This window comes from Gorilla gorilla, chromosome 5 (assembly GCF_029281585.2).
Source record: "Gorilla gorilla gorilla isolate KB3781 chromosome 5, NHGRI_mGorGor1-v2.1_pri, whole genome shotgun sequence".
NCBI lineage: Eukaryota > Metazoa > Chordata > Mammalia > Primates > Hominidae > Gorilla > Gorilla gorilla.
This window is the reverse complement of record NC_073229.2, coordinates 25,083,296-25,143,364: the sequence shown is the minus strand read 5'-3', so window position 1 is coordinate 25,143,364 and position 60,069 is coordinate 25,083,296. Positions and strand designations below refer to the sequence as shown.

At 44.0% G+C, this 60,069-nt stretch overlaps 3 pseudogenes; 2 read left to right on the top strand and 1 right to left on the bottom strand.

The window, feature by feature from the left end:
- The first annotated feature begins 148 nt into the window (after positions 1 to 148).
- LOC101123983 (isocitrate dehydrogenase [NADP] cytoplasmic-like) lies at positions 149 to 1,380 on the top strand (annotated as a pseudogene).
- A 10,037-nt stretch (positions 1,381 to 11,417) lies between these two features.
- On the bottom strand, positions 11,418 to 11,764 carry LOC101154571 (putative ribosomal protein eS26-like; annotated as a pseudogene).
- Positions 11,765 to 35,537: 23,773 nt separating this feature from the next.
- LOC101154198 (heterogeneous nuclear ribonucleoprotein L-like) lies at positions 35,538 to 36,943 on the top strand (annotated as a pseudogene).
- The last annotated feature ends 23,126 nt before the right edge of the window (positions 36,944 to 60,069 follow it).

Below are 60,069 nucleotides of genomic sequence, written 5' to 3'. Positions count from 1 at the left end.
GAGGCAGGAGAATCACGTGAACTTGGGAGGCAGAGGTTGCAGTGAGCCAAGATCGCACTACTGCACTCCAGCCTGGGCAACAAGAGCAAAACTCCGCCTCAGAAAAAAAAAAAAAATTGATTCACTTTCAAGGTTTATTAAACTCAAAATGTCTAAAAAACTCAATGGCGGTTCTGTGGTAGAGATGCAAAGAGATGAAATGACACAAATCATTTGGGAATTGATTAAAGAGAAACTCATTTTTCCCTATGTGGAATTGGATGTACATAGCTATGATTTAGGCATAGAGAACTGTGATGCCACCAACGACCAGGTCACCAAGGATGCTGCAGAAGCTATAAAGAAGTATAATGTTGGTGTCAAGTGTGCCACTATCACCGCTGATGAGAAAAGGGTTGAGGAGTTCAAGTTGAAACAAATGTGGAAATCGCCAAATGGCACCATCCAAAATATTCTGGTTGGCACGGTCTTCAGAGAAGCCATTATCTGCAAAAATATCCCCCGGCTTGTGAGTGGATGGGTAAAATCCATCATCGTAGGTCACCATGCTTATGGGGATCAATACAGAGCAGCTGATTTTGTTGTTCCTGGGCCTGGAAAAGTAGAGATAACCTACACACTAAGTGACAGAACCCAAAAGGTGACATACCTGGTACATAAGTTGGAAGAGGGTGGTGGTGTTGCCATGGAGATGTATAATCAAGATAAGTCAATCGAAGATTTTGCACACAGTTCCTTCCAAATGGCTCTAAGTGTTGGCCTTTGTAGCTGAGCACCAAAAACACTATTCTGAAGAAATAGGATGGACATTTTAAAGACATCTTTCAGGAGATATATGACAAGCAGTACAAGTCCCAGTTTGAAGCACAAAAGATCTGGTATGAGCATAGGCTCATTGATGACATGGTGGCCCAAGCTATGAAATCAGAAGGAGGCTTCATCTGGGCCTGTAAAAACTATGATGGTGACATGCAGTCAGACTCTGTGGCCCAAGGGTATGGTTCTCTTGGCATGATGACCGGCATGCTGGTGTGTCCACATGGCAAGACAGTAGAAGCAGAGGCTGCCCACTGGACTGTAACCCGTCACTACTGCATGTACCAGAAAGGCCAGGAGATATCCACCAATCCCATTGCTTCCATTTTTGCCTGGACCAGAGGGTTGGCCCTCCAAGCAAAGACTGATAACAATAAAGAGCTCGCCTTTTTTGCAAATGCTTTGGAAGAAGTCTGTATTGAGACAATTGAGGCTGGTTTCATGACCAAGGACTCGGCTGCTTGCATTAAAGGTTTACCCAGTGCGCAATACTTGAATACTTTTGAGTTCATGGACAAACTTGGAGAAAACTTGAAGATCAAACTGGCTCAGGCCAAATTTTAAGTTCATACCTGGGCTGAGGAGGATAAGTGCCTTTTGATAACTAGGTCTACAGGTTTTCATTTTTCTGTGTCACACTCAAGGATAAAGGTAAAATCGATTGTGTAGTTTGTTTAGAAGCTAGAGTTTATCTTTTTTGTAAGTTTATAGACTTTTATATATATATAAAAGTCTATACTGCCATCTTTGTTATTGCCACCTTTGTGAATATGGGAAGGGACTTTAAATTTTATTTTCTGGTAGCAGCCTAGGAATTCGGTTAGTACTCATTTGTATTCACTGTCACTGTTTCTCATGTTCTAATATAAATCACCAAAATCAAGAGTGCTCAAAGGGTAAGTGATAGCCACAGTATTGTTCCCTAAAATATGCATAAAGTAGAAATTCACTCCCTTCTTCTCCTGTCCATGACCTTGGGCATGGGAAGGTTTTGTTGTTAAAGATGTCCCATTATGTGATGTAGAGTTGTACGTTAAACTTGCACATGACTGGAGCAAACTATGAGTGCAACTCAAACGTGTTGAAGACACTGCAGTCATTTTTGTAAAGAGCTTGCTGAATGTTTCCAATAGACTAAATAGCTTTTAGGCCACAGGAGAGTTTGGAATCTGGGATAAATACTACCTGGAGGTTTGGGAAAAAAAATAAAAGAACTATATAGAAATGAATCATTAGGTCTATGTACTGATCATTAAACAAAAACAAAAACAAAACAGTAAAATATCAATTAAGGTAGAAAAAAAGTCTAAAAACAGAGGTATGGTAGAAAGAGCACTGGATTTTTAGGCAGGTGGACAGGACTCCCAACCCAGAGAAGTTGCGTGATTTGTGTGACATTGCAGAGCAAATGTTATATGGCAAAGCCAAGACTTGACCCATGACTTCAGGTTGTCAGCCCTGCTGTTCATTACCCAACATGGCCGCTCAGAGGTGACTCTTCATCCTACAGTTATGTGTGGCTTGCAAAGCCAAAGAGCCAGAAATGGGTTCAACTCTAGATTTTCTCATTCACTAGATTGCCTGTAGCAATGATTCTCAGTAATTGCCATGTATCAGATTATATGAAGGAGCTTTGGAAAACATACAGTTGCCCAGATCCCTCTTCCAAAGATTCTGACTCATTTGTTCTGGGGTGGGGCCCAGGTAGTTTTATTTATTAAAAAAATCTCCCTGGCTGATTCTCATATGCAGCCAATTTGATGAGAATCATTGTTTTCTGGCACTGGTTCTCAACCCTGGCTGCACATTAAAATCACTTCGGGAGCTTTGAAAGCTACATGCCTAAGTCCCATCCTCAGAAACAGTCAATCACCTGGTCTGGGTGCATCCTGAGCCCTGGCCTTTGCAAAAGCTTTCCAGGTGATGCTAATGTATAGCAGATATGAGAACCATTGCTCATAGGCTTCCCAAACCATGCATCCTTAGTCTAAAATCATCTCTCAGGGAAGGGCCTGATCATCAGCGTTCTGAAAACTCTAGCACTGTCAGTGTTCAATAAGTGCTTGTTGAAAGAATTGCCTCATGAGAATCAATGTCTATTGACAGGTGAGAAGAAAAGGGCAAGTTTAAGAAATAATGAGCATTTAATATGAAAATGTCCTGAGGGTGGATTATATAGTTAGTTAAGCAAATATTATGACAATATGCAGATGATTTTATGAACACAAAGCTGGCCTTCTTAAGTCGTAGAGGCTGCTATCCTAAACCTGGGATAGTCTTACGTAGGGTAAACACACCTGGTAGCAATTCTTTAAGCATACTCTGAGAATGCCCCTGGATGGCAGATGCATCTAAATGTGTGTTCCAAGCTGGGGAACCCAAGTAGCTAACCTGGAAGTTCGTTCCTTGTCTATGATAAACATCTGAACCCCTTGCATGTTCCATGGAACACAGGCTGTACATCAAGGCCCTGAGTTTTGGGTTAAATGAAGGTTGCCAGGTGGAGGTTGTCACGGGGAGGGTGTTAAGTGGAAATGCTATGGAAACTGCATGCTGTTTGCAGGCAGCTGCAGTTTTCCTGCCCAAGCCACTGCCACTGGGCTATGTGGTTATGTTGTCCAGCCTGCCACCGCTGGACTCTCTCCCCTGTATGTAATTCCCTAATAAAACCCCGTGTCTCATTTGCTGGCTCTTGGTCTCTTCTTTGGCCTCTTGAACCTGGTACCTTCCCTATTGAGATTAATAGGAGTTTGGCACAACACCTTATCCCCAAGAATATTGTAATAGTGAGAATCAGCAAATTCTACCTACCTTAACTGATCCCTACCTCAGACAGAACCATTCTTTACTGAATCCAACAGCAGTCTCAGCACAAGGCATCTGGAACACTGGATAATTCTCTTACCAAATGCTGTTTCCAGTATATAATGAAGACCACGACCCACCAGTGGGAATTTACACTATGGAAGAGCTATTTGCCTTCACGGATATGAGCAGACTAGGAAAAGAAAAATGATTTCCCCTTTTAACTTATTTAACAAGAATGTTAACTGACAAAGTAGAATAGCAAAATTGTCTCTGCTGCATAATCCCACATTTGTAATAAACATGACCTGGAAGAAATTTACCAAAATATGAACAGGGCTCATAGTTATCTTTGGATAGAGAGATTATGGTGATTTTTATGTTTTCCTTTATACTTTTCTATTTTCTGAATGTTCTGCCTAGTACAGATATTACTTTTAATAAGAAAAAAACACACTACTCTTTAAAAATTGTGTGTGTGTGTGTGTGTGTGTGTGTGTGCAGGAGGTGGGTTAAAAAAATTTAAGGTGCTCAAGCTTGGGGAATGACTATCAGAGGCATTTCTAAATCTGCTGGCACTTAGACAAGGAGGAGCAGGTTTGCCCGACAGTTTGAAAACTCAGCAGGTCCATTAGTGCTTTCATAAACAGGTGGAGATTTTGCAAGCCTGGTTGTGGAGCTTGCCAGCATCAGCAAAGTTGGTATCAGCCAGGTGACCAATAAAGATGAGGTTCCAGTTTAACTTTTGTCTGTCCACTTGGTGCCTGACACATACGAACGCATCTGAACACTCTTGATGTCAGACTGCTGTTGACTGATAATGTTAAATGCATGGAGAAGACACAAGGAGAAACTATTCAGAAAGATTCATGGTACAAACCCCTAGGTTCCAACACTTGACCGAAGCTGCTCTCAATGTCTATAAATCTATTTGGTTTGGAAGTCAGGTGCAAATGGCATATGGATGAATCTCTTAGAGAAAATTTAGCTGAACTTATGTGCTTGGCTTACCCGAGAAGCCCAGTGAGCAACATAGACCAGTAGGAGCTCCCAGGTACAACCTCAAATCCAGTAGCAATGTCCTCTTACCTTCAGCAACAAGGCTCTCTTTCCTCAGAAACTTCCAACTCTTCATAACCATCTATAAGACGACTTCTTTCAAACTTTCATGGTCCAGTGCAGTGGCTCATGCCTGTAATCCCAGCATTTTGGGAGGCTGAGGTGGGAGGATTGCTTGCATCCAGGAGTTCAAGACTAGCCTGGGCGGCATTAGCCAAACCCTGTCTCTACAAAAAAATAAAAAAATTAGCTGGCTGTGATGGTGAATGCCTGTAGTCCCAGCTACTCAGGAGGCTGAGATGGGAGGATTGCTTGAGCCTGGGAGGTCAAGTATGCAGTGAGCTATGATTGCACCACTACACTCAGCCTGGGCAACAGAGTGAGACCCTGTCTCAAAAAAACAAAACCAAACCCTGATGCTCAATCTCTTTTTGCTATGAACTTCTTCTACCTCTTTCCTGAATTTTCCACTTATCTTCTGTTGCGTGACACAGATATTCTTCTTCATTACTTTCCTGAAGCAAAACTTCCCCTTAATATCCTCAACCCCAATACCCATCAACACCCTCCTAGTGTCCTTGAACACCCATCCCATCTCACCACCATCAGAAAGCCTTACAATCAGGAAGTTTTATATTCTGCTTAACTTAAATGTCATCTATTATAAATTGAATTGTAAATAACTTGAGGGAAGCCATCTATTTATCCATCTTTGTATCCCTCCAAAAGCACGTAGGCTACTAAACATTTGTAGAACAAATGAGTTTCCTCTGAAAGAACAACAGTAGCATTTTATAATGACATCATACATTTGTTTATATAGAGCCATTTTCAAAGCATATGAGCCTTGCAGCTGCTAATGGGATCTGCAGAACTGCAAAACTGACATCTTCTGGGAGTTACTTAGGAAAAAGGTATCTTTGCCTCCTGCTCCCTTCTGCTCCCCGCTTCCCTTATACACACAGACTGAACTGGAATCTGAGTTTTAATAAAATCCCAGGCAATTCCTTTGGCATTCAAGGTTGAGAACCACTGGTCTAGACTAGAGCCTTGGCTCTCAACCTTGGCTGTGCATTGCAATCACATAAAAAACTCTGGAGCCTGAGCTGCAGCCCTCTTCTGCCCATCCTGATTTAATCAATCCTCCCTGAGCAATAGGATTCTTCTTTTGAGACAGGGTCTCGCTCCATTGCCCAGGCTGGCATGCAGTGGCGCTGCAGCCTCAGCCTCCCCAGGCTCAGGCCATCTTCCCACCTCATCCTCCCAAGTAGCTGGGACTACAGATACACACCACCAAGCCCAGCTAGTTTTTGTATTTTTTGGTCACCCAGGCTGGTCTTGAACTCCTGGACTCAAGCGATCTGCCCACCTCAGTCTGCCAAACTACTGAGATTACAGGTGTGAGCCACCACACCCTGGCCAAAAATAGGATTTTTAAAGGTGTCCCAGTGAGCTGCCAGGGAAGAGAAACACTGTAAGTGCCTTCATGGGAACTCTCCAAAACTCCTACAATATTTTGTGAGCCCAGTGTGTCACCTCTATAGTGATTTCCCTTTTTTTCCCATGCAACTTTCCCTTAAGATTGCATTACTTCTCATCTTCCATAAAAATATCACTCAGTTTTATTTCTCAGTAGACATTTATTGAGGACCTAGGATTTGCACAAACACAAAATCCATTCTTAAACTTCCTTTCACAGTAAATTATCTAAATTATCTTTCTTGGACTCTTTCTCCACCAATGCTGTTTTCTAATTTTATAAACATTCTTTGGTACCGGTATAATTTTGGCTTGTCATTTCCAGAGTAGAGGAAAAGAAAATTAATTCTATTTTGTCTAGTTTTAAAACAAACTACAGATTATTTTAGGCCACAGAGATACAAAAGTTGATTACATTTAAAAGCAAACAGACCCAGTTCTTTAACCTTGATCAATATACCATGTTTCACTTTCTCATCCAAACTGTAACAGCTAAGACTTCTAGAGGGCTTGCAATGCCTTGACAGGTGCTAAGTGTTTTACCTGTATTATCTCACTTGATCTACCCGACAATGCTATGAGGTACATTCTATTGTTATCTCTATTTTTTGGATGAAAAAACAGCAGCACAAAGAAGTTCAGTAACTGGCCTAAAGCCACACAGCTTGTCTTCCTGAAGATTGGATCCAAACCCAGGCAGTCATAGAACATGCTGGTCACTATTGGGCCGCTTGTTCTATGGGGGACGGTGCTCCAGGAACACAGCAATGCGGTTTAGGATTCCAGGACCTGGGGCAGCTGCTGCTTCTTTCTTAGTTCTCGACAGACCACTGAGTGCAGTTTTTCTAAATCTTTTCCCCACTTTAATATGTGGTCCATAAAACTGTTTCCACACGTATAACCCACTGTGAAGTTTAAAATGATTTCATGTTTGGACAAATTCCTACTGAATGTTAAGCTATATAGGAAACAAGTTCTGACTAACACAGATGAAGGTCTGAATGAAGAAGTCTTACTTTTATAAAGGAATTTTCCCCTCCTCACCAAATCCAGTTTTAAATGTTGATATCTCTGTTGCAAAAAGATGATAAATAAATGTATGCTTTGCTCAGTAGTGGGTGTATGGGTGTGAATATAAGGGTAAGAAAGTTAAGAAATATCCAGTAGTATACAAAGGGCATTCTTGGGCTGGGCGTAATCCCAGCCCTTTGAGGGGCTGAGGTGGAAGGATTCCTTGGGCTCAGGAGTTCAGGGCCAGCCCTGGGAGTTCAAGGCCAGCCCTGGACAAAATAGCAAGACCCTATCTCTAAAAAAAAAAAAAAAGAAAAAAAGAAAGAAAAGAAAAATTAAAAAGGTAAAGGGCATTTTTAAAAATTATTGCTCTTTTTTTTTTTTTTTTTTTTGAGACGGAGCCTTGCTCTGTTCCCCAGGCTGGAGTGCAGTAGTGCGATCTTGGCTCACTGCAACCTCTGCCTCCCAAGTTCACGTGATTCTCCTGCCTCAGCCTCCCAAGTAGCTGAGATTACAGGCATGTGCCACCACACCTGACTGATTTTTGTATTTTTAGTAGAGACAGGTTTTCACCATGTTGGCCAGGCTGGTCTCGAACCCCTGACCTCAGGTGATCCACGCACCTTGGCCTCCCAAAGTGCTGGGATTACAGGTGTGAACCACTGTGGCCGGCAGGGCAGTCTTTGTCTTTAGATTTTTTCTTTGGGCCTCGTCTGTAACCATCCATAGTAATAGCTATTTTCTTCCATCTTTCCCTCACTGAGGAGGAAATGATTTCCTTTCATCCCTTCTGGTTGTTCTAGAGCGGGACTTCTCTACCTGAGTGCTACTGACATTTTGGATGGGATAATTCTTTGTTATGGAGGGCTGTCCTGTAGATTGTAGGATTTTCTGCAGGATCCCTGGCCTCTACCCAGTAGACACAGCAGCACCTCATTTCAGTGTGACAACCAAAAATGTCTTGCCTCATGTCCCCTGGGGAGTAGAGAGGGAGGGGCAAAATCACCCCGGTTTGAGAACCACTGTCTGGAAATATTCACTGGCATTGCAACCCCACACGTTCACATTTTGCCATATTGCATCCTTAACTATTGTTTCAAAGATTTCAAGGCCACGTATTAGGTGTTCCCAGTATTGTTTCTCTGTTTTTCTCCCTGTCCTTGCCTTTTGTGCCCTCATTGGATGAACTCCCCAGGAAATATCCTGAAGGTGACATGCTGGATGCTGCAGCCGGGAGCACGGAAACGGCTTTGGAGGATCCATGTATCCCAGGGTGGGACCCTGGGGGATGCAGGCATACTCTACCATCACCACTGCCTTATCTGCAGAGCTGGCTTGCTCCTGCAGGCCTTCCTCTTAAGTTTATGTGGACACCATAGCACCGCTGACATTATTCTGGTAGTTCCTCGTAGAAAACAAATGTCTCATCTTTGATGGTGTTGATAAACATAAAACAGCTGTGCTCCAAGTGCAGTTTGTCTGAGGACAAAGGCAGGACTCTGATATACAGAATAAGCAACGAAGACAGGTTAAGAATGCTGACTAGAGATAGCAGCTTGTTTTTGCCCCACTTATATGTAGGTCTCAATGATGCATGTATTGATGGATGTGAATATGTGGCAGAAAATTGTTTCCATTTTTTGGATCCAGTTTAAAAAGATAAATTAGATAAGACTGCCCATGGAGAGCTTCTAGTTGATTTTCAACCATGATGTCCGATGATTCAATAATAGTAATGGCTAACACTTTTTTTTTTTAAGAGATGAGATCTTGCTATATTTGCCAGGCTGGTTTTGAACTCCTGGGCTCAAGCGATCCTCCCTCCTCAGCCTCCCAAAGTACTGGGATTATAGGCGTAAGCCACTGCACCCAGCCACTAACACTTATTGAGCACATACTGTGTGCCAAAACTGTACCAAGGGCTTTACTTGACTGTCTCATTTTAACCTTACAGCAGGTTTAAGAAGTACATGTCATTATCATCTCCATTTTACAGATAACCAAACAGACTCATATTGATCAAGTTACTTTTCTGAGCTTATATTTCTTTTTTTTCTTTCTTTCTTTCTCTTTCTTTTTCCTTTTTTTTTTTTTTTTTTGTGAGACAGAGTCTCGCTCTATTGCTCAGGCTGGAGTGCAATGGCACGATCTTGGCTCACTGCAACCTCTGCTTCCCAGGTTCAAACAATTCTTGTGTCTCAGCCTCCCGAGTAGCTGGGATCACAGGCATGTACCACCACACCCAACTAATTTTTGTATTTTTAGTAGAGAGGGGTTTTCACCATGTTGGCCAGGCTGGTCTTGAACTCCTGGCCTCAAGCAATCCATCTGCCTTGGCCTTCCAAAGTGCTGCGGTTATAGATGTGAGCCACCACTTCTATAATCACATCTATCTATAACCACACGAGCCCGGCCTGAGCTCATATTTCTTATAAAGACACAAAATAGAGATTGAAGGCCCAGCACAGTGGCTGGTGCCTGTAATTCCAGCGTTTTCGGAGGCTGAGGCAGGAGAATTGCTCGAGGCCAGGAGTTCGAGACCAGCCTGGGCAACATAATGAAACTCTGTCTCTGTTAAAAAAATTTTTTAAATTAGCTGGGTGCGGTGGCATGTGCCTGTACTCCTAGCTACTTGGGAGGCTGAGGTGGGAGGATCCCTTGAGCCCAGGAGGTTGAGGCTACAGTGAGCCATGATCGTGCCAGTGCACAACAGCCTGGGTGACAGAGTGAGACCTTGTCTCAAAAAAAAAAAAAAAAAAAAGAGAGTTTTTTTTTTCCCAGGGAGTTTGTCTCCAGCGTTTTTGGTTATTGTCGTTCTTATGTGTATGTGTAGAATATTTTCCAAATTGTGGTAAAATACACATTCACAGAAATCTCAACCGTTTTTAAGTGTACAGTTCACTGACATTAAGCACATTCACACCGTTGTGCAGCCGTCACCACCATCCATCTCCAGAACGTTTTCATCTTTCCAGACTGAAGATCTGTACCCGTTAAACAATAACTCCCATTCCCCCCTCACTCTAGCCGTTGGTAACCCACATTCTACTTTCTCTTTCTATGAATCTGACTCCTCTAGGTATCTCAAATAAATGGAATCATCCAGTATTTGTTTTTCTGTGTCTGGCTTATTTTTACTAAGCGTAATGTCCTCGAGGTTCATCCTTGTTGTTGCATGTGCCAGAATTTCCTTCCTATTTAAGGCTGAATAATATTCCATTGTATGGACAGGCCACATTGTGTTTGTCCATTCATCCATCATCATGGGTTACTCAGTTGCTTCCGCCTTTTGGCTATCACAAATAATATTTCCGTGAACACTGGTGTACAAATATACCTTCAAGACCCTGTTTTCTTTTCTTTTCTCTTTTGTTTTTCGAGACAGAGTCTTGCTCTGTCGCCCAGGCTGGAGTGCAGTGGCGCGATCTCAGCTCACTGCAACCTCCCATGCCTGGGTTCAAGTGATTGTCCTGCCTCAGCCTCCCGAGTAGCTGGGATTACAGGCACGTGCCACCACGGCTGGCTAATTTATTTTTGAGACAGAGTTTCACTCTTGTTGCCCAGGCTGGAGTGCAATGGCACGATCTGGGCTCACCGCAACCTCAGCCTCCCGGGTTCAAGCAATTCTTCTGCCTCAGCCTCCCTAGTAGCTGGGATTACAGGCATGTGCCACCACATCCAGCTAATTTTGTATTTTTAGTAGAGACAGGATTTCACCATGTTGGCCAGGCTAGTCTCAAACTCCTGACCTCAAATGATTCACTCACCTCGGCCTCCCAAACTGCTGGGATTACAGGCATGAGCCACTTTGCCTGGCCGCCTAGCTAATTTTTGTATTTTTTAGTAGAGACAGGGTTTCACCGTGTTGGCCAGGCTGGTCTTGAACTCATGACCTCAAGTGATCCGCCTGCCTCGGCCTCCCAAAGTGCTGGGATTATAAGCGTGAGCCACTGTGCCCAGCCAAGACTCTGTTTTCAGTTCTCCTGGATGTAACCGCAGTGGTGAGATTGCTGGATCATATGGTAATCGTCTGTGTAGTTTTTTTGAGGGACTCCCATACTGTTTTCCACACCGGCTACACCACTTTACATTCCACCAACAATGCACAAGGGTTCTAATTTCTCCACACCCTCACCCGCCATTATTATTTTGTTTGTTTGTGTTTTCTTTTTTTTTTTTTAAGTACAATTTCCATTTAATTTTTTTCCAGAGAATAGTTCGTCTTCAGTCTTTAAGGACTCAGCTCTTTACATGGACTTTGCTGGCAGTTGTGGGGCAGCACCCGCAGGTCTAATCGGGGTGGGGGTGTTCGGTCCTTGCAGGCTTCATGAGATCGATTCCTGACTACTTTGCTGTGAATTGCACAACTCACACAGTAACGTAGCTTTACACACAGCTCGGGAAGCACATAGACATCGAAGACGCTCGCTTCAGAAATGTCCCTGACTGCTGCGGTCTCCACTATGTTTCGAAAGACGAATTTCTTAATGGGTTTGTCCTTGGGCACACATAGGGCACAGTTTGTGCAGCGAATAGGCTGTACGTGGCCGCGGCTCTTTTTGGCACAACTATTGTTCCTTCTTTTCTTTATCATCTTGAAGACACGGACCAGAGAGAGGAGTTGTTTCTGTTTTCAATAGTTGCCATCCTTATGGCTGTAAAGTGTGTCCCTAAGACTTTGAAATTAGTTGTATGCCAAGTCTTTCCCTTCTAGACCTTTTCTTCTTAATTCAATAGCAACACACACACTCAATGGAAAGATCTTGATCATAATATGGCAGCTCATGAGGATTCATGCTCATTACACTCTTCACTGTCCTTGCTGGTCAGTTATTTGGTAAGCTGGTAAGGAGGTTGGTTGGGAAGGCAGGAATGGATAATATAAAACTACCTTCTCTCTCTAGTCCCGAGCCCTGGGGATGTGAAAGCACACTTCTTCCTCTTTTCTCCCTCTTCTGTACTTTTAGGGGGTCTCTCTAAGCATTTAGGAAACATGTTGAAAAGAAACACGTCGCATTACAGAAAAGATCAGCCTATTCTGATTCCATTAATTTTAATGGGAATGATCTTTCAGGAAACCTGTTCTGACTTGATCAAAGGCGCTTGGTATAGGCAGATTCTCCACCCGGCATTCAGAACTTGACAAAAGGTGTGTCTGCTGAAGCAGAGAGGAATGACTCACACCTGCCCACGACTCAGCAGGGGCCCTACCCAAGGCGGGTCCCTTTCTCCTCCTTCTCCCTGTTTTTCCTCTGTCTGCTTCAAGCTCTCAGGCCTTCCCTGCTTCCAGGCACCCTGGGAAACAGTGGCTGAAATAACACAGGAATGAATCATCCCCACCTGACCAAAAGAAGGGAAGGCAGCAGCAGCTCTTGATTGAGTGAGTTTCAAGGCCCGAGTTCCCCAACTCACAGCCACGACAGCGTCAGAGCAGCTTCTGCTTCCACGGCGTCTGGCTCTGAATCTGGACCAAAGCCAGCTTTCATCAGGATGCCAGTGCACGGAGGCAGCAAGCGAATGCTGTTAATTAGGTTTGGGGTGTATCCTGGCAATTTAAAGAATCACCCAGTGTTGCAATCATAGAACTGTGGCATTTTAGGGCTGAAACGGATTTCACATATACAATGTCATAGAACTTCAGAATTTAAATAACTGGCTCACGAGAGCCAATGGCTTCATTTTCAGGATATTTTCAAGCCGGTTTACTTCAAATTGGTAGTTTGAAATGGGCCTTTAGTGGGATTATTTACACCACAGAAACTGACAAACACTACAAATCAGGCTTCTCTCCCCTCCTACTTCACTAAGAGCTGATTGTTAAAAAATGTACTAGCCCATCATTGACCTTGTCCAAATCCTTCATTTATAGATGAGAAAACCTCAGCCTAGAGACACGAAACGACTTACCCAGGGTCATGTTATTAATTAGCAGCAGAATTTAGAATCCAAATCTTTTGCGTTTTTTTTTTTTTTTTTTGATACAGAGTCTCACTCTGTCACCCAGGCTGGCGTGCAGTGGTGCAATCTCAGCTCACTGCAACCACTGCCTCCTGGGTTCAAGCGATTCTCCTGCCTCAGCTTCCCGCGTAGCTGGGATTACAGGCACCTGCCACCACACCCAGCTAATTTTTGTATTTTTAGTAAAGACAAGGTTTCACCATGTTGGCCAGGCTGGTCTTGAACTCCTGACCTCAAGTGATCCACCTGCCTCAGCCTCCCAAAGTCCTAGACATGAACCATTGCGCCTGGCCTTTTGCATTCTATTTCAATGAGTGGATGCTGAAAGCATAGTCTGGTCACACCAGCCTAGAATCCTGTCAAAAAACAGAAGCAGGAGGATGTTATTGCACTATTAATAGGGAGTGAGGGACAAATAATTCCTCTGAAAATAGGTTCTCAGGGGAAAGAGACTGACTGCTATTAAACCCCTCCTGAAATTCCCTCTCATAGTTTAAGCTGAATATGGGGCAATGTTCTTATTATACTTAGGTGGAATGCAACAGGGAGATGCAGACACAATCGTGTATTTGTAATATCCTCAACAATTAGAGGCTTCTTTGCCCTTGAGGGGAAAAGTGGCATGCCCTGTAGGCTGGGGTCAACAGCGTGACCACAAGTAAGAAGAAACAAACTAGACTGGAAATATGTCATTTAGAATGGGTTATTGGACTCGCTCTATTGTCTTTGTGATAAATGTGAATTCAAGACGAAAGCAAATTAACTTTGATGCTTGCATTTTCCCCCACAGTGTGATTTTTCTGTACTTGCACAGCTGAGCTCAAAGTTCTGGTTAGGACTTTTACAGGAGGATAAAAGTCAAGAAAGCATGGACACTTATAAATCAGAGCAGCATGCATGGCGGCTCACGCCTGGAATCCCAGCACTTTGGGAGGCCAAGGCAGGAGAATCACTTAAGGCCAGGAGTTTGAGGGCCAGCCTGGGCACCATAGTAAGACCCCATCTCTACAAAAAACTTGAAGGCTAGCCAGGCGTGGTGGCTCAAGCCTGTAGTCTCAGCTACTGGGGAGGCTGAGGCAGAAGGATCACTGGAGCCCCGATTGAGCCATAGCACTCCAGCCTGGACGACAGAGCGAGACTGTCACCAAAAGAAAAAAAAAATTAAAGTGTAAGACAGGCAAGGAAAGGAAAGGATGGATGGAAGAGATGGAAACTCTAGTTAGAGGGTGCATTCCACCTTCTTAGGGTGGCCCTGGGGAGCCAGTATGAACCAGTTCCAGGACAACACCAGATAGGATCAATACCACATGTTATTTAAATTCTGAAGTTCTATGACATTGTATATGTGAAATCTGTTTCAGCCCTAAAATGCCACAATTCTATGATTGCAACACTGGGTGATTCTTTAAATTGCCAGGATACACCCCAAACCTAAGTCAGAGGGTGCAGCCACAAGAGCTGACTCTCGGAAAGGTAAAGGGACAGCCCCACCCCACAGAGGGCAGTGAGCCTGCGGGGAATGATGGGGCCTCTGCTTCCATGTGGTTGAATCACCTGGACTAATGAGACCTGAACAGGAGCTGGAGCGGCCAGGTTGCATGGGATGCAGGAGAAGGGAGGAATGGGCCAGATCTCTCCAGTGGGGCTGTCCACACCACAGCTTCCACACTCATGCTATAACCGTCTGCAGTTTGTCTGGTCCAACCTGCCCTACGATGAGTGAGCTCTGCCAAAAGCCACCAGCGTCTTTCACGTCCTTTCCTAGAGGCTCATCTCAGTCCCAGCCTCCTCCACCGCGGCAGTGTTTGCTACACCTGGCTCCAAGGGAGAGCACTGCCTCCTTTCCCGCATGCCCCAGCTGCACCGCATGACTCGGTCCGTTACACACTGCAGTGCTGGTAGCTCTTTAGCCTATCACTGGGCTCTTGGCCCTGCTTGTAGTCACTGTCTCCTGGGAAGAGTGACAGGATTCCTGGTGTCCCTGACCAGGACAAGGGGTCATTTATGCTGGGCAAAGGAAGAGGGAGGCCAGGCCTGGACAGGCTGCCATCTTGCCCAGATGCAAATACCAGTTGTCAGAGCAGGGGCCCCTATGTGATGGCAGCAGAAAGAGGCCAGCGAGTGGAAGCCACCCCCTGAAGCAGGGAGCCCAGCCAAGAACTCCAAGGGGCCATACCAACTTCGGGCTGGGGTGTGAGGATCTCTGCTCCCTTTTGGAGGGAAACCCACGAGCCCCATAGAGCACCATGGCTGTGCTGGCATGAGAACCGTATACCCTGCAGATCTGATGTTTACTGTATTCTCTTTTGCTCTCTGTTGGCAATACTTAGAAAAGTCTTTGAAAGTTCCAGCATCTAACAGTAAGAGGGGAAAAAGAGGGAAAGGGTTGTATCTACTCTTGGACCAAATACTAAAGCAGCAGCAGCTTGCTAAATAGTTAAGGTCCTGGTTTTTGTTTTTTTGTTTTTTGTTTGTTTTGTTTTGTTCTTGGGATGGAGTTTCACTCTTTTTGCCCAGGCTGGAGTGCAGTGGCATGATCTTGGCTCACCGCAACCTCCGCCTCCTGGGTTCAAGTGATTCTCCTGACTCAGCCTCCTGAGTAGCTGGGATTACAGGCATGTGCCACCACGCCTGGCTAATTTTGTATTTTTAGTAGAAACGGGGTTTCTCCATGTTGGTCAGGTTTTTCTTGAACTCCTGACTTCAGGTGATCCGCCCGCCTTGGCCTCTCAAAGTGCTAGGATTACAGGTGTGAGCAACCGTGCCCAGCTGTTTTGTTCTGTCTTTTTGAGTCGGAGTCTCACTCCGTCACCCAGGTTGGAGTGCAGCGGCATGATCTCAGCTCACTGCACACTCCACCTCCCAGATTCAAGCAATTCTCCTGCCTCAGCCTCCCGAGTAGCTGGAATTACAGGCACACGCCACCACGCCCAGCTAATTTTTGTATTTTTAATAGAGACGGGGTTTCACCATGTTGGCCAGGCTGGTCTTGAACTCCTGACCTCAGGCAATCCACCCACCTAGGCCTTCCAAAGTGCTGGGATTACAGGTGTGAGCCACCACGCCCTGCCGGGTCCTGGGTTTTGAGGTGATTTTTGATTTATGCCACCTCCTCTTTGAAATCCCTCTCCAGACTTCTGAACCTTGGCACTGCCCTCATTCTCCTCCTACATCGCCTCAGTCACCTTTGATGCCTCCTTCTTCTCCTGCCCCCAAAACGGGCTGTTTGGCAAGGTTACATCCTCTGCTGCCTTCCTGTCTCTTCACTCTGTCCTCCACAGTATCATCTGTTGTTCAAGACTTCAGCTGCAACCTTGGGAGGATGATCCCAAATCTAGCACTGACTTTCTCCAGACACATTGTCAACCTTCTGGGCTGCACTGCCTGGATAGGCAATGGTTGTCTTACCACAGTATTCCCCAAAATGAATTTATTTCTTTCACCCCAAGCTCAAAAATTTCAGGATGGCCTTGGACTACCTCCCTACCCGCTTAGCCCTACCTCTAGTTATCAAAGCCTGTTGACTCTATGTCCCTGGTCCCTTTATACCCTCCTCTTTCCAATACCAGCATCCCCACCCAATCCAAGGGCACCTTACCTCTTCCCTGCATCATTGCAAAACCCTGCAAACTGGTCTCCCCACTTCCATTATCTCCCCATTCTAAGCCAACCTAGATCCGTCCTGACAGCCTTCCATCAGCAAGCCCAGCCCAGGATTTCTACGCCGCCAGCTCAAACACATTTCCGGCCACAGATGGAGCGCCTTGACCAAAATATACGGTCACTACTCCCTACACACAATCTCATGTTTCCCTACCTGTTTCTTCTCTGTAGAACACTCTCCATTGCAACCTCACCTGCTGAAAGCCCTTTGAACCTAATCCAAGGCCCTTTGTTTCTTTTCTTTTTTTTTTTGGAGAAGGAGTCTGGCCCTGTTGCCTAGGCTGGAGTGTAGTGGTGCAATCTCGGCTCACTGCAAACTCTGCCTCCTGGGTTCAAGCGATTCTCCTGCCTGAGACCCCTGCTGCCACCATCCCTACCCCCCCACCACCAAATAGCTGGCATTACAGGTGCCCACCACCATGCCTGGCTAATTTTTGTATTTTAGTAGAGACAGGGTTTCACCATGTTGGCCAGGCTGGTCTCGAACTCCTGACCTCAGGTGATCCACCTGCCTCAGCCTCCCAAAGTGCTGGGATGAGAGGCATGAGCCACTGCATCTGGCTGCAAGGCCCATTTTAAAAGACACAGCACCCTCGGGGCCTTTCCTGGTACCCGCTCACAGCACCATGCTCCTGGTCTGGGGCACGTGTCCTCTTCTGCTGTGTTCCACAGCAATGCCTGGGCTTGTTTTCTTTCGCCTGCGCCTTCTTCCTTTCCCCCCACCTCTGGGAATGCCATGGTCTCTCAGTTGTCCATGACACAAACTTAGAAATTGTTCTAGGTTCCTTCCTCTCCCTCCCCCTGCGCTCCAGTGCTCCCAAGTCTGCCCCTTAAACCTCCCCGCTTTTTACCCCCTTCTGTTCAGCCTTCCTTTCCCTCCCTTGGCTCAGGCCACACTCATCCAGGGAGCTGGGGCAGGACTTCCCATGTGTCCCTGAGGTATGCAGCCCCTTCCTGCTCACCCACTACCTGTGTGTCCTCAGCCTTTCCTCAATTGCCTCACCCGCAAAAGGGGATTTAAAAAACCACACACACTTGGGGAGCTGAGGAGGGAGGATCACTCGAAGCCAGAAGTTCGAGATCAACCTCGGCAACATAGAGAGACCTTGTCTTTAGAAAAAATAAAATAAATTAGCCAGGCATGGTGGTGTACGCCACCTACTTGGGAGTCCTACCTACTTGGGAGGCTGAGGTAGGAGGGAGAATTCCTTGAGTCAGAGTTCAAAGCAGCAGTGAAATGTGATCATGCTACTGATCTCCAGCCTGGGTGACAGAGCAAGACCTTGTATTTACAAAATAAAAATAAACAACACTCTCAAAATTCATACACACACACACACACACACCCACCCACACACACACAGAGTATCCCTTATCTGAAATGCCTGGGACTAGATATGCTTTGAACTTTGGATTTTTTCAGATTCTGGAACATTTGTATATACAGGCATACCTCATTTTATTGCAATTTGCTTTTTTATGCTTCGCAGATATTGAATGTTTTACAGATTGAAGGTTTGTGGCCAACCCTGTGTCAAGCAAGTCTATCAGCGCCATTTTTCCAACAGCATATGCTCACTTCATTCCTCTGTCGCATTTTGGTAATTTTTGCAATATTTCAAAGTTTTTCATTATTATTATATCTGCTCTGGTGATCTGTGACCGGTGACCTTTGATGTCACTATTGTGATTGTTTTAGGGCACCACAAGTCACGCCCATATAAGACAGTGAACTTCATTGATAAATGTTTTGCGGGTTCTGTGCTCCACCACCCGGCCTTTCCCACATCTTTCTCCCTCTCCTCAGGCCTCCCTATTCCCTGAGACACAACAATATTGAAATTAGGCCAGTTAATAACCTGACAATGGCCTCTTAAGTGTTCAAGTGAAAGGAAGTGTGCAAGTCTCTCACCTTAAAGCAGAGGCTGGTAATGGTGAAGCTTGGTGAGGAAGGCATGTCGAAAGCTAAGGTGGGCTCTTGCACCACAGAGTTAGTCAAGTTGTGAATGCAAAGGAAAGTTCTTGAAGAAAATTAAAAGTGCTACTCCAGAGAGCCATGAATGATAAGAAAGCAAACAGCCTTTTGCTGATATGGAGAAAGTTTGAGTGGTGTGGATAGAAGATCAAACCAGCCACAACATTCCCTTAAACCAAAACTAATCCGGAGCAAGGCCCTAACTCTCTTCAATTCTGCGAAGGCTGAGAAAGATGAGGAAGCTGCAGAAGAAAAGTTTGAAGTTAGGAGAGGTTGGTTCATGAGGCTTAAGAAGCACAGTCATTTCCATAACATAGAAATGCAAGGTGAAGCAACAAGTGCTGATGGAGAAGCTGCAGCAAGTTATCCAGAAGATCTAGCTAATAGCATTGATGATTTAAATGGATTTTCAATTTAGACAAAACAGCCTTCTGCGGAAGAAGATGCCATCTAGGACTTTCATAGCTAGAATAGAGGAAGTCAATGCCTGGCTTCAAAGCTTCAAAGGGCAGGCTGCCTCTCTTGTTAGGGACTAATGCACCTGGTGACTTTAAGTTGAAGCCAGTGCTGATTTACCATTTCAATAATCCTAGGGCTGTTAACAATGACGCTAAATCTACTCTGCCTGTGCTCTATACATGGAACAACAAAGCCTAGGTGACAGCACATCTGTTTACAGCATAGCATGGTTTACTAAATATATTAAGCCCACTGTTGAGACCCATTGTTCAGAACAAAAGATTCTTTTGAAAATATGACTGCTCAGTGACAATGCACCTAGTCACCCAATAACCCTGATGGAGATGTACAAGGAGATGAATGTAGTTTTCATGCCTGCTAACACAACATTCATTCTGCAGCTCATGGATCAAGGAGCTGCAATTTTCAACTTTCAAGTCTTAATATTTAAGACTTAATAATTTCAACTTTCAAGTCTTAATATTTAAGAAATACATTTCATAAAGCTATAGTTCCCACAGACAATGATTCGTTGGATAGATGAGGGCATAGCAAATTGAAAACCTTCTGGAAAGGATTCACCATTCTAGATGCCATTAAGAACATTCGTAGTTCATGGGAAGAGGCCAAAATATAACGTTAACAGCAGTTTGGAAGAAGTTGATTCCAATCCTCATGGATTACTTTGAGGGATTCAAGACTTCAGTGGAGGAAGTCACTGCAGATGTGGTGGAAATAGCAAGAGAACTAGAATTAGAAGTGGAAGCTGAAGATGTGATTGAATTGTTGCAATCTCATGAGAAAACTTGAACAGATAAGGAGCTGCTTTTTATGGATGAGCAAAGAAAGTGGTTTCTGGAGATGGAATCTGCTTCTGGTGAAGGTACCATGAACACTGTAGAGATGAGAACACAGGATTTAGACCATTACATAAACTTAGTTGATAAAGCAGTGGCAGGTTTAAGAGGCTTGACTCCAATTTTGAAAGAAGTTCTACTGTAGGTAAAATGCTATCAAACAGCAACACCTGCTAGAGAAATCTTTTGTGAAAAGAAGAGTCCATTGGTGTGGCAAATTTCATTGTGTCTCATTTTAAGAAATTGCCACACCACCCCAACCTCCAGTAGCCACCGCCCTGATCAGTCAGCAGCCACCAACATTGACAAAAGACCCTGCACCAGCAAAAAGATTATGACTCACTGAAGGCTCAGATGATTTTTAGCATTTTTAGCAGTAAACCATTTTAAAATTAAGGCATATACCTTTTTTAGACATAATGCTATTGCATACTTAATAGACAACAATATAGTCTAGACATAACTTTTATATGAACTGTGAAACCAAAATATCTGTACCTCACTTTAATTGCTACATTTGCTTTATTGTGGTGGTCTGGAACTAAACCCACAATATCCTCGAGGTATGCCTGTATAGAACAAGATATGTTGGGAATCAGACCCAAGTCAAAAAAGGAAATTCATTTATGTTTCATATACACCTTATATACATAGTCTGAAGGTAACTTTGTACAATATTTTTAATTTTGTGCATGAAACAAAGTTTTGACTGTGACCTGTCTCATAAGGTTTGTTGTGGAATTTTCTACCTGTGATGTCTTGGGTGCTCAATACGTTTTGAATTTTGGAGCATTTTAGGTTTCAGATTTTTGGATCAGGATATATATATATATATATATATACCCCTGATCCAGAGAGAGAGAGAGAGAAATTACCATGTATAATAAGTACTAATAAAATTATAAATTTATGACTCTTTTTGCGTGAGTTAATAAAATAAATTCCTAACTAGCCCCTGGCTGCCACAACACACAAATAAAATCCAGTGCCCACTACACCACCAATGAGCTCTATAAAAGACATAAAATTCTATACATAATTTTTCTTTTAATGCTAATCAAATAAAATAGAACGTGCTTAGAATAAAATTGTGGTGGGGGATAGTTTTTTAGCTCTGTTCACGTGGCAGCCCAGCTGCCCCTGGTTGCTCCGCCCACTGCTCTGACATGCCCCCTTTACCAGGACTGAAGTGTGCACAGTTCTCCCGTGCGGCACGCTCTTCCACACGTCCTTCCACGTACTCGAGCCTCACACAGGCAGTTCTCACTGCCTCCCCTCCTCCCTGGCCCACCTTCACCTTACTCCCTACTTCCCACATTTACTAACTCCGTGTCACTCCAAGACACAACTCAACTGTCACCTCCCCTGAGAGGCCACCCGACCCTCCTAGGCTGATGAGAGAGCCCTCTTCACTGTTCTGATTGTTCTCAGGACTCAGTGCATGCCATTCTTATGAGTGATGTGCCAGGCTGTCCTCCCTGCTGGACTCCGGGCCCTTGCCTTGTGTCCACTGTGCTTAGCTCTGGACTTAAAATGTATAGACAGATAATAATTTTTTACTAAGTAATTGAAGGAAAGAATGAACCCCAGCCCATTCTGTCTTTCTATCTGTCTATCTATCTAGAGAAATACATATAAAGCTCATTTAAGACCAGGGTTTGCTGGGCACAGTGGCTCTCACACCTGTAATCCCAGCACTTTGGGAGGCCAAGGAAGGAGGTTCACTTGAGCCCAGGAGTTTGAGACCAGCCTGGACAACAAAGTGAGACCCCGTCTCTACAATATTTTTTTTTAATTAACAATTTTTTTAATAAAACATTTTTAAAAGACCATGGTTAAATCTGACTCGTATTTCCTGTAATATCTGCCAGTGGGTCTTACATGAAATAGCTTCTCAATAAATATTTTGTGGTTTAAAGAACAGCAAGGAGGATGTATGAAAAAGCGTGGTGGGCAGAGGAGACAACAGGCTGAGCCGCAGGACCCAGATCAGTCCTGGAGCCTGGAGGAGTGTGTGCTTCATTGCAAGTGTAATAGGAAGCTCTTGGAGGGACTGAAGTCTAAAATGAACAAAATCAGATTTAAATTTTTTTAAAAGCCAGACACGTATTGTATGATTTCAGTCATAGGAAATATCGATCAACCTCAAAACCCTCCCTAGGGAACTCCGGTCCTCTGTGTTCTTATTTATAAGATGAGGGTAGACCAGCTGACTCTAGGGTCACACTTAATTCTATGGGTTTTTTTTTGTTCCATGTTAATAAAAAGCAATGATTAAATGGGCTAAGGAATAGAACCTGGCATAGCAATCCCAGGAAAGGTACTCATGGTCTCTCCATCTCAGTGGCACTGTGATACAGTGAGAATAACCCTGAAGGTGTGGCCTCTTCCCCTGGATTCAGTATTTACCATAGAAATTACCTTGAGAAAGTAATGAAATTCTTTGGCCCTTTGTCTTTGCATCTCTAAAATATGGGAGTTCTAGAAGGGGGTGTCTATGGTCCTTTTCATAGAAAGTTGGCATTCGAATCCAGCTTCACATTCTGAAGGCAACATAGAGCTTTGAATAAAAAAGATTCAGTCATGCTATAGGTTCCAGAAGTTTTAATAAAATTGACGTCATGGGAATTTTTCTATTAAAAAGACCGATGGGGCTGGGCACAGTGGCTCATGCCTATAATCCGAGCACTTGGGGAGGCTGAGGCATGTGGATCACTTGAGGTCAGGAGTTCGAGACCAGCCTGGCCAACATGGAGAAACCCTGTCTCTACTAAAAATACAAAAATTAGCCAAGCATGGTGGTGTGCGCCTGTAATCCCAGCTACTCAGGAGGCTGAGGCAGGAGAATTGCTTGAACCCGGGAGGTGGAGGCTGTGGTGAGCCGGGATCATGCCATTGCACTCCAGCCTAGGTGACAGAGTGAGACTCTGCCTCAAAAAAAAAAAAAAAAAAAGACTGAGGGAAGAACATGGAATACTGTGCACATACTAAAAAGAATGCAGATTTGTAAGTACTGACATGGAAGATGCTTATGAATATTGCTACATTAAAAAATTTAGTTGCAGAATATGTGCATAATCATCTCATTATTTCTGTAAGAAAATGGCGTGTGCAGTGCACATAAATGCTGCTATTGAGGGTGGCCTGGCAAAGTAGTCTGTCTTCATCAGCTAGAGCTGCCATAACAAAGTACCACAGCCTGGGGGGCTTAAACAACAAAGATTAATTTCCTCAGAGTTCTGGAGGCTGGAAGTCCAAGATCAAGGTGTCAGAAAGGTTGGTTTCTCTTGAGGCCTCTCTCCTTGGCTTGTAGATGTCATTTTTCTCCCTCTGTCTTCATGTGGTCTTCTCTGTGTGTATGTGTCTGTGTCCTCATCTCCTCCTCTTAGAAGGACACCGGTCATATTGGATTAGGGACCATTCATGTAACCTCATTTTTAACTTAATAACCTCTTTAAAAACTCTGTCTGCAAATATAGTCACATTCTGAGATACTAGTGGTTAGGACTTCAACATACAAATTTAAGGGAGACACGTTCAGCTCACAACAGTACCTATGCCTGAGGTGCAGTAGATGGTCAGAAAATAGTTGAAAAGCTGAACGAATGAAGCAAATGGGATTGCTTTGTTTGCAGGTGCAGTGGGAGGTTGGTGGGACAGTAAAAGCACACAAGATCATGGAGAGCCTTGAGATCCAGAGACAGAAGTCCACATCCTAGCTGTAGGATGCTCTTGAGCAAAGGAACAACATGCCATTGACATTGTTGCAGGCACATTTAACTGGTGTTCATTTGTCCTGGGGTTTGGAGCACAGTTGAGCCTGAGGGCAGGGAGATCAGATGAGAGACTAGTCAGACATTCCAGGTATGAGGTGACAAGGGCCTTGACCAGGGTGGTGGCCTGGATAAAAGCTGGATACAGACGGGTGTGCCTGGCAGTTTTTCCAAACTCCTGAACCTACTGATGTGTCTGTGAGAGCCACATTTCACCTTCACCTTGAGAACAATGAGTCCTATAGAAACTGGAAAGGCAGTGGCTGCCAGAGCTGGATAGGATGAGCTCCTAAGTCCCAGAACACCACAGTTCCAGACAACTCCTCTTGACTCAAGACCTTCTCAATTTGGCTCCACCCTGGCTCTGCAAGTGGGTCCTTTCTCTTCTCTCATATGAGTAGTTTACACTCAAACTGAGATTCTTACTGGTTCACAGAGGCATTAAATCCCCATTATGTCTTGGATTTTGTTTTCATCTCCTCTCATCACACTTCTTGCAGCTACTAGAATGTCCTCTCTTCCTTACCTCTGGAAATCCATCCCGGTTTGTATACTGCCTTCTCCATGCAGCCCTCTGATGACTGCAGCTCACATGACACTCTCCCTCAGCTGAACCTCAATCACATGTATTGTCTATAACAGAAAACGCATCATGATATTGAATAATGTATCATGCACATGCTTTAGATATTTGGAACATTCATATGTCATGCAAACTCCCCCAGGAGATGGTAAACTCCTTGAGGTTATGAATTTAGGGCTTCTTGTGTACTGATGGTTACACTGCCCAACCCAGTACATATTAGGGGCTCAGCAAATTCATGCTAAGATGATAGCTAACACCCCATAGGTCCATGTAGGATTCTTCCCTTGGCCCAGGGAATGGGGTAGGTTGGCAAAAAGGTCAGAGATAGAATGCAATCATATTTATTCCACTCCATAGAAATAGCCCTTAAGTCCCAACCCCACTATCTCTCCCCTTATTCTCTTAATGCAGCTCAAAAAACCATTAGCCCCATATCAGAAATGGTTCTTAGGCCTCCAAAAGGAGCTTGTTGATAAAGGAGTTGAGCAGACCAGGCTTTTGGAAGTCTGCACCTAAGGAGATGATTACCCTGTCCTGGGAGGCAGATAGGACCAAAACCAGTGATAAGAATCACACAGAGAGCCTAAGAGAGCCGGAGCCGGGGTGGCCTTTGGGGAAGGAGGCAGTTGTTTGAATGCTCTTTATGGGAAGAGGACAAAGAACAATTTGAGGTATTTTTTGCAGAAATGTAAATGGTGGTCCTCAAATTCATGTGGAATTGCAAGAATACCCAAAGGGCCAAAAGAATCTCAAGACAGAAAAACAAAGTTGGAAGACTCGCACATCCCAATTTCAAAACTTGTTACAAAGATATAATAATCAAAACAGTGTGGCACTGGCCTAAGAATAAACTTATGGACTAATGGAATAGAATTGAGAGTATAGAAATAAACCTGTGTGTCTATGCTCAAATGATTTTCAATGAGGGTGCCAAGTCCATTCAATGGGGGAAAGAAAAGTCTTTTCAACAAACAGTGCTGGGAAAACTGGACTTTCATATGCAAAAGAATGAAGTTGATTCCCTATCTTACACCATAAGCAAAAATTAACTCAAATGGATCAATGACCTAAATATAAGAGCTAAATCCATAAAACTCTTAGAAGAAAACACTAATCAATCATTACCTTGGATTTATTAGCAACAAATTCTTAGATATGGCACCAAACCACAAGCAACAAAAGAAAACATAAATTGCACTTAAAAATTAAAAACTTTTGTGCACCAAAGGACATTATCAAGAAAGTGAAAAGACAACCAATGGAATAGAAAACATTTGCAAACCATATATCTCATAAGGGTTTAATATCCAAAATATATAAAGAACTCCTAACAACAATAAGACAAACAATCCAATTTAAGAAATGGGCAAAAGGCTGGAGGAGACATTTCCCCAGAGAAGAGAGACAAATGGCACCAAGCACATAAAAAGATGTTCAACATTATTAGCCATTAAGCAAATGCAAACCAAAACCACAATGAGATACCACTTCACACCCATTGGGATGTTTATCTCATATACATATGTAAGCATGCAGAGAATTACAAGTGTTGGTGATGATATGGAGAAATTGGAATGTGGTACATTGCTAGTGGGAATGGAAAACGGTGCGGCCACTGTGGAAAACAGTTTGACACTTTTCCAAACATCTAACATTGAATTACCACATGACCCAGCAATTCCACTCCTAAAGAATTGAAAACATGGACTGAAACAGATACGTATAGGTCAATGTTTGTTATGGCATTAATCACAATAGCCAAAAGCTGGAAACAACCCATGTCTATCAGCACATGAATCAATTAACAATATGTGGTATACCCATACAATGAAATATTATTCAGCCATACAAAGGAATGAAGTTCTGATCCATGCTACAATATGGACGAAACTTAAAAACATTATACCAACTAAAATAAGCTCGACACAAAAAGACAAATATTGTGTGGTTCCATTTATATGAAATACCTATAATAGGAAATTTTATAGACACTGAAAGTGTAATATAGATTACCAGGGGCTGAAGAAAGGGGAGAATGGGGAGTTATTGCTTAATGCTTCCAGAGTTTCTGTTTTGGGTAGTGAAAAAGTTTGAGAAATAGATAGTGTTGATAGTTGTACAACATTGTGAACGTACTTAGTAGCACTTAATTGTACACTTTGGTTAAAATGGAAAATTCTATTGTATATATGTAATTTACTACAATAAAAAAGATTTCCAAAAAATAAAATAAAAGGAGCATTGGCAGATACGAGGAAGAGATGATTGCAAGGTGCAACATGGTTATGGTACTCCTTGGAATGGGATACTTTTTCAAAGAGTGAATGGTAATGATGAGCCTTTTATTCAGAGGATGTTTTGTGTTAGACACCAAAATATATCTAAATCCACAAAAATCATAGGTAGGAGAGATTCGTTCCAGTGAATACAGGAGTTGCAAGATTCACCCTTGGAATTAGGAAGCTAACCCCGAGGCCCTCTGGGCCACCCCAAGATGCCAAGATAATGCTCTCCAATGTCACTTTCTATGCCAAAGTTTTATAATTCTGGTGGCACTTACTTTGCCATGTTGAAGTCTTATATCAAATATGGGAATATAAAGAATGACCTCAGCTGACAAATGTCTGAAGCTGGCTTGGCTAGAAAATTGTCGATCTTCCAGCCTCTCTTCTGCAGAAAAAAAGGCGGATGGGGGGAAGACATTATGTCTTGCATAGATAGCCCTTTTAATTTACTTTTTTGGATAAAATATGTCCGTTTCCTATTTTGTGGCATTATGAATTATGTTATCTTAAGAGAAAGCTCCATACAGTCATGTTATCTGCACACAAAGATTCAAGTTAAAACTCTCCTCCTGGGGATGTTCAGGCATTTATAGCTGTACCAGAATCCCGCAGCCTTTGCACCCCCAGGGCACTGGCTCCAGAGTGCTACAGGATTTAGGACCCAGAGTGGCACGAGCATTGAGGTCCTGTGCCTCCTAGTGCTTGGCACATAGTAGATATTCAAACTATGCTTGTGAACTATAGAAAATCTCACTTCTCTGTGAGATGGAGAAAGGAGCATAAGCAGGTAATTTAAGGAGGAAAAAAATTACATCCATGGAATACTAATGAAGCTCAAGTTCAAGCTTCAGACAGGTACATGTTTAAAAGAGAGAGCATATGGTCCTCATTTATTACCAGCCTCTTCAAGTACCTCTGCAACTTCTTTGTTCTTTTTTTTCTATTTATTTAGAGAGGGTCTCACTCTATTGTCCTGGCTGGAGTGCAATGGCATGATCATGGCTCACTGCAGTCTCAACCTCCTAGGCTCAAGCGATCCTCCCCCCGTGAGCTTCCTGAATAGCTGGGACTACAGGCACGCACCATCACACCCAGCCGTTCCTTTGTATTTTTAGTAGAGATGAGGTCTCGCTATGTTGGCCAGGCTGGTCTCGAACTCCTGGGCTCAAGTGATCCTCCCACCTTGGCCTCCCAAAGTGTTGGGATTAGAGACAAGAGCCACTGTGCCCAGCCTGCAATTTCATTTGGATGATTTTAAACCTTCAGTTTGATCAGGAATTGATTTTCAGGGATATCCACTACTAAACTGAAGGGTAAGCTGCCTCCGAATCAAATGTGTCCTCAAATACTTTAGTGTCCTACATGAAATGGGCCTCCTGAGAAGCACAAACGAAAAGGCATAACTAATACATCATACTGGTTAAAATGTAAAAGAAGACCTTAAAATAGATATGTACTGGATGGATTTGATATGACAGCTAGTTTGGTTGGTTTTACTCTGGTTGCTTTATTCTGTTTAAATTGTATTAATCAAACATACCACAGAGCTGGCCCCAAATACTAATTGTTTAGAGAAAGCCCTTGCAGAGAAGTGGGTTCAACTAGCATCACATCTGTAATTACACAGCATATTATATACTTCACATGTATAATTTATTTTATGGCTTCATGCCATCTTATAGATAAACAAAGAATTGAGAAAATTTACAAGCTTTTCTGGGAGTGTCCCCATAAGGGTGTAATTTTCATTCTAACCAATAACTAAGATGGGGATAATTCTACAAGTAGATTGCCAACCTGTTGGTGTACAATAAGTTCAGAAATTCCCTTCATGAATTTTTTTCTTTTAATATAAAATTGCAGAAACATTCATCACACCCACACATAAAAGGGATAGTCATAGTGTTGGAAATACAAATATAAAGAATATGGAGATTTTGTACTGAAGGAACTCACAGTGTAGTAAGGGAGACTGATATGCAAGAATGAAAATAGAGTCTGAAAAAGGCACACAAAAAAATGAGTAGGGGTTTGAGGATGGAAGACTTCCCCCAGGAAGACTTCATGGAGAAAGCTAAAGTCTAAGGTAGATATTGAAGAATGAATAAACATTTTCAAGGCATACAAAAGTTGGGAAGACATTCAAAGAAGAGTGAACAGCATGTGCAAAGGTACAGCATGGTGGGTTTGGGACAACTCCTTATATATCTATATCACTGTGACTGGAGAGTAAGTTAGTGGGAGGTGACACTGCAAATGTAGGAGCTGAACGTGGAATAAGGCATGAAATGTCTATATTTATCTTCCTCAGTAAGTAACAAAGGGACCAGGAACAGTGGCTCACACCTGTAATCCCAGTGCTTTGGGAGGCTGATATGGGCAGACGGCTTGAGGTCAGGAGTTGGAGACCAGCCTGGACAACATAGCAAGACCCTGTATCTACAAAAATAAAAAAAAAAACAGCCAGACGTGGTGGCACACATGTGTAGTCCCAGCTACTCAGAAGCCTGAGACAGGAGGATTACTTGAGCCTAGGATGTCACAGCTGTAGTGAGCTATGATCATGACACTGCATTTCAGCCTGGGTGACAGAGCAAGACCCTGTCTCTAAAAAAAAATTTTAATGTTAATAAAGGAAGCCACTGCATAGTTCATTAATCTTCACCTTAAAACGCACAACCTAAATTGCATTATCAGATTATAAAATAGGGCTGAGATAGAAGGAGAAGGAGTGGTCCTAGGAAACACCAAACCAATATCTTTTTTTTTTTTTTTTTTTTTTTTTGTTTGACAGAGTCTCACTATGTCACCCAGGCTGGAGTGTAGTGGTGCCATCTCAGTTCACTGCAACCTCAACCTTCTGAGCTCAGATGATTCTCCCTCCTCAGCCTCCCAAGTAGCTGGGACTACAGGTGTGCACCACCATGCCCAGTTAATTTTTTGGTAATTTTGGTAGAGATGGGGTTTCGCCATGTTGCCCAGGCTGGTCTTGAACTCCTGACCTCAAGCGATCCTCCCCGCCTCGGCCTCCCAAAGTGCTGGGATTACAGGCATGAGCCACCAGGCCTGTCCCTGAACCAAGACTCTTAAAGCTCAACTATAGACTCCAGAAAACCAGTAGCATAAGAGTCTCCTTTGCCACCAGCCATCCTCAATTTTTAAAAATTGTCATTTGGCCAGGCGCAGTGGCTCATGCCTGTAATCGCAGCACTTTGGGAGGCCAAGGCGGGTGGATCACCTGAGGTCAGGAGTTTGAAAGCAGCCTGAAAACCCTGTCTCTACTAAAAATACAAAAATTAGCCAGGCGTGGTGGTGGGCACCTGTAGTCCCAGCTACTCTGGAGGCTGAGGCAGGAGAATAGCTCGAACCCAGGAGGCGGAGGTTGCAGTGAGCCAAGATTGTGCCACTGCACTCCAGCCTGGATGACAGAGCAAGACTCCATCTCAAAGAAAAAAAAAGTAGATACTGTGGGGGCAGTTCCCTGATGGGCTTTGGTTGGCACCAGGGCCCTGCTGTTGGTGTTGTCCTGGGTCCAGACTGAAAAGCGCAGAGGCAGAGGAAGGGCTACAGCAGTTGGATGTGATGCACAAGGAAGAAGTTGTCTGGAGAGCTCACAGTTTTTGAGGCCGTAGAGTCAAGGCCCCTGCAGAGGGGAGAGTTTACCTCTTTCTCTAAGGATGGCTGCTGCCGGCAATTCTCATTCCACACCTATCTCCTTCTGTGGCCCATGGACCTTTCTCTTCTAATGTCTTCCAGCATCATGTTTCTGCTACTCAAACCCTCAAGTGATGATTCCACACAAAGCTGCCTGGTGTTTATCATGGGCCGCGTGGAGAGCTTGGCCTCTCATTTCTTACTCTCCTTTCCCACCTCCCCCAAAAAGATTAGAAACTCCCTTGGATCAAAGCATGACAAAGTTCATTTGCACATTCGACAAATTATATCCTTTTGTAAAGTAAATACAATCTTAGTAGGGAGTCACAGCATCTAATTGAGGAAGGAGATGAGGAGGGAAGATAACATTGACAAACTCACCAAGTGCTAGACTCTGGGGTGAGTGCTCTGAATATATCATCTCACCTCATTCCCTCAACATGCCTGTGAGGTAGGTACTGTTAACCCATTTTACAGATGTGGATATCATCACCAAGTCCATGGTACTGAGATCTCCAGCAGACATCCTTACTCTGCTGGATTTGAGCACAATGGTCAAATGGCAAGGCAAACATGTAGCACGGTAGGTATTTGATAAATGATGAATGGGGTTGGCTGGATCCTTGTCCTAATCAATTTGATAACGGTTTACCTAGTTTTTTCTGACCTCCAGCCCTCAGCCAGTTATTCCTTTTAGAACTCAAAACATATTTTATGGAGAACAGGAAGTTCCATGCACTATACTAGGCTCTTGAAAGGAAAAGTCAAGCTTTAAATGTTTTTATTTACATCCCACTTTCTCCCACAAGGGATTTAAAGTGATTTACCACAAAGACACCTATAATAACATGACTAAGCCCCGCGTGGTGGCTCACGCCTGTAATCCCTGCACTTTGGGAGGCTGACACGGGCGGATAACTTGAGGTCAGGAATCCAAGACCAGCCTGGCCAACATGGTGAAACCCTGTCTCTACTAAAAATAAATACAAATACAAAAATCAGCTGGGCATGGTGGTGTGGGCCTGTAGTCCCAGCTATTCAGGAGGCTGAGGCAAAAGAAATGATTGAACTCGGGAGGTGGAGGTTGCAGTGAGCAACGGTCACACCACTGCACTCCAGCCTGGGCAACAAAGTGAGACTCCATTTAAAAAAAAAAAGAAAAAAGAAAAAGATTAAATATAAAGAAGAATAAAACAAGCCAGTTGCGGTGGCTCACGCCTGTAATCCCAGCACTTTGGGAGGCCAAGACGGGTGGATCCCCTGAGGTCAGGAGTTCGAGACCAGCCTGGTCCAACATGGTGAAACCCCATCTCTATTAAAAATACAAAATTAGCCAGGCGTGGTGGCGTGTGCCTGTAATTCCAAGGCAGAAGAATTGCTTGAATCCAGGAGGCAGAGGTTGCAGTGAGTCAAGATCAAACCTCTGCACTCCAGCCTGGGCAACAGAGCGAGACTCTGTGTCAAAAAAAAAGAGAGAATAAAATAATAGAACCATGGATACCATAAACATAAGCAGTTAAAGTAAAATAAAAGCTAATAATAAAAGAGGGGAAAATACTATAAATGTGCAGGCTATAAGAATTTATATAGGCCAGGCACAGTGGCTTATCCCTGTAATCTCAGCACTTTGGGAGGCTGAGGCGGGCAGATCACTTGAGGTCAGGAGTTCAAGACCAGCCTGGCCAACATGGTAAAACCCCGTCTCTACTAAAAATACAAAAATTAGTCAGGCATGGTGGTGCATGCCTGTAGTCCCGGCTTCTCGGGAGGCTGAGGCAGGAGAATCGCTTGAATCTGGGAGGCAGAGGTTGCAGTGAGCCGAGCTCATGCTATTGCACTTCAGCCTGGGCGACAGAGCGAGACTTGGTCTCCAAAAATAAAAACAAAAAATAGAAAGCCCCCCAGGTAATTCTTATGTACTGCCAAGTTAAGAAGCACTGCTGTGGTGTATAATCTTAAGCCACAACTCAGTGAAGGCAATTCTTCCCAGATGAGGTAAAGTTAAAAAGGACTCTAAGAAATATGAGACCCAAATTCACCAAAACAGTCTCAAAAAAGAACAAAGTTGAAGGACTCATACTTCCTGATTTCAAAATTTACTACAAGTTATTACAGTAAGCAAGACAGTGTGGCACAGCATAAGGAAGATATAAAGATCAATGGAGCAGAATTGAAGTTCCAGAAATAAGCCCTTATGTTTATAGTCAATTGATTTTCAACAAGAGTGCCAAGATCATTCAGTGGGGAAAGAACAGGCTTTTCAACAAATGGTGCTGGGACAACTGGGTATCCATATGCAAAGGAATGATTTTGGACCCTTCTTTACATAATATACAAAAAGTAACTCAAAATCAATCATAGACCTAAATGTAAGAGCTATTTATAAAGCTATATAACTCTTAGAAAAAAGCATAGGATTATACACCATGACTGAGTGGGACTTACCCCAGGAATGCAAGATTGGTTTAACAGTCAATATTTGATTAATATAATTACACTCTATAATTAGAATAAAATACAAAAACCACATGGTCATCTCAATAGCTGCTGAAAAATCATTTATCCAAATCCAATTTGCATTCAGGATATAATCTCTCAATAAACTAGGAGTAAAAGAAAAGTTCCTCAATTTGATGAAAGACATTTATGAAAACCCCACTGCTAACATTATACTTAAAACTGAAAGAATAAATATATAGTGAAATATTATTCGGCCTTAAGAAGAAAGAAAATTCCAAGACATGCTACAACATGAACGAACCTTGAGGACACTGTACTAAGTGAAACCAGATAGACACAAAAGGATAAATATTGTCATTCCACTAATATGAGGTACCTAGGATAATGGAATCCATAGAGACAGAAAGTAGAAGGGTGTTTGCCAGGGGCTGAGGGAATGGGGAGTCTGTGTTTAATAGGTACAGAGTTTCAGTTTGGGGAGATGAAAAAGTTCTAGAGATGGATGATGATGATGATTACACAGTGTAAATCGACTTAATGCCAAGAACTGCACACTTCAAAATAGTTAAAAGTGTACATTTTGTTATGTATATTTTACTACAATTTTTTAAATAATAAGATAGTGAAGGATCAAATAGTTTTCCTCTAAGATTGGGAACAAGGCAAGGATATCTGCTCTCAGCACTTTTATTCAGCATTGTACAGTAAATCCTCATGTAATGTCAATAGGCTCTTGAAAACTGTGACTTTAAGCAAAATGACTTATAACACAATCCATTTTTTTTTTCTCATCAATGTTATTACATTGAGGCCGGGCACAATGGCTCATGCCTGTAACCCAGGCACTTTGAGAGGTAGGGGCGGGAGGATCGCTTGAGCCCAGAAGTTCAAGACCAGACTGGGCAACAATGCAAGACCCTGTCTCCACAAAAAACAAAAATAGCCAGGCATGGTGGCATGCACCTATAATCCCAGCCAAAAAAAAAAAAAAAAAAAAAAAAACCAGAAAAAAAGACTTTGATTGAACAAAATGTCTTTTTGCTTAAAGTCACAGTTTCTAAGAACCTATCAATGGTCTTAAGGGAGGACTTACTGTACTTGGGGCTCTGGCTAATGAAATAATGCAAGAAAAACAAATAAAACATATATGGATTAGGAAGGAGGTATAAAGGTTGTGTATTTATTCAAAGACAACATGATTCTGTATGTAGACAATCCCAAAGAATCTACAAAAAAATTATTGGCATTAATCAACCAGATCAGCAAGGTCACAGGACTCAAGTTCAGTACATGAAAATTAATTGTATTTCAATATAGTAAGATGAAATTAAAAAATAATTTTATTCACAATAGTATCAAAGAGAATAAAATACTTGAGAATAAATTTAACAAAGAAAGTGCAATAACTATACACTAAAAACCACAAAACATTACTGAGATATTTATCTGAAGAGCTGAGTAAATGGAGAGACGTACCATGAACATTGATCAAAAAACTCAATATTGTAGAGGACAGTTTTTCCTGAATTGATCTATAGATTCTATGCATCCCTATCAAATATCATCAGGCTTTAAAAATAGAATTTGATGAGGTGACCCTAAAAGTTATATAGAAATGCAAAAAAACCTTAAGCCAAACAATTTTGAAAAATAAAGTTGAACTTAAACTACCTGATTTCAAAACTTACTATATGAGTAAAGCTACTGTAATCAAGACAATTTTGTATTGGCCTAAGCATAGACTTATGTTATGGGCCAGTGGAATAGAATAAAACATCCCGAAATAAGCCCTTCCATTGAAGATCAATCGATATTCAACAAAGATGCCACGCCAAAAAAAAAAAAAGTGTGGTCCTTACCTTACGCTTTATACAAAAGTGTATCTACAGTAATGCTAAAAATCTTTTTTTAATCCTGAATAATTAGCTCTTTGCTTTAACTCCTAAAAGTGGATCAAACACCTTGAATGACCTTGTCTGCTCTTTTGGACAACTTTACCAATGTTTTTCTCACTATGACCAGATTTGTCAAGCTCTGAGTCCCTTGGAAGAAACTCTACCACATTACCCTGATAGATACCTGCAGTGGGATTTTTTTTTTTTTTTTTTTTGAGTTGAAGTTGCGTTCTGTTTCCCACGTTGGAGTGTAATGGCACGATCTCAGCTCACTGCAACCTCCATTTCCTGGGTTCGAGCGACTCTCCCGCCTCAGCCTCCCTAGAAACTGGGATTACAGGCGCGTGCCACTTTGCCTGGCTAATTTTTTGTATTTTTAGCAGAGACGGGGTTGGCTGTGGCTGGCCAAGGCCATGTTGGCCAGGCCGGTCTTGAACTCCTGACCTCAGGTGATCTGCCCGCCTTGGCCTCCCAAAGTGCTGGGATTACAGGTATAAGCCACCGCACCTGGCTTGCAGTGGGATTTGTAAATTGACTCCAAAAGGTACTGAAAAATCTTAGATGGGCTCTCAACTCAGATTTTATAAAAGAAAAATGTGTCTCCTGCCCTGCCTCGTGGGCGTTTGAGGGAGCAGAAACGGGTGGGCAGCGGCCTTGTCCTCTAGAGTGGGGAATTCCATCTGATGGAAGCCTAATCTCTAAGGAGAACTGTGATGACCCACACAAAACCTCTGCCTTCCCAGTTGTCCACATCAGGGGCCTAATTGATGGTGTGGCGGAAGCTGACCTTGTGGAGGCCTTGCGGGAGTTTGGACCCATCAGCTATGTGATGGTAATGTCTAAAAAGAGACAAGCACTGGTAGCGTCTGAAGATGTGCTAGAGGCTTGCAACGCAGTGAACTACACAGCCGGCAACCAAACACATATTGCCGGTCACCCAGCTTTTGTCAACTACTCTACCAGCCAGAAGATCTCCCGCCCCGGGAACTCGGATGATCCGGAGCGTGAACAGTGTGCTTCTTTCTCTTTACCATCCTGAACCCCATCTATTCGATCACCACGGATGGTCTTTACACTATCGGTAATCCTTGTGGCCCTGTCCAGAGAATTGCCATTTTCCGGAAGAATGGAGTTCAGGCCATGGTGGAATTTGACTGTGTTCAAAGTGCCCAGTGGGCCAAGGCCTCACTCAATGGGGCTGAAATCTATTCTGGCTGTTGCACTCTGAAGATCAAATACGCGAAGCCTACACGCTTGAATGTGTTCAAGAATGATCAGGATACTTGGGACTACACAAACCCCAATCTCAGTGGACAAGGTGACCCTGGCAGCAACCCCAACAAACGCCAGAGGCAGCCCCCTCTCCTGGGAGATCACCCCACAGAATATGGAGGGCCCCACCGTGGGTATCACAGCCATTGCCATGATGAGGGCTATGGCCCTCCAGCCTGCGACCTCACTACGAAGGGAGAAGGATGGGTCCACCAGTGGGGGGGAGTCACCCTTGGGGCCCAAGTCGCAACGGCCCCTAGTATGGGCACCCCCCACCCCCTCCCCATCACCCGAGCATGGCCCTCACCCCGACAGCCCTGTCCTCATGGTCTATGGTTTGGATCAGTCTAAGATGAACTGTGACCAAGTCTTCAATGTCTTCTGCTTGTATAGCAATGTGGAGAAGGTGAAAGTCATGAAAAGCAAGCCGGGGACCGCCATGGTGGAGATGGCTGACGGCTACACTGTGGACCGGGCCACTACCCACCTCAGCAACAACTTCACGTTTGGGCAGAAGCTGAATGTCTGTCTCCAAGCAGCCAGCCATCATGCCCTGTCAGTCATGCGGGTTGGAAGTCACTTCTTGCAGTTACAGAGACTTCAGTGAATCCCGAACAATCGGTTCCCCACCCTGGAGCGGGCAAGGAAGAACCGCATCCAGCACCCCAGCAACGTGCTGCACCTCTTCAACGCCCCGCTGGAGGTGACTGACAACTTCTTTGAGATCTGAGATGAGCTGGGCGTGAAGCGGCCATCTTCTGTGAAAGTATTCTCAGGTAAAAGTGAGCGCAGCTCTTCTGGACTGCTGGAGTGGGAATCCAAGAGCGATGCCCTGGAGGCTCGGAGCTTCCTGAACCATTACCAGATGAAAAACCCAAATGGTCCATACCTTACACTCTGAAGCTGTGTTTCTCCACAGCTCATCATGCCTCCTAATTAGGTGGCTAGGAAGAGTCCCATCAGAGCAGGAAGTCATTTCTCTTTCCTTTCTGCCATTTTTTGTTTTTTGGTTTTTTTTTTTTGCAAAAGATCTTGTATTCCTTTTTTTTTTTTTTTTTTTTTTGAAAGCTAGGTTTGTAGAGGCTTAACCTTAATGGAAACGCTGGAAGTCTGCAGGGGGAGCGAGAGGCGACCTGATCTCTCCCAAGATTAACCTTCACTTCTTCACTTTTAAAAAATTATTGTGGGCCGGGCGCGGTGTCTCACGCCTGTAATCCCACCACTTTGGGAGGCCGAGGTGGGCGGATCACAAGGTCAGGAGATGGAGACCATCCTGACTAACACGGTGAAACCCTGTCTCTACTAAAAATACAAAAAATTAGCCGGGCGTGGTGGTGGGCGCCTGTAGTCCCAGCTACTCGGGAGGCTGAGGCAGGAGAATGGCGTGAACCTGGGAGGCGGAGCTTGCAGTGAGCCGAGATTGCGCCACTGCACCCCAACCTAGGCGACAGAGCAAGACTCTGTCTCAAAAAAAAAAAATTATTGTACAAAGCCGGGCGCGGTGGCTCACGCCTGTAATCCCAACACTTTGGGAGGCCGAGGTGGGCTGATCACCTGAGGCCAGGAGTTGGAGACCAGCCATGGCGAAACCCCGTCTCTACTAAAAGTACAAAAATTAGCCAGGCGTGGTGGCGGGTGCCTATAGTCCCAGCTACTCAGAAGGCTGAGGCAGGAGAATCGCTTGAACCCGGGAGACGGAGGTTGCAGTGAGCCGAGATCGTGCCACTGCACCCCAGCCTGAGTGACAAGAGTGAGACTCCATCTCAAAAAAAAAAAAAAAAATTATTGTACATGTGATTTTTTCTTTCCTGTTCATACATTTGTGCTGCCCATGTATTCTTGGCATATTTCAATAAAATTGTTTGGAAAATAAACACAGCAAAAAAAAAAAAAAAAAAAAAAGAAAGAAAAGAAAAATGTGTTTTCTATCTGAAGGATTTAATTGACGGCTGTGCCAATAATTTCTCAAATTTAGCTGTGCTCATTCTCCCTAATTTATTTGAAACACATGACAAGGAAAACAAGACCTTCCTTGGGCTTTTCACTGCTGGGGCTCTCTGGCCCTAAAGAGCGGAGAGGGTCTACAAAATCCTAGGTCAGCAGCTGCGGTTTTGAGATTTCACACACGTAGTGCCTAAGTGTGTGTCTGTCCTGACAGCCTAGAACATTGCTGATCAGGACACAGCCTGCCCAGGTGAAATGCCTCCGAGGCAGGCAAACCCTCAATTAATCTTCTCAAGGCTTCAGTAGACGTAAGAAATGAGTGGACACGCCTTTCTATCAAGGGAGAAGCTGTGGGTTTGCTCATGTTTTCTGGATTCCTTCCAGCTTCTGGGTAAGTTTCCTTTCTCGCAATTCAGGAATGGGTGTGGAAAGCTGCAAGCTTGTCTTCCCTACCAGCGGCAGCAGACTCCCTGACCTGCCTGCACTGGCAGCAACTTGCAGGACGGACACTTTACTCCTCTTTTTTTTTTTTTTTTTTTTTTTTTTTGATACAGAGTCTAGCTCTCTTGCCCAGGCTGGAGTGCAGTGGCGCGATCTCAGCTCACTGCAGGCTCCGCCTCCCGGGTTCACGCCATCCTCCTGCCTCAGCCTCCCGAGTAGCTGGGACTACAGGCGCCCGCCACCACGCCCGGCTAATTTTTTTGTATAAGAGACGGAGTTTCACAATGTTAGCCAGGATGGTCTCGATCTCCTGACCTGGTGATCCACCCGTCTTGGCCTCCCAAAGTGCTGGGATTACAGGTGTGAGCCACAGCACCCGGTCTCTTTTGTCTAGAAATTTCATATAGGGGAAAGCAGGCCCTCTTCCCATGAGATCAATAAAAGGGAATCGTATTGAAAATGAGAATACATTCCCAAAACACATTTCCATCTATCTCCCTACCCACAAATACTCATTAAAATTGAATTTAAGAATAGCCAGCCATATCTTTTAAGAGATTACTTCCCTCCTACCAAACAAATTAAACTTTAAAAACCCTATTTCAGTTAGTAATGAGCCTTTATTTTAGAATATATCAGTCTCTTATCAGAGGCATCAAATCATTTTCTTTTCATCAATAAAAATGTCACAATTAAGAATTATAACTCAGCCAGGTGCGGTGGCTCAGGCCTGTAATCCCAGCACTTTGGGAGGCCGAGGCCGGCGAATCACCTGAGGTCGGGAGTTCGAGACCAGCCTGGCCAACATGGTGAAACACTGTCTCTATTACAAATACAAAATTAGCTGGGCATAGTGGTGGGCGCCTGTAGTCCCAGCAACTTGGGAGGCTGAGGCAGGAGAATCACTTGAACCCGGGAGGCGGAGGTTCCAGTGAGCCGAGGTCATGTCATTGCACTTCAGCCAGCCTGGGCAAAAAGAGTGAAACTTTGTCTCCAAAAAAAAAAAAGAATTATAACTCGATTTTTTGGAGCTCCAGCAGCCATAACTCAATATTTATTTGTTCTCATAGTGCACTTTCTACCTCATAATTTCAAGAGTTCCAAGATAAAATTAATATCACATGATCAGAAAAATGCAGATAATAACTGTACAAACCTGGGCAAGTCATTTTCCTCTTCTAGGGGCAATGTGTGCAGGGCTGACTCACAATCACACCATTTCTTTCAGATCGATTATTTCTAGATTTTATATATTAATAAATACATTAAAGAAAATGCCTACGACCACCCCTAGTTTGTGACAAGGTTAAGCATGGCATGTGATTTTTAGGTCTTCAGTGTTATTTCTGAATATTGCTCCTACCAATATAATCTTCTACATTTTTTGTTTTTGATGAAGTGATGTTATCACCCAGTATCTTTGTTTGTTTTCATTTTGGTCATTTTGGTCACTGCACTGGAACACAAACCTGCCCCTCTCTCTGTCTCTTTTCAGTCATCTGTTGCCCAGACTGGAGTGCAGTGGCTCAAACACAGCTCTCTATAACCTCAAACTCCTGGGCTCAAGTGATCTTCCCAGCTCAGCCTCCCGAGTAGCTGGGACCACAGGTGCACGCCACCATGCCCAGCTAATTTTTTTGTATTTCGTAGAGACAAGGTCTTGCTGTGTTGTCCAGGCTGGTCTGTAACTCCTGGGCTCAGGCAATCCTCCTGCCTTGTCCTCCCAAAGTGCTGGGATTACAGGCATGAGCCACCACTCCTGGCATCCTGACTCTTTTTGATATTTTTGTTTTTTGCATTCTAAAAATAGCATCTTTTCTCAGATTATAGAATTAGTATTATTCACCACAAATATTTAAAATATGAAAAGTTATGAGGAAAATCAAATCACTCCTAATCCCTCCACCAAAAGGTAATCACTGTTAACACTTGTAGTTTATTTCCCTCTAGTATTTTTTTTTCTTTTTTTGAGACAGAGTCTTGCTCTGTCACCAGGCTGATGGTGCAGTGGCGTGATCTCAGCGCACTACAACCTCCACCTCCTGGGTTCAAGTGATTCTCCTCCCTCAGCAACCAGAGTAGCTGGGACTACAGGCGTGCGTCACCATGCCCAGCTAATTTTTGTATTTTAAGTAGAGACTGGCTTTCACCATGTTGGCCAGAATGGTCTCGATCTCTTGACCTCGTTATCTGCCCGCTTCGGCCTCCCAAAGTGCTGGGATTACAGGCGTGAGCCACTATGCCCGGCCCCTTTGGTATTTTTATGTAGAATCACTTTTTTCTCCAAAAGGTATACAACAAATAAACCAAAAGCAATTTTCCTATTTGTAATCCATATCCATCTGGCATAAAGCCATGTAAACTTGGTCTCGAGCTTGTCCCAACAGCCTTACCAGCCTGAGTTTTCCTATCCCTGCCTTGTGGTCCATTTCTCCATCCACCCTGACCCAAATGCCACTCACACAGAACTCTAGATTTGAGTTTGCCTTCTTTACTGTTTGACCCCTGAGACCTTGGGAATGTGAATTGTAAAGGCAAAACTTCATGAGATTCGTTTTTCTCTGAACCCAATATAACAAAAAAACAAGTGAGATTTTATTAAAATCTACATTTCTTGCTCTTTTTGATGCTTTGGAAATCAATCCAGTTTTACTCTGCCTTTTTCAATGCAGGTATTTCAAAGGATATGAGATACTCAAGAGCAGGCACCTATTTATATTTGTAATTCCAGCACATGGCCCATGGCAAGTGCTCAATAATTCATGTTCACTGGTCACTTAAATAACACTTACAAAACTCTTGCTTCCTGTCTGGGTGAATATAATCAATGCTTAAGATTAATAAGGGCAACAGTAATGAATGCGCTCGGTGGTTCAGGATCCTTTACTAGCCAGAATCACTGGTCTTTAACCCCTAAACATTTCTGTTCCCCTAGTTGGGTCTCACCTTTTTAACTGCTAGCATTCTTCTCCTGCAGCCATGGACTCAATCCGTCTTTCCATCCACCTACCCCTGGCTGGCTTGGACACTGCTCTACCATCAAGGATGGCATTGGCCTCCTCATGTCATTGACTTCAAGTCTCTTCCCCACCTCCCATGGCTCCACCTACTGCAGTCTGCCCACTCCCACCCTCATCTCTCTACTGAAACAATTCTTGCCAAACTCTATGGCCACTTCTCAATCCTTATCTCGCCTAACCTCTCCAAGGCATTTGACACACTTGACCTTGTCCTCTTCTTTGGAGATCTTTAGAGAGCATGATTTCTTGCTCTGAGTCTTCCTCGTACCTCTAACTGCCCCTTCCCACCCTCTTTTGCAGAGCCCTCTTCCTCTGCCTGAACCTTAAATGTTGGAATCCCCTGAGTTTCCATCCACAGCTCTCTTCTCACCCTGCAGACTCGCCTACCTGGTCTCATCCACTCCTATGATTTCTGCACTGTGTAGGTCCTACATGCCAATAACTCTATTCCATCTCCAGGTGGAATGTATATGCAAGCACCTACTGAATAGCTCCACTTGAATGTCCCTCAAAAGCAACAGGTCCAAAATAAACTTTAGATCTTCCTTCCCAACCTCTCTTCCTCTTGTTTTATGGTATCCAAGTCAGACACCTGCGAGTCTTCATGCCCTTCTGTAACCCCAAATCTAGCTAATGGTTCACCAAGTCCTTTCTAGTCTGTCTTATTACTATTTATCCAGACTGTGATCTTCTCAGGATGTCCATCTGATCCTTTCTCTTATATGATCCCATGCCTCTTATAAGGTCCAGTCTCCTTCATGTGATTTAGAGGCCTTTTGGGATCAGGTCCCTGCTTCCCTCATTAGCCTGACACCTTAATAATCCCTGTGGTCCAGTCGTACTGAACTTCTTTTCATTCACTCAGAGGCTCTGATGTCTCTTATCTCTGGAAAGCTGCCTCTACTATTCCAACCACCTGGAATCCCCAGTATCTCTCCTTCACCTGGCCATGTCCTGCTCCTCCTTCAGGTCTTAGCTGAGACATCATTTTAGGGAAGTTTTAAAGAAAGTCTTTCTGATGCTCCAAATCTCTTGGAATATGCTTCTGGTATATATGCTCCAAAAATACTGTGTATCATGTTAGCTCATACACACTGTCATTGCCTTCACACTTGCCCGGCGCTCTGGTTTTAATGTTTGTCCCCACCAAAACTTACGTTGAAATTTAATTGCCATTACAACAATATTAAGAGGTGAAACCTTTAAGAGATGTTTAGGGCTGGATGAGGTGGCTCACACCTGTAATCTAATCCCAGCACTTTGGGAGGCCAAAGCAGGAAGATCACTTTAGCCCAGGAGTTACAGACCGGCCTGGGTAACACAGGGAGACCCCATCTCTACAAAAAATAAAAAAAATTAGACAGGTGTGGCGGCATGCACCTGTGGTCCCTGCTACTCAGGAGGCTGAGATAGGAGGGTCACTTGACCCCAGAAGGCTGAGGCTGCACTGAGCTATATTTGTATTACTAAACTGCAGCCTGGACAACAGAGTGAGACCTTGTCTATGTTACGAGGGATCTGCTCTCACGAATGGATTAATGCCATTATTGAGAGAGTGGGTTCACTTATTCCTGTTCTCTTTTTCTCTTTCTCTTTGCCCTGCCACTGTTCACTATGGGATGACAAAGCAAGGAGATCCCTGGTTGGGCGCGTTGGTTCACGCCTGTAATGCTAGCACTTTGGGAGGTGGAGGCGGGTGGATCACTTGAGCCCAGGAGTTTAAGACCAGCTTTAGTAACATGGTGAAACTTCATCTCTGCCAAAAATACAAAAATTAGCCAGTCTCATAACTCAGTCTCTAAATAAGCAAATAGATAGATTTTTTGTTTTTGAGATGGAGTCTCCCTCTGTTGCGCAGGCTGGAGTGCAGTGGCATGATCTCGGCTCACTGCAACTTCCGCCTCCTGGATTCAAGCGATTTTTCTGCCTCAGCTTCCCGAGTAGCTGGGATTAGAAGCATGTGTCACCACGCTTGGCTAATTTTTGTTTTTTTTTTTTTTTTTTTTTTTTAGTACAGATGGTGTTTCGCCATGTTGGCCAGGCTGGTATCAAACTCCTGACCTCAGGTGATCCACCCGCCTTGGCCTCCCAAAGTGCTAGGATTATAGGCATAAGCCACAACACCTGGCCCAAGAGATAGATTTTTTTTTAAAAAAAGAAGAAGGATTGAAAGATGCCAGCCCCTCATTCCTGGACTTCCAAACCTCCAGAACTCTGAGGAAAGAAATTTCTGTTCCGTATAAATTACCCAGTCTGTGGTATTTTGTTATATTGGCACAGAACAGACTAAGAAAACCAGAACTGCCAAGTAAGTGTCTGCCCCAGGAAGGCAGGGACCTTGTTTCTCTTTTTTACCTTTGTATTCCCAGCACCCAGCACAGCACAATGCTGGCACATAGCAGATGCTCAGGGGAAAACATGAAGTAAATGTCAAATAAGTGAATAAAGGAATGAGCAAACGAATGTTCTCCCTTTTGCCAATGCCCTTTTTGTCTCTTGCCAGGATAAAACAGATTCCTAACAGACCTCCCCATTCCCCTGTCAAATTCATTTTCCATATTTGGGTTAGAATGATCATTCTGAAAAAAAAAAATGTAATCATGGCATGCCCTGGTTTAAAACCAATGTCTGTGCATTTCTAACAAGATAAATTACAGACTTGGCACAGGTTCAAGGCCCTCCATGAATGAGCTCCTGTCCACCTCTTCTCTTACCCTCCCACCCCACACCAACACTCAACTCCAGCACTACTGAGTGATTCTTGGTTCTTCCCACAAATTGGCTCTCTCGGCAGTGGGCCTTTGCACACGCTCCTCCTCCCTTTCTCCTCTGCCTGGCCTACTCACATCGATCTTCAGGACTCAGCTTAGGAGTCACTTCTCGCTAGGAGCCACCTTTGAGCTCTCAGTTCCCTGGTGAACAGAACTAGGTCCCTCTCTATGGCTCCTATTGCCCCACATGCCTTCAATGGGCCTTCAGTCATAGCACTCATCAGCCTGTGGATGCCCTCCCTGAGATTCAGTTCCATTGCTCTTGAGAGTTCAGGGGTAAAGTCTTTCTTCTTCCTTTTTTTTTTTTTTTTTTAACATTTTCTTTTGCTTTATTTCTTTTCACATTCGAAAAAGTGGAGAGCTGGGTAGCCCTCACAACACCTTCAGTCTCTCTCACTTCCCCTAACCCTACTGTGAAGGTTTCTCAGGCCTTCAGGCACGCAGGAATTGCAGCATTATCTGGTTATCTCTTACTGACTAATAATCATTGTTTATTTTACTGGTGAATTTAGTCCATTTATGGACATATCTGTATTCATTTCTACCATTTTATTTTGCCCCTCCTTTGATTTTTTTTTTTTTTTTTTTTTTTTTTTTGAGACGGAGTCTCCTTCTGTCACCCACGCTGGAATGCAGTGGCACGATCTCGGCTCACTGCAACCTCCACCTCCCAGGTTCAAGCTATTCTCCTGTCTCAGCCTCCTGAATAGCTGGGATTACAGGCACATGCCACCATACTCGACTAATTTTTGTATTTTTAGTAGAGACAGGGTTTCACTATGTTGGCCAGGCTGGTCTCCCTTCCTGATCTCAGGTGATCCAGCCTCCTTGGTCACCCAAAGTGCTGGGATTACAGGCGTGAGCCACGGCACGTGGCCTTTTGATTGCTTTTCCTCTTTTGAACTGGGGTTTTTCCTCCCACCCCACTCCCCCATTGCAATTCTGGAAATTCTTGGTTACCAGATACTGCCAGGGCAGGTATCAGCTCCTATAGATGCTTATTCCAACGCAGTCCCATTTTCACATGGCTTCTAGAGCAAAAAATACTACCTTAACTTTCCTGTAAGCCATGAAGAGCAAAGTCTTTCAATCCCAGCACAGTGGCTTGAGTGAGAAGAGTAACAGAACAGTGACTTTGAGTGTCTGTGGTGAGAGAGAGTGGGACAGGCACTGGGAACAGGGAGGAGGGGTGGCGCCCTGCTAGACTCAAGATGAGGCTAACCATGAAGGAAGAAGAATAATTAACTTCACTTTCTGCACCTTAAGCTTCATCCTACCTTTAAAGTATAACTAGGAAATTATACACATTTTACTATATTGTTTATTCTAGCAGTCAACATTTTGAGACTAGATTGTTTTTCATAGAATAATTCTATTTTTAAACATTGGTATTTAAAAGAACCCAGACATGGCCAGGTGCGGTGGCTCACACTTGTAATCCTAGGACTTTGGGAGGCTGGGACGGGTGGATCACTTGAGGCCAGGAGTTTGAGACCAGCCCGGGTAACATGGCAAAACCCTATCTCTAGCAAAAATACAAAAATAAGCTGGCTGTGGTGGAACGCAACTGTGGGCCCAGCTACTCTAGAGGCTGAGGCATGAGAATTGCTTGAACCCGGGAGGCAGAGGTTGCAGCGAGTCAAGATTGTGCCACTGCATCTTAGCCTGCGCAACAGAGCAAGACTCTGTCTGAAAAAAAAAAAACCAAAACCCAGATACTTCTCAATAACATTCATTAGGATGGCTACTAGCAAAATCCAAAACAAAGCAAACAGAAAATAACAAGTGTTGGTGAGGATATGAAAAAATTGGAGCTAAAACAGTATAGTGATTCCTCAAAAAATTAAAGATAGAATTAGCATGAGGTCAGGAGATCGAGACCATCCTGGCCAATATGGTGAAACCCCATTTCTACTAAAATACAAAAAATTAGCCAGGCGTGGTGGTGCACGCCTGTAGTCCCAGCTACTTGGGAAGCTGAGCCAGAAGAATCACTTGAACCCAGGAGGTGGAGGTTGCAGTGAGCTGAGATCACACTACTGCACTCCAGCCTGGCAACATAGCGAGACTCCGTTTCAAAAAAAAAAGAATTATCAGGCCAGGCGTGGTGGCTCATACCTGTAACCCTGCCACTTGGAGGTCAAGGGAGGAGGATCACTTGAGGCCAGGAGTTCAAGATCAGCCTGGACAACATAGCAAGACCCTATTCCTAAAAAAAAAAATAGCTGGGTATGGTGGCATGCACCTGTAGCCACTTGGGAGGCTGAGATGGAAGGATCACTTGAACACAGGTCAAGGCTGCAAGGAGCCAGGATCATGCCATGGCACACTCAAGCCTGTGTATGAAAGTGTGAGACCCTATCTTAAAAAAAAAAAATACCTTTTGATTTAGCAATTTCATTTCTGGATATAAACCCCACATAATCGAAAGCAGGGACTGGAACACACTTGCTATACACCATGTTCATGCAGCATTATTCCTGGTCGCTAAAATGTGGAAGCAACCCAAGGGTCTACCAACAGATAAATGGATAAACAAAGTGTGGTACATATGTATCATGGAATATAAAGTCATTGGCCTTACAAAGGAAGGTAATTCTGACACATTATAACATGTATGAACCTTGAGGATATATGATGAGTGAAACAAGCCAACTGCAAAGTGCCATAGGATTCCACTTATGGGAGGTACCCAGAGTAGGCAAATTCACAGAAACAGAAAGTAAAATGGTGGTTACCAAGGGCTATGGGGAGGGGAATGTGGTTTCAGTTTGGGAAGATGAAGTTCTGGAGATGGATGGTGGTGACAGTTGCACAACAAGGTACGTGTACTTTACATTACCGGACTGTACACTTAAAAATGGTTAAGATGGTAAATTTTATGTTATATGTATATTTTGCAAAAGAACAAGAACCCAGAACTGGTTCCCCTTGTGAAGCAAGTGATGGATGGAAACTCAGGGGATTCCAACATTTAAGGTTCAGGCAGAGGAAGAGGACTCTGCAAAAGAGGCTGGGAAGGGGCAGTTAGAGGTACGAGGAAGACTCAGAGCAAGAAATCATGCTCTCTAAAGATCTCCAAAGAAGAGGGCAAGGTCAAGTGTGTCAAACGCTTTGGAGAGCTTAGGCGAGATAAGGATTGAGAAGTGGCCATAGAGTTTGGCAAGAATTGTTTCAGTAGAGAGATGAGGGTGGGAGTGGGCAGCCCGCAGTAGGTGGAGGAGCCGTGGGAGGTGGGGAAGACTTCAAGTCAGTGAAGTGAGGAGGCAAATGCCATCCTTGATGGTAGAGCAGTGTCCAAGCCAGCCAGGGGTGGGTCGCTGGAAAGACGGATTGAGTCCATGGCTGCAGGAGGAGAATGCTAGCAGTTAAAAAGGTGAGACCCAACTAGGGGAACAGAAATGTTTAGGGGTTAAAGACCAGTGATTCTGGCTAGTAAAGGATCCTGAACCACCGAGCACATTCATTACTGTTGCCCTTATTAATCTTAAGCATTGATTATATTCACCCAGACAGGAAGCAAGAGTTCTGTGTTATTTAAGTGACCAGTGAACATGAATTATTGAGCACTTACTATGGGCCATGTACTGGAGTTACAAATATAAATAGATGCCTTCCCTTGAGTATCTCATATCCTTTGAAATACCTGCATTGAAAAAGGCAGAGGCCAGGCGCGGTGGCTTACACCTGTAATCCCAGCACTTTGGGAAGCCGAGGCAGGCGGATCACCTGAGGTCGGGAGTTCAAGACCAGTCTGATCTGCATGGAGAAACCCTGTCTCTGCTAAAAATACAAAATTAGCTGGGCATGGTGGTGCATGCCTGTAATCCCAGCTACTCAGGAGGCTGAGGCAGGAGAACCACTTGAACCCAGGAGGCGGAGGTTACAGTGAGCCAAGATCGCGCCATTGCACTCCAGCTTGGGCAACAAGAGTGAAACTCCATCTCAAAAAAAAGGCAGAGTAAACCTGGATTAATTTCCAAAACATCAGAAACAGTAAGGAATGTAGATTTTAACAAAGTCTCACTTGTTTTTTGATATATCGGGTTCAGAGAAAAAAAGAGTCTCATGAAGTTTTGCCTTTACAATTTACATTCCCAAGATCTGAGGGGTCAAACAGAAATGAAGGCAAACTCAAATCTAGAGTTCTGTGAGAGTGGCATTTGGGTCAGGGTGGATGGAGAAACAGACCACAAGGCAGGGATGGGAAACTCAGGCTGGTAGGGCTATCGGGACAAGCTCCAAACCAAGCTTACATGGCCTTATGCCAGATGGATATGGATTACAAATGGGAAAACTGCTTTTGGTTTATTTGCTATATAGTTTTTGGAGAAAAAAGTGATTCGACTAAGAATACTAAAGGGAAATAAACTACGAGTGTTAACAGTGATTACCTCTTGGTGGAGGGATTAGGAGTGATTTGATTTTCTTCATAACTTTTCATATTTTAAATATTTGTGATGTAGAATACCAATTCTATAATCTTAGAAAAGATGCTATTTTTAGAATGAAAAAAAAAATCAAAAAGAGGCAGGATACCAGGAGTGGTGGCTCATGCCTGTAATCCCAGCACTTTGGGAGGACAAGGCAGGAGGATTGCTTGAGCCCAGGAGTTACAGACCAGCCTGGACAACACAGCAAGACCTTGTCTCTACAAAATATTTAAAAAATTAGCTTGGCGCTGTGGCTCACGCCTGTAACCCTAGCACTTTGGGAGGCCGAGGCGGGCTGATTACCTGAGGTCAGGAGTTCGAGACCAGCCTGGCCAACATGGTGAAACCCCGTCTCTACTTAAAATACAAACAATTAGCCAGGTGTGGTAGTACACACCTGTAATCCCAGCTACTCGGGAGGCTGAGGCAGGGGAATCGCTTGAACCCGGGAGGCAGAAGTTGCAGTGAGCCGAGATCGCACCACTGCACTCCAGCCTGGGGTACAAGAGTGAGATTTCGTCTCAAACAAAAAAAAAAGAAAAAGAAAAAGAAAAAAAAATTAGCTGGGCATGGTGGCATTCACCTGTGGTCCCAGCTACTCTGGAGGCTGAGGTGGGAAGATCACTTGAGCACAGGAGTTTGAGGTTATAGTGAGCCTGTGATAGGTTTTGCTCTGGGAGCTGCACATTTGCAACCACTTCCTCAAGGAGATTCTGTAATAGTCCCATTCACAGACATTTTATTTTGTGCTTGTTTCTAAGAATTACTTTGAGTCATAGTCATTTACTCACCTCCATCGCTACGTGTTGACACGTGTGACAGCCAATCTGCTGTTTAATAATGTCTTTCTGCAATTAACCCTCCCACAGTGCAGCTGGGGGACGTGGATACGCGGTCCCCTCTCACAGCAGAACAGGGACGTGGGAAACTCATGCTCTTTTCAGCCATGGGTGGGAGTGCCCGGGGCTCTGACTCATCCATGCACCAAACTGCTTTATCTCCTCCTTCCTCGCCCTACGCCCTCCCCATCTCGTCCTCTGTAGAAGCCAGGAGCTGAGATAAAAGTGGGCACACTGCTCCCCAGCTGCGAGGAGGCTGCGGAATTAGGAGCCAGCCTGGAACTCATAGCGCGCCCCTGATAAGCTTCACGCATGCGCCATGACGTTCATCCCAGGCTTTCGGAGCCCTTGAGAAGCACTAATGTAGGAATCCTGCAGGCCCTAGGAAGTGATCTGGGCTTGTCAAAGTGGAGAAAACTGTGGTGCAATGGGGCCCAAGGTCATGATGAGTATCTTGCAAGGGGATGCTCCTGCAAGAACTCAGGACTTCTGTGTTATTTTTTAACTCTTCCATCCTCATCCTTCCTGTTACTTTCTGGAATTCAGCTCATGTTTTCAGTAAGTAGGGGAAACATAACAATAATTCAGTACAAAATATGATCCACAAATAGACACCCACTACTTCCAGCAGCTTTTAGCAAAGCGTTTCCTCCCTAACTCTCCCAGGAGTATCTGATCTCTCAGGTTTTATTTCTTACAGTGCCAGCACCCTTTTGGAAGGCCATTGACTCACGTTGTAAGACTCAGTGTTTCCCAGACTTAAATGTGCATAAAAGTCACCTGGGATCTTATTAAGCTGCAGCACTTCATCCAATAGGTCTGGGTGGGGCCTGAGGTTCCGGATGTTGAAGAATCTCTCTGAGACTGCTGCTAGTCCACGGACCATACTTTGAGTGGCAAGGAGCTGGACCTAGGAAACCACCTGTAGACCATACTCCTCTTAATAAATGACACCTGGAGCCTCACAGTTCCTTCCCTCACTTTCAGCTTTCTGGGAGATTATTCTGCACCTTAAATTATTCCAAGTTTAATCCTTCTGACTCTTTTGAGTCTTGCAAACCACGCTAATGTTAGCATATCACAGCACTGTGTAGAGGTAAGAAAATCATGTTTGTTTAAAAGCCTGTACTAGCTTGGGAGACAGTATTATCTCTGATTGCACTCCACACAATTAATAGACATGCTCCTTTGAAGAGTAGTACCAGGTATAATTGTTTGCTAAGCAACATTCCAATGCAATAGACTGAAAAAAGAACAAAATTAATAGGAGGTCATTTGGGAGCGAAAAGAAAAATTACCTTTCAAAACAACCATCCAATGTGTCTCAAGTACATAGTCCAGGCATCTAAGGGGTTTTACAATATTGTTAGTGTCCAACATGACCTTTCGCCTCCACCGTTTTATTTATGGGCCCCGCAGTTGTCATGGCAACACTGATAACCAGCTTCTCAATGCCCAACGAATGCCAGAGTCATCAAAGCACTCTCATTTTTTTAAGTCTTCCAGCCTGTCACCCGATAAACTAAAAGGCAGTTGAGGCTCGGAGGCACACTTTCTAAATAAGAGGGTAGATGGTAAAACAGGAGCCTCCCCTGACTGAAGACCTAAAGGCCCAGAACAGGAGACCATTACCAAAGGATGAGTCTCGGTTGTGCCCCTCTGGCACAGATACCAACTGTGCAGCCCCTAGGATAAGGACAACGTTTGCATCCAGCAGCATCTTACTGCCCACCAGCACCTCCTGAGATGAGTCTGCATGGTTAGGACCACGGAGACAGGGCTGTGAACTCATGTTCCACCCCAAAGTGGGTGGAAGAGGAGGCGGCGGCTGAGGGGGCTCTGGTTTCATCTGTAACGCACATTTTCATTCTCTGCACAAACTCCTACAGCCCCACTACATAAAACTTCACTTCATTCTTTAGTATTGGGAAATATTTCACCTGTACTGAAAAGTGCAGCTAATATTGCAAATATGTCTGTGCCAGCTTTATCAAACATTTTGTTTAAAAGAAACCTGTATGGGTATTGTTAATATCCTCCGGGTGTCCCTCCCAATCCTCTTTCTCTTCCTCTTTGCAGAGCTAACTACTATCTTGACTTTGCTATTTATCATTCCCATGCATATTTTACGCTATCGCTTCATATGTTATATAATAAAAATGTGTTATTGTTTTGCATGACTTTGTAGAAACAGTATCACACTGTATGCATCCACTTGCAAACTTTTTCACTCAACGTTATGTTAGTGAGATGTATCCATGTTGATACATGTAACTCTAGTTCATTTTTTTTTTTTTTTTTGAGAGGGAGTCTCGCTCTGTCACCCAGGCTGGAGTGCAGTGGCGCAATCTCTGCTCACCGCAACCTCTGCCTCCCGGGTTCAAGCGATTCTCCTGCCCCAGCCTCCCGAGTAGCTGGGATTACAGGCATCCGCTACCATGCCCGGCTAATTTTTGTATTTTTAGTAGAGATGGGGTTTCACCATGTTTGCCAGGCTGATCTCAAACTCCTGACCTCAAGTGATCCGCCTGCCTCGGCTCCCCAAAGTGCTGGGGTTACAGGTGTGAGCCACCATGCCCTGCCAAGTTCATTCATTTTTATTTGCTGAATAGTAATCCATTGTATGAAGAAAAATGATTTACTTGTTCATTCTCCCACTCAAGGGCATTTAAATTTCTTATTCTTTGGAGTCTAATTTGCAAACCATGCTAATGTTAGCACATCACAGCACTGTATAGAGGTAAGAAAGTCATACTTGTTTCAAAGCCTATACAAACTACGGAGACAGTATTATCTCTGATTGCACTCCACATAATTAATAGCCATGCTCTAATGGATAAGTTAGTTATTGCTTAAATTTTTCACTCTTTCAAATAAGGTGTTCAAAAACATACTTGTAAATGTCTCCCTGTGCCCATGTCCCCAGGTTTCTTACCTAGGAGTGGAATTGTTGGGACACAAAGTAGGTATATCTTTAACTTAACTAGATGCCATCCTCCCTGGAGTTCTCAGTGTTCCTGAAAATTCTGGACCTTTTAAGGTCCAATTAATTTGCTCTTCCAACATCTACCAACTCACACTTCCACCAGCAGTAGGGAGAGTAACTATCTCCTATCTCTCCACATCTTTTCCAACACTTAGAATAGTCAGACTTTTTATTTTCTGGTAGTCTAGTGGAAAGCAAATTCCATCCCTACCCCTTTTATTAATTTATGTATTTTATCTTTTTTTTTTTTTTGAGGCAGGGTCTCACTCTGTTGCCCAGACTGGAGTGCAGTGGAATGAACATGGCTCACTGCAGCCTCAGCCTCCCAGTCCCAAGCAATCATCTCAAAGTAGCTGGGACTACAGATGCGCACTACCACGTCCAGCTAATTTTTGTGTTTTTTATAGAGACAGGTTTTCGCCATGTTGCCCCGACTGGTCTAGAACTCCTGAGCTCAAGCAATCTGCTTTCCTCAGCCTTCCCACTGTGTTGGGATTGTAAGTGTGACCCACTGTGCCCAGCGTATTTATTGATTTTTAATTTTTTCAGCTTTATACTTTGTCAAGGCATACTTGACAAATACAAATTGTCTATATTTAAGGTATATAATATGATATATATGGTGAAATGATTACCACTATCAAGCCAATTAATATATCCATCAACTCAAATGGTTATCCTTGTGTGTGTGGTGAGAACACTTAAGATCTATTCTCAAATTTCAAGTATATAATACATTATTATTAACTATGTCAGCATGCTGTATATATGGTTTCCATCCTCCACTTTTTAAAAACAGCTTTATTGACATATAATTTATATACCATACAATTTACCCATTGAAGGTGTATAATTCAGTGACTCTTAGTATATTCACAGAGTTATGCGTCCATCACAATTAATTGTAGAATATTTTCATTATCCCCAAAAGAAATTTCATTCCTCTTAGCTGCCACCTGCAATTCCTCTCTCCTCTCCTGAAGTCTCCCCTGCCTTAGGCAACCACTGATCCACTTCCTATGGCTATAGATTTGCCTATTCTGGACTTTTTATATAAGTAGAATTATATTTTCATTTTCTTCACAAATTCCTATAACCTGAATTGTAACACTTCACACATCTTTTTGTAAATATTGGGAAATATTTCAGCATTTTATTGGTACCTATTTTAATTTGAATTTCCATTTCCCTAATTGCTAGCTAAGTCTAGCAATGTTTTCAAATGTTTATTGGCCATTTGGAATTCCTTTTTTTTTTTGGAGACACGGTCTTACTCTGTCACCCAGGCTGGAGGCATAATGTCGGTTCACTGCAACCTTTGCCTCCCAGGCTAAAGTGATCCTCCCACCTCAGCCTCCCGAGTAGCTGGGACTACAGGCCCACACCACCACACTGGGCTAGTTTTTGTATTTTTAGTAGAAGCAGGATTTCGCCATGTTGGCCAAGCTGGTCTCGAACTCCTTACCTCAGGTGATCCACCTGCCTCAGCCTCCCAAAGTGCTGGGATTCCAGGCATGAGCCACCGCACCCAGCCTCCTCTTCTATAAACTGCCAATTTACATTCTTTTATCCAATTTTTGATAGGATTGCTTACCTTCTCCTTATTTGTAGGAATTAGCTAATTAATCATATATTAATCCTTTTTGGTTATATATGTTGTAGTTCTTGTTGGAACGCCATCCTCCCTGGAGTTCTCAGTGTTCCTGAAACTTCTGGACCTTTCTGAGAAACAGAGAGTGACATGCTAAAAAGATAAGGAATGCCTCCTTTTCCCCAGAACCATTTGCTTGCATTCCAAAGGATTGTAAAACCCCAGAGACCTTCCTCTCCTTTCTCCGGAATGGATTTGTGTTTGCCTTGGAGATCAAAGGTCTTTCCCTCCGCCTCCAGAGTGAGTGAGAGGCCCAGACATGCCAGCAGCATCTGGCTGTGCTCTGAGATGCATCATTTCCAAGCTCTTGCCTGTGGCACAGAGGCCTGTATCTGCAGGGTACATCTGGGTCACACTGTGCTGCCCTGTGGGAAACTGAGGGATGGGGAGTTGGCAATCAGACTGCTATTCGAGCAAATAATTGGTCTGTTTTCTGATCCAGAAACTGTTTCCAGACAGGATAAATCAATGAATATAGATATAAAAACCAAACAGATGTCTTCTCCTAGTCCATAGCTTGTCTTTTCCCATTGTTTGTGTTGTCTTTTTAAAAATATTGTGGTAAAATATATATACATAAAATTTACCATCTAAACTTTTTTTTTTGAAACTCACTCTGTCACCCAGGCTGGACTGCAGTGGCACCATCTTGGCTCACTGCAACCTCTGCCTCCTGCGTTCAAGCGATTCTCGTGCCTCAACCTCCTGAGTAGCTGGGACTACAGGCCCACACCAGCACACCTGGCTAATTTTTGTTTTTTTAGTAGAGGTGGAGTTTCACCATGTTGGCCAAGCTGGTCTTGAACTCCTGATTTTCCACCCGCCTCAGCCTCCCAAAGTGCTGGGGTTACAGGCGTGAGCCACCGCACCCGGCCTTGACTATTTCTAACTGCACAGTTCAGTGGCATTATGTACATTCACAATTGTGTGCAACCAACACTGCCACCCATCTCCCGAATTTTTTCTTCTTCACAAACGGAAACTGTCCCCATTAAACACTAACTCCCCTTTCTCTCCTCCCCACAGTCCCCTGGCAACCATCATTCTACTTTCTGTCTCTATGAGTTTGACTACTGTAAGGACCTGATCTAAGTGGAATGACAATATTTGTCCTTTTGTGTCTGGCTTTTTTCACTAAGCATAATTTCCTCAAGGTTCATCCATGTCGTAGCATGTGTCAGAATTTCCTTGCTTTTTAAAAAAATTGTGGTAAAATATACATCACATAAAATTTATGTCTCAATCATTTTGAAATGTACATTTCAGGGGCATTAAGTACATTCGCATTGTGGTGCTACCATCACCACTAGCTATCCACAGAACTCTTTTTCATGTTGCAAAACTGAAACTGTAACATTTAACAATAACTCCCCATTCTCCCTTCCCCCCAGCTCATTTCTTTTTAAGACTGAATAATTTTATTTTTATTTTTTTAGAAACAGTCTCTCTGTTGCCCAAGCTGGAGTGCAGTGGTGCGATCATAGCTTACTGCAGCCTTGATCTGCCCTGGTCCAAGCAGTCTTCCTGCCTCCGTCTCCCAAGTAGCTGGGAATACAGGTGTGCACCAACACACCTGGATAATTTTTTTTTGAGATGGAATCCCACTCTATCACCTGGGCTGGAGTGCAGTGGCATGATCTCAGCTCACTACAACCTCTGCCTCCCAGGTTCAAACGATTCTCTTGTCTCAGCCTCCCGAGTAGCTGGGATTACAGGTACCTGCCACCACTCCTGGCTAGTTTTTGTATTTTTAGTAGAGACGGGATTTCACTATGTTAGCCAGGCTGGTCTCAAACTTCTGACGTCAAGTGATCCACCTGCCTTGGCCTCCCAAAGTGCTGAGATTACAGGCGTGAGCCACTGCACCCGGCCTAATTAATTTATTTTTTTGTAGAGAGGGGCCTCCCTATATTGCCCAGGCTGGTCTCAAACTCCTGGGCTCAAGCATTCCTCCGGCTCGTCCTCCCAAAGTGCTAGCATTACAGGTGTGGGCCACCGTGCCCAGCCCCAAAGCTGAATATTAAATCTATTGTACGCGTATAGAACATTTTGTTTATCCATTTATCTATTAATAGACAGACTTGTGGGCAGCTTCCACCCTTTGACTATTGGGAATAATGCTGCTATAAAAATTGGCATACAGTATCTGTTTGAGTTTCTGCTTTTTTTTTCTTTCTTTCTTCTGAAATAGGGTCTCATTCTGTCGCCCAGGCTGGGGTGCAGTGGTGTGATCACAGCTTACTGTAACCTCTGCTTCCTGGGCTCAAGTGATCCTCCTCAGCCTTGTTTATGCTGTCTTTTAACAAAAATAAATAAATAAATACAATAATATTAACACATTTACTTTTTCTACCCTTTCCTTGATGGTCTGTGCTTTTTACGTCCCGTAAAACATCATTTTTAAATGTACCACGCTTGCTCAGATGGCCTGCCTGGTTTCTGGTTCCCATTGCCCCATAGTCATAATGCTGAGACTATTTACCCCCAACTCAGGATCTAGACCAATGCTGGCTGAATCACAGCATTGCCCTCACAGCCATGAGCCCATTGGCAAACACAGAGCTCATTAGCCACAGAGTGGCTAGTCACACTCAAGCCTCATGTCCTGGGTCCACTAATCAGCCTCTCCTGACAGCATTCCTTGGGTCCAGCCCTAGTCAAGTAACTCCGATGTCAGGCCCGGTTGCTCTTAGTTGAGCCTGTCTGTTCTCAGGGGTTCTTCTAATGAGTGGAGTCTTGTACGTGAACTCAATCCCAGGATTGAGTGTGGTTGTTTCCTGTGCCTGGACCTCCATAAGCCCTCTTCAGATCATGATTATCTGCATTCTACTCACCTGCCAGAACTTTCTCCAACTGCTTGTGCCAGAGATCTTTCCTAAGCCTACTTCCTGGGTCAGGGAGGTTTAGGTGACCAGGGTCCTGGGGTCACAGCCTCCTCCCCAGTGCTGTTTAGACTATAACTAGAGGTGCCAACATTCCTTATGTGTACAAAATCATCATAGTCATTCCACAATTTGTATACAATGTACTACGTGCCAAGCACTGCTTGGATGCAGACAGATAAGACCCACACCCTCACGGTGCTTACAGCATGGTTGATGCTAAAATAATTCATTGGGAGGTCATTAGGCTGAGAAGACTCCAGAACCTTGGGTTCCTACCTAGCAAACTGAAACCCAACTCCCTGTAAATGGTCATATTCTAGGCATCATAAACTGCCAACTAACCTCTAACAAGATTTTACACAGAAATGAATTTTTTTGCTTCCGTGTTCACCCTGTAAAAGCCTTCCCCTAGTACCTCTTTGGGGGAAGCCCCAAATTACTTGTGGTCTTTGAACTGCCAGATTCATGAATTACCGTTTGCCAAATAAACTTTTTTTTTTTTTTTTTGAGACGGAGTCTCGCTCTGTCGCCAGGCAGGAGTGCAGTGGCACAATCTTGGCTCACTGCAGCCTTTGCCTCCTGGGTTCAAGCAATTCTCCTGCCTCAGCCTCCCGAGTAGCTGGCATTATGGGCACCCGCCACCGCGCCCAGCTAATTTTTGTATTTTTAGTAGAGACGGGGTTTCACCATGTTGGCCAGGATGGTCTTGATCTCTTGACCTCATGATCCACTTGCCTCGGCCTCCCAAAGTGCTGGGATTATAGGCGTGAGCCACCACACCTGGCCCAAATAAACTTTTTAATATTTTAGTGTGCTTCAGTTTACCTTTTAACATTGAAGATCAGAGAATAAATAAGTAAACAAAGGAAATTGTTGCAATATAGGCTAAGGCTGTAATGGTTCTAAACAGGTGTTAGGCTAGAGAATCACTTGGCCACGGAGATGCTGAGTCTAAGGTGTTTGGGGAATGCCTCTTTGAGGAGAAGATATGAGATCTGAGAGCTAAAGGTGGGGAAGGAGCTGGAGGAGGAGCATGCTAGGCAGAGGCTGACAGCAACTGCAAAGGCTTTCAAAGTCAGCAGGAGAGTCAACGTGCTGCTGCCTGGGCCGAACCACAGCTCCCAAGCCTATGCCAAGGAGCCCCAGTTCACCAGCAATGCAGCCAGCTTTGCGATCCCCATGGCACTGCCTCCTTTTTGAAGGCCCCTCATCTCCACCTGGCCCTCCCAAGATCTCATCTCCAAGGTGGGCCTCAGCCAAGCGGCCGTGACCATTGCTGTTTCCAAGAAACTAATACGACAAGATTTTAGGAGCTAATAGACGATCAGCCTTAATGATGCAAATGTAAATAAGCAAAAGAACTGAAAGCAGGCCCAAGGCAGTGGCTCATGCCTTAACCCTAGCACTCTGGGAGGCCAAGGCAGGAGGATTGCTTGAAGCCAAGAGTTGGAAACCGGCCTCGGCAACATAGTGAGACCCCATCCCTACAAAATAAGAAAAATTAGCTGAGCATGGCAGTGTGCCCCTGTGGTCCTAGCTACTCAGGAGGCTGAGGTGGGAGGATCACTTGAGCCCATGATCACACGACTGCACTCCAGCCTGGGCGACAGAGCAAGACCCTGTCTCAAAAAAAAAAAAAAAAATTAAAAGCAAAGTCTTGAAGAGATATTTGTCCACTGATGTTCACAGCAGCATTCTTCACGGTAGCCAAAAGATGAAAACAAGCCAAGTGTTACACATAGATAGTACCGTATTCAAAATGTAATATTGAGATGTTTCAGACTATAAAAGGAAATTTTTTTTTTTTTTTTTTTGAGACGGAATCTCGCTCTGTCACCCAGGCTGGAGTACAGTGGCACAGTCTTGGCTCACTGCAACCTCCGACTCCCTGGTTCAAGCGATTCTCCTGCCTCACCTCCTGCATAGCTGGGATTACAGGCACACACCACCATGCCCAGCTAATTTTTGTATTTTTAGTAGAAAAGGGGTTTCACCATGTTGGCCAAGATGATCTTGATCTCCTGACTTCATAATCTGCCCGCCTCGGCCTCCCAAAGTGCTGGGATTACAGGCGTGAGCCACTGCCCCCACCAGGAAATTCTTATAGTCTACAACATGGATGAATCTTGGAGAACATTATGCTCAGTGAAATAAATCAATCACAAAAGGACAAGTACTGTATGATTCTACTTATATGAGGTTCCTAGAATAGATTCATAGAGACAGAAAGAATTGGTGTTGTCAGGGGCTAAGGGGAGGAAGAATGGGGAGCTATTGTTTAATGGGTACACATTTTCACTTTTGGAAGATGAAAAAGTTCTGGCAATGGAGGGTTTTGATGGTTGTATGGCAGTGTGAATGTACTCAATACCACTGTCTTGTGAGAACCGCAAAAACTCTCGGCCTGAAAAACTTCATCTAAATCTCTCTCGAGAGCTTTGACCAAACTCTGACATGGCTTCTAGCAGCCTACAGCCTGAGCTCTGGGAAAATCCAGCCCCCCTTGAGTTCGTCTGGAAAAACTCAAGGTTGACAACTGATCTGTTCCAGGCACCTGATGATAGACCCCTGACCTCCCTTTCTTAGAAAGATTGTAAATTTTTTTTTGAGACAGGGTTTCACTTTCGTTGCCCAGGTTGGAGTGCAATGGCGTCATCTCAGCTCACTGCAACCTCTGCCTCCCAGATTCAAGCAATTCTCCTGCCTCAGCCTCCCAAGTAGCTGGGATTACAGACGCCTGCCACCACACCCCGCCAATTTTGTATTTTTAGTAGAGATGTGGCTTCACCATGTTGGTCAGGCTGGTTTCAAACTCCTGACCTCAGGTTATCCACCTGCCTTGGCCTCCCAAGGTGCTGGGATTACAGGCATGAGCCACCATGCAGAGCCCTACGGTGCCCTTTTAGCATTGCCATCTGTAGATGGATGGCATAGGTGTTAACCAGTTCAGTGGAGCCTCTGCCTTTTTGCAAAGGCAGCGAGCCAGTGTGACAGCTTTCCATATCCCAAGCTCTTGTCCAGTGTACCATAAGAATCAGGTCACACATGGACTTGAATGAATACAACAGTCTCATTGAGTGGTGGAGGTGACG